At 42.4% G+C, this 50,627-nt stretch overlaps 1 protein-coding gene across 1 annotated transcript; it reads left to right on the forward strand.

Moving 5' to 3' along the window:
* The first annotated feature begins 3,124 nt into the window (after nt 1–3,124).
* DSG2 (desmoglein 2) lies at nt 3,125–37,398 on the forward strand. The gene is made up of 15 exons (XM_053913284.2): nt 3,125–3,362; nt 11,726–11,761; nt 13,207–13,341; nt 16,686–16,847; nt 16,992–17,136; nt 17,835–18,001; nt 20,114–20,251; nt 20,370–20,555; nt 24,566–24,831; nt 27,439–27,581; nt 27,883–28,110; nt 28,731–28,958; nt 31,382–31,503; nt 32,674–33,021; nt 34,629–37,398. The coding sequence occupies exons 1-15, from the start codon at nt 3,324–3,326 to the stop codon at nt 35,637–35,639; spliced, it is 3,354 nt and encodes a 1,117-aa protein (XP_053769259.1). The 5' UTR covers nt 3,125–3,323; the 3' UTR covers nt 35,640–37,398.
* The last annotated feature ends 13,229 nt before the right edge of the window (nt 37,399–50,627 follow it).

Below are 50,627 nucleotides of genomic sequence, written 5' to 3' on the forward strand. Positions count from 1 at the left end.
GACTTCCCTTTCAGTGTCAGTAAGATGAAAATAATGCTTTTTTAAAAAAAATGTACACAGATAAATCTGAAACCACTGACTCTTCACCAACAGTGTCTATGCTTTGAGTTACTCAGCCCTGGCAAGTTCAATGTCTCCTTCACAATTATTCTTCTTTGAAGAATCAGCTCACCACACCATCCTACTCCCCCTAGCCCCCCAAAAACTTGCTGTAATTTCATGGTTCAAAGTGTGGGTCTGGGACCCCCTTCCTTATGATTACATGATATCCCGCATATATTTCTACACCGCATTTATAACAGTTTACAAGTAGTGAAAGATATATTATTTCATAATATAAGGTCTATTTCATAAAGATCTATTTTTGTTTCTTTGAATGAAGAAACACTTATTTATCTTCTCATCCCCAACAAAATGAAAATTAAATATTTGTTGAGCAGGAACAAACTTAACACTGAATAAATGAAGGAATACATGAGTGAAAACAGATTCCCCTTTTCATTGCCCTTCTCACATCACCTAGAGATAGTTCACGTTTATTCTGTGTCCACACATGCTTTATTGACCAACTTTCTATGAGTAAGCCTCCAGACCACAACAAACAATTTTTTAAATGTTTTAACAGCCACACATTACTACCATTTGCTTCTAGGGTGTTTCATAGGGTAGCAACCAGATTTAGTTCCTAACTCTTTCACATTAATTCTAATACATATACTCACTGGGATTTTCAGTGAAATCAAATATCAGCCATCTATCAAATTATTAGCCAAGAAATGTTGATTTATAAATGCTGGAATTGGGAGTAAGGAGGCCATGATAGTAGATAAGAGACATTAATTTTTCTTGGTCTTTGTGAAAACTTTTTTTACAAAATTTTTATGTTTGAGATAATATTCAGGGATGATACTAATAAGCTAATCACTTGAAGCTTATTCTCACCCATGTGTATGTATGAATTCAGGAAATTATTCTAGGAAATATAACTCAGGTAGATATTTTCAATATGTGTAAATGTTAAAGCCAACTATTTGCACAAAATATATTTTGAACTCATGCATTTTAAGTATGTTTCTTAAGAAAAGTACGTTTACCATAATGTTTATGTAATTTAAAGGGAAAACCTGTAAGTTTAATCTTTCATATCTTGCTAACACTTCCATCTGTTTTAAAGAGATAATTAATCCTTTGTTGGTAACGGCCACATATGTTTTGGTGCACAGGGATTTATGAAACAGATTTACTCTCATCCAAGCAGAAATGTCATGAGCCAGAGAACTAGCTGTGTATCATTTGACTTTCAACAAGTCTCTTCAACTCACTGTGTCAGAAGTTTCAGAAGTTTTAAAGAGGAACCAATTCAAGAATAACACACTATGGCACTGGATGGTGCAAATAGTGACACCTTCTCTCAAAGCCTTGGAATAAACGTCTTAAAGAAGGTATGCTATCCTGAAACTGACTTTGACAGCCTCTAAGGAAGGTGAATAACCCAACAAAAAAAAATTTTGCATTACCTATTTCTCATTCTGGAACCTGCAATTATCCTCATTGTTAAACAGAAGCCAAAGTCTTGATAATGAAGCATAAATACTTGCCTATAAGACTCACTTGCAAGAGCATTAATTTCAGATAGGACTTATGTATAGTTTCCCGGAATGATTTGTGAAAGTGTTTAGAAAAAACCTGCCTGGTTCAATTAGTTTTCCCAGCATGATGGGGAATGAGAATTATCACCAAAGTGTGCTACCACCCATGTCTGGCTCATTAGGAAGGAAGGGAAACTAGAAGACATACTTCCCTCCAGGTTGAACTCTGTACCCCTAGCACTGAGCACTGTTCTAGGCACTGGAAACAGAATGGTAAGCTAAGCACAGTCTCCCTAGACACGAAGTCCTCAGCTAACTTCACCACCAACGCAGTCACTCAGGAGTTAAGCCCTGGACAAACAGAGAAGAATGTGGTTCTCTCAGCTTCAAGAGAGACTGGTTCTTGATGGCTGAGAAGAACAGGACTAGAGAGAGAAGGGTAGGAGATCCTGGGGGGGAGGGGAGATGAAGGCACTTTTGACCACAGAAGGTACTCTGCTATTTTGGCTAAATTTTTCTAGTAGCAAATCAACCCTTTAAATTTTTATAGGTTGTTCCATTACTCCAACATCAATAGTTAACCTTTCTTATAAATTTCCTAATCTGCTGCTGATGCTAGTGTTTTTGTTTTTTAAGAAGAGTTCAAGTTAACATTTATTTTTGCAAGAATAATTATCATTATACTAACACCCTTATGCACTACACACTGCAGAGTTTTCTGCCTAGTGTGTCACACAGAGATTTTCCGATTTAATTTTTAGAAGAGCCCTGTGCTGAGAGCTATTAATCCAATTTGACAGATCTGGAAAGTGAGCCACGGAGAGATTGCCCAGGCCACCGAGTTAGTATCTGTCGGAGGGAGGATTTCGACCTCTCGTTACGCTTCGTGTAAGAGCGTTTGTAGATCGTATCGAAGAGTGTACCTTTCCCCTTAACACCTTTAGAGTTTTGTCCTAATCGAGTCTAGTTTAAAGGGGTCACAGAACTGTCCGCTTAGATCCTCTGTAATTTTTCTAATAAATTTCTCCTTCGGCCAAAGAAACTGCAAACCTGTCGGATGCAGTTAAGGGTCCTCTGGAAACTGGTGAAAAGCCTTCGCGGAGGGAGCCACCTGAAATCCTGCCCCAGAACTTCTGCTCCCTGAGGGTGGGCCCCACGCACCACGTCTGCAGTGAGGACACGGGTTCCCACGTCACTCGTCTTTCTTCGCGCCACCTGAGCTCTGGGCCCGAGCACATTCACCAAGCCCCGGGCCTTTCGGCGGCCTCGGGCGGCCAGGCCCGCTCGCGGGACACCACGGCTCCCTATGGCAGAAAGAGAGAGATCTGCGCTAGGGCCGAGCCTTGCCTGGGGGCCCAGAGTGCCGTCCCCTCTCCTGGGAGGAGGGGACTGGGAAAGAGTACCGCGGGGCGGGGCCTGCCACCCGCAGTCCCCCAGCGGGGACATCACGGTCCCAGGTGCGCGTTCGACAAGGGGCGGGAGTCACCGCGAGCCTTCTTCCTCTGCCAATTCCCCACCCCAACGCCTGCAGCTCCCCCGACCCACGATCGCTTTTCCCGGGGAGCCCACACTGGGAACCTCACCCCCGGGCAGCGGCGCGGGCGGCGCGGGCGCCGCGGGCGACGGGAGGCGGGGCGGGGAGGGGCCGAGCGCGCTCACCCGGACCCGGCTCGGGCGGTGTCGCGGAGCGGAACGCGCGGCCCGAGGCCAGGGCGCGGCGGGGACAGGGGCGCGATGGCGCGGAACGCGGAGGCCGCCCTGCTGCTTCTCCTGGTAAGTGTGCCAACCCGGACGCGGAGCCCGGGCAGGCCAGGGCATCGGCGGGCGCCAGACTCGCGTCCCGACCCGCCCGCTGCCGCTGCAGCCATCCCCACCTGCCCGGCTTTCCTTCTTTGTGCCTGGAGGTGGGAAGGGCTGGGCAGGCGACCGCGAGCCCGAACCCTGGGGCTTCGGGAAAACTGCTGGGGCTGAGTTGGGTGGATTGGAACCTTTCCACGTTCCACTTCTTGCCGTACCCAAAACCCTACACCTTTTCTGTCAATGATCTGCGGGTGTAGCGGGCCCAGAAGCGGGGATCCCCTTCCCTGGGGATCTGTGGCTTTGTTTGGAGTCTTTTCCTGCGGAAACATGGAGGCAAATAGAGGCAGCAGACGTGCCTTCTTCCAGGTTCGCTTATGTTTTCTACGACTCCCCAGGTGCACCGGTGCACGTCACTGAACCAGAGAAACCGCAAAAATACCTGTTATTAGACTGCAGAAAAAAAAAAAGGCCTTAAATGTATCTTTCGGTTTAATAAACGTTTTTGTTTAAGCACATTTTTAAAATCACCCACACAAAGAATGATAGTTTTAACTTAAAGTTCACAATGTTGGTGTTTTAAAATAAGCATATTTTTTGAAAGATTTTATTTATTTATTTTTAGAGAAAGGGGGAGGGAGGGAGAAAGAGAGAAAGAAACATCAATGTGTGGTTGCCCCTCATGTGCCCCCAGCTGCGGACCTGGCCTGCAAGCCAGGCATGTGCCCAGACTGGGAATCGAACTGGCGACCCTTTGGTTTGCAGGCCGGGGCTCAATCCACTGAGCCACACCAGCCAAGGCTAAAATAAGCATATTTTTTACTTTAGCAATTTAATATTTTTATTGTAATTTGGCAATAATTGCTCCTTAAAGAGTGATTATAACTAGCTGAAGCAGAGCAGAATTCTGGACAGAATGGTTTTTGTGTATCTAAAAGTACACAGCATAAAAAAAGTATGTGTATGTGTGTTTTGGGGAGTCAGGAGTTAGCTGCTAGGGAGATGATTCTGGACAGGAAGTAGACATCAGGAGGGGGAGGGAGGAAGAAGGAGAAGAGAGAAGGGGAGAGCAGAGATCCAAAGAGACCCAGAGAACTAAGCCTGAGGTGACAAATAATAAAAGGGATTGGGGAGGAGAGGGAGGGAGGAGCAGGACAGATAGGAAAGAGAGAGAAAGGGAAATGGAGGGAAGGGAAGTGAGTTTATGCACACAAGTGTGTGTGCTTTCGTGTGTGTTTGGGCACAGTGCTGGTGGACAGCATGTTAAGCCTCTTTTGTTTAAACCACCCAGGGCTCGCGATAAATTCTACATTGTTGCCAGCCTTTTCTTTCAACATTGCAAACAAACTTTTTGCCTATAACCCATTCTAATCGTATGAAACCGCCATCATATATAAGGTGGTCCATTGTTGACCAAAACATCAATGTGTGGGCATGACTGTATACTCTAGAGTATTGGTTGTCTGCCTTTGTGACCATATGGCTAACCAGGAGGTGCAGCTCACGGTTGCTGCCCAGGATCAGGAGAGTATCTGTCACACATCGCTAGCCTGGGAAAAGATCAAAATTCAAAATTTGAAGGATGGTTTCTCTACTGAATGTTTATCACATTCGTACCATCGTTAAGTTGAACCACTGTAAGTCAGGGGCCATCTGTGTAGTCAACTCATCGGACAGAACTACTTCTTAAGGAAACAGGTCTTTTATAGAAGGGAATATAAATTATAGTCTGTATGGGCCAGAGTTCAGTTGCAGATAAAAATTCACTCTAGCTAGTTGAAGCAAGAAGAGATTTATTTCAGGACATTAAGTTGATTACATAAGTTTAGGGAGGATCCAGGAAACAGACTATGGTTTGTGCTATCAGTAATGACCTCAATGCCACCCCGCAGGACCCAAGTACTTAGGGAGGGGCTGCCTCTCCTGTGAGCCGGAAACACTGCCACTCTCACAGTATGGGAGCTGCTGTGATTAGGATACTGTTGCTGCCAGCTCCCAGAACCATGCCACAACTGCCAGGAACCATACCAACTAAATATACCTGTACCCTGCCTCTTGGCACCCATGAATCTAGTGGTGGACACTAGCGCCATAATAAGGCTGCCTCAAAAATCCAGCTACATCCACATCCAAGCTTGCTAGCAAAAACAGCAGACACGTGGCTTCTGCTTCACTTCCTTCTTTCACACTCAGGTAAGTACTGATTGAACCCAAATCATATTCAGAACCTTAGCTTCAAGGGGATCTGATATGTGGGTTCAGCTTCCCTCTGCAGTTCACACACCAGAAGATGTTGAGTGATACGCCCATAGCTACCACACAGCCATATAGACTAACTCCATCTAAATGGATAAAAGATAATTTTGTGAATAAAGGCACAGAATCTTTCTCTTCAAGAGTTCTTCACTTGGGATCTACCAACTCCTAAATGGTCCATAGATAAAATTCAGAGCATCCTTAGACAGGGCTGGGAATAAATTACTATCTATTTTCACTAACCTGTAACTAAAGTCTAGCATTTCTTTACATTATAAGTGTAGGAAAGATACTGCAATAACATTAACAGTACCTGTGACTTTGGCACAATAGAATTCACGTCATACTATAGTTATCTCAAAATACCATTTACTCTCATCACTAAATTGTGAGATTTAAATTCTGAGAAGTACTTCAACATAATTGGATTCATTCCTAATCCAATGGCTTTTTAAATATTATTTTATAAATGTAAAAACATTCTGAGAAAGGGTCCATGGGCTTCACCAGGCTGCTAAAGAGGGCATTCAAGGGAGAGATTTTTTTTATGCTCGTCTCAATTTTGCCTTGGACTAATGAAGCTTGTCCTTTAAAGTCAAACCACATTTTAAGGATTCAGTGAGAGCAAACTGTACTGTGAACAGTGACATCTACTAGCGTGTTAGTTTGCTAGGGCTGCTGAAACACAGTACCAAGAATTGAATAGCTTAAAACAGCAGAAATGTGTTGTTTTATAGTTCTAGATGCTAGAAGTCGGAAACCAAGGTGTTGGCAGCGCCATTCTCCCTCTGACACATGTAGGTTCCCTTCCTTGTCTCTTCCTAGTGTTCAGTGGTTTTCCAGCATTCTCTGGCGTTCCTTGCCTTGAAGATGCATCACTCCAATCCTCTGTGTTCCCATGGCATTCTTCCTGTGTCTCTTCCTATCATCTTCCCTCTGTGCAAGTCTGAGTCTGTATCCAGTATCCCCTTGTTGTAAAGACACTGGTCATACTGGGCTCACACTAATGACCTCAGTTTGGTTGAATCTGCAAAGACCCTGTTTCCTAAATACTGAGTACTGGGGGTTCGGACTTCAGCTTATCTTTTTGGGGGAGGCATAGTTCAACCCAGAAATTATCAGTAAAATCAGAGTTATACAATGTTCTAATATGCAACCAGATAACAGATTTTGGAATAAATTCAAGTATAAATTAGATAATAAACACTGAGGCCTATAAGAATAATCAGTTATATCCAGGAATTTTAGAATGCATAATTTCACATTTGTTTTTGTTTTTAAAAATTAATAGGTAATTGGAAAATGGCGAGTCTTAATGGAAGTTTCTATAATTACAAACTTAGAGAACGTATTTTACAAAAAAGCATGAGCATTTTTGGTCTGAATTCTCCCTGGTTATTAGAAATAGCTAGTAAGCTAAATTTAAATCTCCAACTCTGAGATATGTATTGATAGAAACTTCCCATTAATCTCATTACGAGACAGGTCTAAGAGTGACCATTACCCACTGAAATTTTGCAGAATAGTATATTCATGAATGAAGCATGCAAATATTAACATGGAAGGAAATTATACATTAAATAGGAATTGGTATTTTTAAAACTGTCAAATTGTGCTAAAAATCAGAAACCTTAATTGAAATTATTAATGAGCTTTAAATCAACTTGAGCATTTCTTAATCAGCTTTTTTTCTGTCTTTTAATGTGCCACAAATTTTAAAGGCTTAAAACACTTTCAGGTATATACTTTATATATAATGAAAGATGATTTTCTTAGCTAAGTTTATCTTAAAGTATCAGATGAATAGCACAGATGACATTGCACTATTTTTGCTTATTTCAAGTTACTTACAAAAAAATTTGCATATGATAAAAATGCAAACTTTGTATTTTTATCATATGCAAAGTTTGGTGATAGGGTGAAGGAAGCTGGAACACCAGGATTTATACCACAGTCTATGGCAAGATGAGTAATGCCCACCAAAACAATACATTTTGTAGACGCTAACCACCCATGACCACTATTTAGTGATTCCCTGGTTGAGGCTAGGCAATGTGATGCACGTGGGGAGGCCACGAAAAAGTTAGACATGTTCAGCCCTCATGGTGCTCACAGTCTAGTGAACAAGCAAATGGCTACTTCCCGAATGGGTGAGGGTAGGAAGAGTGATGATAAAACAGCACGTAGCACCCTGGAGCCCACAGAGGGAGCCCTAAAAAGTATGTGGCCCTAAAAAGTACACACTAAAAAGTATGTAGTTTTGCTATCTAAACTTCAAATTCAGAGTTCAAAACAAAGTTCAAAATGCTACTTTACTTGGCTGAGTTTTTTTTCTAAAGTAGCAGCTGTGAAAACAAAAATGTGTTTGTTTAAATTGGCTGTTGAGTGTGGTGTCTCTGTGAATCATGCTTATGTGTGAATCATCGATAAGGTGGATTTTTTAAGTTGAGATTTTCTAAATAAGTTACAACATTAAGCATAAAACAAGAAATTGTGTAGACTCCCTCCTCAAGGACAAACCAGCCAGAAGGAGCTGCAATCCACTGCCTCATATGACCTCCTTCCTGGATTCTGCTTTTTAAACATGTCTAGGTGACTTGGGAACAGGAAGTAATTATTAAAGGTGCCGACCTTGAGAACAAAGAGCACATTGATTGATTGTATTTTTGCAGTGACTTCTGATCTTCCCTCATGCCTCCTCCAAAACCAAATTATTTTCTTGCCAGTTACCAGGAAGGCCAGTTGTTACAAGATGTATAGGATTGAAGGGTAGAATTATCATTTTTTTTTAATTTTTAAAACTTTGGTAAATTAGGGATGCTTTTGAAGGATTTATCCGGTCCATCTTCCAGTCTTCAGATACAGAGACTCAAAGCTTCCTTTGCCTCTTCAGTCTTGAAGTAATGTTGCACATGAAGTTTTCTATCACCAAGTTCCTTGTGAGAAAAAAAAAGAGCTACAGACTTCATACCTGGGAAAAACCATAGTGATTATCTTGTCCAGCCACCCTTCCAATGCCTGAAAGCCATTCACAGCAACCCTACAGGAGGCCGCTCAGATGTACAGAGCCGGAAATCCTCCCAGGGAAGTGGGAAGGAGAGGCAATGGAGGACAGAGACAGGGGGTGTCACTGGTTTCATTTATATGGCCTGCAGTAGGCCACCAGTTTGAAAATTTACATAAATCCTCAGGGACCTGTGGCACTTGCAGTACCTCCATGACCCTAGTTACTACAGTAATTTCCAATCAGAGAGACCTGGTCTACATCAGGATTTCTCAGGCTTGGCACTTTACCCTTGGGAACCAGATAATGCCGGGCGGGGGCGGGGGACTGCCTTGTGCATTGTAGACCTGCAGCATCTCTGGCTCTACCATTAGAACCAGTGGCTCTCACCTCCCCATCCCCATCCCACCCTTCCTTAGACAACCAAAAATGTCTCTAGACAGGACCAAATATCCCAGTGAGGGGGTGGGGTTATGCAAAATCTCCAGTTGAGAACCACTTTTCTAAGTTAACGATGTGTTTTACATGATACAGAGTCCCAAGGAAACATCCAAATTATGTACTTTAGAAAAAAGTAGTTAAGATCTTAACTTTTTAAAATCAAATAAACAGTTCCACAATTGACAGAATGTTGGTACAGTTCTCTTGGGGTTTTTGTCCAGTGGATGTAGAGCAAATATGTCAGTCCATCCTGCCTTAAGTGACTATGAAAACAAACCACGGCAATAGGTGCTTTAAACAGCAAATAGCAGCACTGTTGCATAGATTCCGAGACGCCCTCAGCTTTAAGGTGCACACGGATTTTTGTAACTTTTTAGTATAACATACAGAAAACTACACATGTCACCAGTGTGCTGACTCACTGGATTTTCACAAACTGAACACCTCATAACCAGCAACAGGATTACCAGCACCCCAGAAGCCATGACATTGACTCTCTTTCCTCTATCAGCACCAACCTTGATCACGCTGCAATCATCCCACGCCACGGCCTGGCTATTCCCTTCGCAGGGCTCTCTCTGACTTGCTCCCTCCCTCCATTCGGTCTCTGCAGAGACACCCTCTTCTAAGAGCTTCCTCAGAGTCCTAAATTACTCCCTCCCACCCTGCCCCTGCTTCGATTTTCTTCACAGCTCTTATCACAGTCTATTGTTGTATATCTCCTCAACATCTAAGAACATTCTATTACTTAGCATATTGTGGGAGTCCATATGGAAGGCATGAATGAATAAATCCAAATTTCAGAAATTTTAAGATGAGGAAAAGGCAAGTCTTGGAATTGAGGATATACCATCATAATTCTATTTACTGAGTGCCTACTATGTGCCAGACATTTGCAATAAAAACACTTACATTATTTCTTTTAATTTGCATAATAACCATGCCAAGTGGATGTATCAGTTAAGTCGCTTTCAGGTATAAGTAACAAAACCCAACTAAAAGTGGATTAAATGAAGGGAATATTGAATATCTGAAGAAATGGATCAGAGGTGGGGGAGCTCCAGATCCAACCACTTCTGTAACTCAGAGATGCTACAGTTTCAGTTTGGCTTCTCTGCCATTTTATTATCTTCGTCCTCCTGGTCACAGATGGCGGAAGCCATTCCAAAAGGCGTGTCCTTGCTGAACAATGTCCAGAAGCAGGCGGACGGGAGCTTTGCACACGCTTCTCTTCCTATCAGTGAGGATAATTTTTTCCAGACTCCCCTGATATCTCATTGGCCAAAATTCTGTTACATGTTGTTATGCACTAAATGTTGGTGTTCTCTCCAAATTCATATGTAAAATCCTTAATCTCAATTTGATCGTATTTGGAGGTGGGGCCTTTGGGAGGTAATTAGGTTTAAGTTGGGAAGTTTGGAATAGTGCGTATGATAGGGATACAATAAGAGAGACGAAGATAAGACAATTGTGTAATTCATGGTCTGAATGAGCACACTTTTGAGAATAGAAGGGTTGCTAACAGAGGATGTACCTGCACCTCGGGTGTCATCCAGATTCTCTTGGGAAAGCAGAAATGTATGGTCACCCTAGAAACCAACACCAACCCTGTGGAGGGAGCTGCTGTTGGAGAGCGTGGGTGTGTGATGAATCCAGTCAGCCACTGGTGCCCTCTGGAGCGATGCTGTCAGCACAGGGTCAGAATCAAAGAGAATAATTAATAGCTAGGCATACAAAGTTGGGGAAAAGTGAGGCAGGAGTATTAGAAGGTCGAGAGAATGAAGGATCTCTGAGTGACCAGCAGTATCTTTGAATGGCTGGCGATAATCTAATACTAGCATCATGCAACAGCGTCATCTGCAGTGATGGATGTCTGCCATGTCTCAAGCCACTTACCTCATGTGGCTATTGAGCAAATGAATTTTTCATTGCAAATAATTTAAGCGTAAGTGTAAATAGCCACTTACTTGCAGCCACCATATTAGAAAGCACTGGTTTGGGTTAAGCCAAGAGAAAAGTGAAGCAAAAGTCACAAGGCAGGGTAGGGGGTTATTGTACGGATTTTGGAGTAAGCATAACTGTGTTTAGTTCTGTGTAATGATGAAGTTCAAAATGTGACAGTACTTGATAAGAACCAAAGAGAAGAGTGGTGGGACCTAGGATGGTGAAGACTGAAGTCTGGATGTGGGTAGTCGTGGGCATGACCCGTGGGGGTGATGGGCGACGGGGTGGTGGGAGGCATCTCACACTAAAGGCCTTGAGGAAAGGTAAGTGGGTTCCCCGAGAACATGGATGAAAACCACAAGATAAAGAGAAAAGCATGAGGGATTGGCCAAGATTTCAACAGCAGAGTTTTGGGTTGTGGTTTTCAGATTTTGCTTGTGTTCCAAGTTTCTTGGAAAAGGCACTACGTACGGATCAAAAAGAGTGCAGATTCCTCTCGTTAGCCCCGGTCATGGCAAAGAGGTGAAGGGGAGATTTAAAATTTGTTTCCTTTGGACAAAGGAGAATGGTAGTGGTTAAACCTTTTTTGTTGTTGTTTTTAATGTCTCTACTATCCTAGGTTATTCATTGTCAAAATATTTAAACTGAAATGAGTGATAAATTGTACTTAACAATAAATAATTTTATTTTTCAGATCTGCTTTTACTTTGGAAATGCACTCCGTTTAGAGGTAAGGAACCAAGGGAATTACTTTGTCTTTTAAACTCAGCCTTCATTCCATGGAAGACAATGAGGCTGTGCCTCAGCCAGATTAAAAACACACACTCCCCTAGACCCAGGTCCTCCCACTCAAACAAGTGTGCAGGAACATGTATCGAGGGATGTTAATGCACCATTTTGGGAGCAATCTGTCCACCAATAAGAGAACGATATAACAATTCATGGTACATGCAAGAATGTCTGGGAGAAGGTACTGAATGAAAAATCAAGGGGCAGAATGAGAAGTATAGTAAATTCTATTTTTATAGGAAAAAGACCTTTACACGTGTACAACTGTGTGGTCATAAGATCATAAAAGATACTCATTCGTCAAGTTGTTAACAGTGAATACTCTGAAGTATGAAAATGTAGAAGGAAGTTTTACATTATAAACTTTAATGTTATTTAATATTTTGTTACCTAATTTAGTTTTTTTTAAAGTTATAGAATGATCTTTCAACTAAAAACAGAGAAGAAAATCAATGACCTAGTGATGACCAATGTAAATATTTCTAAATAAAATACATGGTGTAGAGAGCTATAAAATAAGTAAAATGATAAACCTAGTAGAATAATCATTTCTGATCTTAAGATACTAGGTCAGATGTGTTGAAATTTTCCTTGGATAAAATATATATTATCTATTAAAACCAAATTGAAAATTTATAGAATCATTTTCCACTTAAAGTGTCTAAAAACTCAAGATGGGCAATTTAATCCTTTGCCCCATGACTAAAACAATAAACTCAGCCCTAGCTGGTGTGGCTTAGTGGATTGAGTGCCGGCCTGTGAACCAAGGGGTCCCTGGTTCAATTCCTAGTCAGGGCACATGCCTGGGTTGTGGGCCAGGTCCCCAGTGCAGGGTGCATGAGAGGTAATCACACATTGATGTTTCTCTCCTTCTCTTTCTCCTTCCCTTTCCCCCTCTCTAAAAATAAATAAATAAAATCTTTTAAACAACAATAAATTCATTAACTGACATTTTCACTAGTTTAAAATTGATATCATTAAGTTACTAAGATTTAGTCTTAAAACATTTAGTAATTCACTTTTAAAATATAAGCAACCACAGAAAAATTGAACTTTATTTTCAGCTAGTAAGAAAAGAATTCTTTTGTTCATTTGTGTGATCACTAAATTATTCTTTAACTTTTAAACACTTCGATCTGGGAAAACCTTTTCTCACTGATAGAACCTGAGCCCTGCTGCTCTGCTGGTTTGGAGACAGTCTGTCGAACTCCTGTAGAATGTGCTGGCGTGTATACATTGCCTCTTTGAAAATGAAGCCTGTTAAGAAATGAGAAATTAATACCTTGAACTTTGCACAGCTGTCTTTAGAGTTTTAGTAAATTACAGGACACCATATTAATGTCTTAGAGTACTTAATAATTTCATGGCAATATTGTATCATTGTAGGCCTTAAACACAAGACATGAAAGTAAGCCGCTTCCTAAACACACTCACTTAGTGCGGCAGAAGCGTGACTGGATCACCGCGCCGGTGGCTCTTCGGGAAGGAGAGGATCTGTCCAAAAAGAATCCAATCGCCAAGGTACCTTCTAAAGATTAGGAACAGAAAATATATGCATACTGCTAAAATGTGGTGGGAGAAGACTTTTATGTTCACTTCTAAATTTAAGGATAATTATATAGTGCACTTAATGAGTACACACACACACACACACACACGCACACACAGGGGGGCCGGCACAAATAACGCCCCTTCTTTATTACAAACTCTTATTACAGAATCAGAAGCATGTAATTCAGTGACATAACAATATCACACTCAAGCACACCATATGACACTTTAGGTGAAATGTACAAATTGCTGTCCCCCTTGTGTGAGACATTCACGTACCCTACCAACCACACTCAAGCAAGCCTTGCTTCTACGGGATTCTGTATATTGCAGATGTATCTGAAAACTAGCAAAGCTTAATTTTTAGCAGAAACTTCCAACGTTAAGATCTTCCTTCCCATTTTTTAAGATGCAGCATCACTGGTGAAGATGTATATAATTTGGGGCTTCAATTCAACTAAGAGTTAAGGGATCTGGCACCAGTTGAATCTTTGTGTAACAAAGTGTTACAATAACCAAAAGAAGATATTATCATATGTAGGGGATGGAAAATTCTTTTTCCTGCTACTGTCCCACTTTCTGTGACTGGGGTCCTATTGAACTGACAAAATATTAACAAGAGGGGAAAAAACAAGTTTATTAACATGTATATTACGCATGTAACCCATAGGAGTATCTAGAGATAAGTAACTCAGAGGTTTGGTTAGAATTTGGGCTTATCAGCATCTTAGGAAAGGAACAATACATTTTTAGAGAAATGACAGACAAAGAAAAAGGACCTTAAATTTGCAGAGGCAGTAAATTGTGGAAAGGCAAATAACTGGCAAATTAATGGTAGAAAAAGGCTAGTTAGTAAAGTTCGTTATTTGGATTTCTTGTACCATTTCCAAATGATTAAGGGCCTAAGTTGTCAGTGATGATTAACTTTTGTCCTTCTTGGTGGAGAGGGGAGAGAAATCACCTTTACAAATTTATGTCCTGCTTTTAGGCAAATAGGGGTAGGGCAGAGAACTTTTTATATCTGCTGCTTCTCAATTACCTTCATCTCAAAATAAATCTACACCAAAGTGGCACATTTTGATGTGGCATATTCTGCCCCTCTACACATAAAAAGTAATTTTCAAAATGAAAACAATTGCTACCTGATAGATAGGGTAACCGCCTATCCCACTTGAGATAGTCTTGATTTATGCCCATTGTCCTGTCCTAATCATTCTTTTTTCACTCTCAAAGGGTCCTATTTTTATCAATTATATGGTAGTATCTCATGCACAGACCTGCACTTTGGATTTTTCCCCTAAAGGCGTTCTCCATAAATTCTACCCATTTCAGTAAATGGCACTGTAATTCCATCCAGTTTTTCAAAAATGTAGCAAGTGTTATCTGTTTTACCCCAAAATATATTACAGGCTTGCCAGCTTCTCTCCATTGCCACCCACTGATCAAGTCAGCGTCATCTCTGACCTGTGTTACCAAAAGGCCCTGACCTTGTGTCCGAGCTCTCACTCTTGCCGCCCCCACCCCAGCACCCCAACCCCACTCTGCCGTAGGTCATCCTCCCAAAAGCAGCCAGAGTGATCATTTGAAAAGATAAATCAAAGCATGTCCCCCCCCTTAGTGAGACCCTTTTTACAGCTTCCTGCTGCCGTGGAAGGAATAAACTCTTTACCCCAGCCTACAGAGCTCTTGGGCTTTATTGGCCTTGACCTCCTCCTCTCAGGCCTGTGCCTCAGTCAGCCCCCGTCCGCCACCCTGCTACATTCCTAGCTGATACAGTCTCATTCCAGCCCTCCCGGTTTGCCCTTGCTGCTCCCTCTGCTTCGAATCCCCTCCCACAGGTATTTGCCGTGTCTCTCTGCCTCTAGCCTCTACCTGTAGCCTCTGCCCCAGTGTCACTCCCTAAAGAGTTCCCTTCCCTGCATCACCCATCTCTGTCCCCTCACTGTGTCAGCTTGTGTTGTGGCACAGTCATATCCAAGTTTTACTTCCTCTTCCCAATGTTGTAAACATCATACGTGAATAGTTCCCTCAAAGACAGAGCAGCAGTGTAGCCAGAAGGCAACCATTTCCATTTCCCAACAACATGTTTCCATAAAAGCCTTCTGAAGTCCAGATTTTTAATTATGGCTTTACATAATGGTGTGTATATAAGCAATGGAGTTTTTGTTTTGGTTTGGTTTTCTGAGATATCTGAGTCGTTCACACGTTCTATCACTAGGTTTCCCCAAAATGCATTGATTCTTTGAGGTTCAATATGCAATAACTCTTCTTCTTACTAATTTTAACTATACAAATTATGAAGAGTAAAGTTTACATAAAAAGCAAGAAATCCTGTTCAGTTTCCCCAACTTTCTAAATCGTCTTATCTAAAGGTAATATTGTCAACAGTTTAGTATCTTCTAGACCTTAGGAAATTCTTAAAAATATGTTTACTTACATACACTTGCATGAATATGTATATACAAACCAAGCTATGTTTACACACAGTTTCGTTGTATTTTTAACAGGAGTGGAATTACACATATAATCAGTACATAAAGATCTAGAATATTCTTTGCAATGTGTGTATATATATGTATATGCTTGGCAAAAAGCAGAAGCACAAAGATGGAGAAAGACAAACAGGTAGATGGACAGAAAACAGAAGTCCAGCGAAGAGTACTCATGGGTCAGCTCTGCTCACCTTTTCACTCCAGGAGCAGAGCTGGTATAGCAGGTTAGAAACCCCATCTGCTGTTCCCTTGGCTGTTCTCAGCAGCAGCCTCCCAGCCCCAATGCATGTTGGGAAGCCTATGGGCAGAAAGGGTAATCCCGAAGTTTCAGGACGAAGAACTGACCAGGCAGGTGGGTGTGATGGGTTCGGTGATGTCTGAAGGAGGAAAGGGAGGGACCAATTTCCTCCTTCTATGGAAGTATGCCTTCTTCATACTTTTCAGAGGATCAAGTGGATGTATGAAGGTCTTTTTTTCACCTGTGCTAAATTTAAAATCTAGGTACCCCCAAGATGTAGCCCTTAGAATATCTTAACTTTACGACAACCCTAAGAAGCAGGCAGTAGGATCTCCACTTCACAGACAAGGACGCTGAGGCACAGAGAGGCTGAGGAACTGTCTTTCGTATCATCTTGCTCGTGAGTGGCTGACGCAGGGTTAGAACCAAGGTTCTCTGACACCAGCACATCTGCTCCTGAGCGCTTGTGTCTTCCCACCTCCCTCCTAGTGACACGACAACTTCAGGAAGAAATCTTCTTTTTCAAATTTCTGCATGTTATTTATAGAGTTTAACTTGAGGCATTCCTGTTATTTTTATGTTAGATACATTCCGATATTGCAGAAGAAAAAGGAATAAAAATTACATACAGATACACTGGAAAAGGGATCACAGAGCCGCCTTTTGGTATCTTTGCCTTTAATAAAGACACTGGAGAATTGAATGTTACCAGCATTCTTGACCGAGAAGAAACACCGTTCTTTCTGGTAAGAACAACAATTTTATATTTATTAGTTTGTAGTATTTCTTTGGTAACAGTCATAATTTGTCTTCCTAATTTTTGATACTATGGTAGTGTAATTACCTTAGCTTAAATCTAACCTCTTCTATTATTTATGCCCTGATTTCAGCTAACTGGTTATGCTTTGGATAAAGAAGGAAACAATCTAGAGAAACCGTTAGAGCTCCGCATTAAAGTTCTCGACATCAATGACAACGATCCAGTGTTCACGCAGGACGTCTTTGCTGGGTCTGTGGAAGAGCTGAGCGCAGCACGTAAGAGTCTGCTATTTTTGTAAATGAATACCCGGAGTCATTTCACCCCTCTGTGTAACTGAACACGAAATCCTGCATCTTAGTGGAGGCTCAGTATTAACCACAGGGCAAAGAACCTGTTGCTCTAGCTTTGGAATTTTTTGTGTGTGTGATAAGTTCAAAACAATCTGCCTGACTTCTTTTTTTACCCTCGGTACAGATATGGGGGCTGGCTGGCTGGCTTTGGCCCACTGGCAGTAGTTTGCTGACCTTTGACTTCTGTTTTTTCTACTGTCAGGTTCAATGACAATATTCAACACAGTGTTCTACATGAATATTAACAAGAGAGATTTCTCTTTGATCACAGTGTAAAGAACAGCTGTGCTTCTGCTGAGCTGTCGGTGTGTTAATAAGCACCTATTTGTATCTGTTCGTTCTTTCTTTGTATTCATTATTATAACTGTTGTAAATACATTTCTGTCCCTCCTGTAGCAAGTGCTCAGGACTTCACCCTAACCTTGCATTAACCTTGGCCCTGCCCTCATCTTATTTTTCCCACTCCTATAATCCATTCGCACTTATTTCCTCGTCCATTCAACTTTTTCATCTTGGTAAACTGTGCTTTTGATAAGCACCTGAAATCCATTTTGCAACAAGCTGAGATGATATATAAAATAACATGCGAGTTTCATTTTGAATGCCTTTGTTTCTAATGCCAGATACACTAGTGATGAAGATCACCGCGACAGATGCAGATGATCCCAGTTCTGTGAATTCTAAAATTTCCTACAGAATCGTATCTCAGGAGCCTGCTGATTCTCCCGTGTTCTACCTAAATAAAGATACAGGAGAGATTTACACAACCAGTATTACCTTGGACAGAGAGGTAAATTAGTATTTTGTGGTTCTCATCTTTTAAACTCTCCCTTGTTCTTTCAGGTTGCCCTCTCTATTTCTTTTTCAGTTTTCCTACTCTGTTGTGTATTTCTCATTCCTAGGACATGATAATTCTTGGGATTATCTCCTTCTAGGGAGGTGCTGTCCACTATGGAAGCCACTAGTCATTTGTGGCCATTGAACCCCTGAAATTTATGAGTCCAAACTGAGTTGTGCTATAAATGTAAAATCTAGCAGGTTGGGAAGGCTTAGTATGAAAAAAAAAGAATAATATACCATTTAACAATTTTTGTTGATTATATGTTGAAATAATAATATTTGGGATACTGTGCATTAAATAACATATATTATAATAATTAACATCACCAGTGTCTTGGTACTTTTTTAAATGTGGCTGCTAGAAAATGTAAAGTTCTGTAAGGACAGCAGTGTTGTGGGGCCTCTCCAGTCAGGGTTCTGTTTGAGAGATCTCTGAACCAGTGTTCCTTAACTTGTGGCCTGTACTGAAACACCAGGAGACTCTTCTGCTGGTAACAGACATGCAGCGGAAGGGCGAAAGGTACAAATAGCAGCCCTGTTTGGGGAATAGAACTACTCGTAAGGGAAAGAATTATTGTAAATCCCAAACTGGAGGAAAATTTGAGTAGGTTTCTTAGCAGGGGTGCCCAGCCTTTTGGCATCTCCAGGCCACACTGGAAGAAGAGTTGTCTTAGGCCACACATTAAGTACTTTACAACACATATCACAAAAACATCTCATAGTGTTTCAAGTAAATTCACAATTTTGTGTTGGGCCACACTCATAGCCATCCTGGGCTGCAGGTTGGACACCCTGCTTAAAGGCTGCTCTGTCAAACATTTCACATATTTATTTCTAAATCAAAGGGAAAATTTTAGAAGAAAAAAGGGAGATAGAAGACTTTACAAATGCTGTATACATGAAGATTTTAACAATGTGCATGAGGAGAATGTTGATAACCCTAAGAGCACCATGTTGTCATCAAACATAAATCATCACCCAAGTACAGTCAGTATGTTTTGTATTATTTGGAAGATGGTTTCACTCTGCCCAGCGAGGGAGACGGTGGTGCCCAACTTTTCTATCAAGATCTTTGTAAAATTAAAGAATTTCATTGCTCTTAAAATTCTACTCCATACCTTTTCACATGGAGTTAGAATGGAAAAAGTATTATTTTGAAGTAGTATGATTTTTTTTTTTCCATAGGCTGCTGTTTCAGAAGTATGGAAAGTTTAGCCAGTAACAATGGCCGTCACTTATTGGGCATTTACGTAGATTAACCCATTTCATCCACCAAGAAACCCCATGAGGCAGATCCATGTATTATCCTCCTTTTATGCAGAAGGAAACCGAGGGTCAAAGGGAGTAAGTGCATCCAGCACAGCCAGTAAGTGGCACAGCCAGGACTGGAGCCCAGGCAGCTGGCTCCGGAGCCTCTGCCATCCGGCCTTTCCCTGAGTAGTTCTGCCCCGCAGAGCAGCCCCTTGTGCTGGCACCGGCAGCTCCACTCTTCCTTAACCTGCATCCCGCCACACTGGGGACCCATCAGGGGACCAGTGGAAGACAAGGGTTCACCTTGTCGAAACATCTGAGATGTCATTGTCTAGGACACCCTCTCTAAGAATCATCTCTCTCTCTGGATGTGTAAACAAGTTTTCTTGGGGACAGGGCCTTCTTTGCTTAACTATTAGCTGAAAATGAAGTGCGAGGCAAAAGTTTCCTGTGGCCCTGCCATCACCTCCAAGGTGGAGCAAAGTGCATTTTAAACAGCTCTCTTGGGTACAGGCTGTTTTAAGGAGAGACTCATTTCCTGATAATATCACTAATGACCGTTTAAGAATTTGACTAATGCCACCAAGGACATATTCAAGAATCTGACTATCAACAACTGCTCCTGGCTCTTCTGCCCTTCTAGAAAAGCTCTGAGAGCAAATAGACATCTTCACGCAAATAATGGCAGGCCGTGAAAATTATTTCTGAATAAATTATACTGTCTATTTTGTGGATGATACAGTAAGCTGGAAAGACAGCTTTGGGAGTGATTTGCTTTCACCCCAGTTGGGTATTTGTTGTTGCCCTGCAGAGACACAGCAGCTACACTCTGACAGTAGAAGCAAGAGATGGCAATGGACAAATAACGGACAAGCTGGCAAAACAAGCTCAAGTTCAGATTCGTATTTTGGATGTCAATGACAACTTCCCTGAAGTGAAAGGTGAAATGGTAACTATTATTTTTATGACCAGTGTATCTACTTATTCATATTTCAGTTTTATCTAAATATACTATCACTTAAATTTGTGTTACATTGAAATAAACATCCTGTGTTCATGTTTTGCAGTATGAAGGGATAGTTGAAGAAAATCAAGCCAATGTAGAAGTTATGCGCATAAAAGTGTTTGATGCAGATGAAATAGGCTCCGATAATTGGTTAGCAAATTTTACATTTGCATCAGGAAATGAAATGGGTTATTTCCGCATAGAAACTGATACTCAGACTAATGAAGGAATTGTGACCCTTATTAAGGTAAGTACTTAGCGTTCAAGAATGGGAGAAGTTATGCAGAGAAGATTACTGCCGTGTTTTGAGCCCCAAACACTTGTAAGTGTTTATATACTCAGTTAACTGGCACCACAATTTTTTGAGCTAGGAGCCGTCCCTCTTAGCCCAAGGCTGTGGTCCGTATGTGGTCACACTACAGTTAGTTTCAGGCAGGGGGACTCTAACCCTAACCTGACGGCGTGATGCCAGCATCATTACTGCTTAGCACACCTGCGGTCTCGCAGCCTGTGCCTGACTGATATTCCCACGCCATGACCTCTTGTCTCTACTCAGTGTCTCCCAGCCAACTATTTCTTACTTGAACAACTTAACAATAAAGCCAAGTCTTATTAATAATGTCTAAACACAACAGCTATAATGACTTGGTAAAGCTCTAAACCAGTTGTCCGAATGCTTCAAGAGTGCCAAAGGATTGTTTAGTAAAGCTACGTGCCCAAAGCCCAGGCTCCTGGGCCCTAACGTCAATAATCTGGGATTGGGTCGGGCTCAGGAACTTGCCTTTATAACAAAAATCCACTTTTGATTCTAATATAAGTAGTACGAGTATTGTGAAATGTGATGTTCTGACCTCATCTACTCACTTGAATCAGTAAAGGAAAAATTAAATAGTCATTAAACATACGGGTCTTAGGCATTTGAAACTCATTACCCACGCAGAATTTTTTAAACAAAAATTACAGGATAGATGTTTTATCTAACAGTGAGTAAGGAAGAATATTGATGTATTTTTAAATGGTTTATGATAGAATTGCTTTATCAGATGTTATAATAAAATGCAAAGCTACAGCTTTCAAAATACTAATAGTTCATGAATCACACATGGACAAAAATGGATTATAGAAGTTTCCAAATTGTTACAAAAACTTAATAAATGGCAGATCAGAAAAAGATCTAACAGTGGTAAAAGAAATAAGGATACTTATGGATGTATAAGAAGATAGAGAAAAATTAACTTCAAGGTTCATGGTAGCAGAGCAGGGGAAAACAATAAGAGTACCTCGTGTTTAAAGGGAAGACACATGTTGTGATTATTAAAGAAATGGATGGTGGCGGCAGAGATGAAATAGGTCCGTCTGCTCATAAGAAAGTAAGCACACTTGTAGTCATCAGTTACAGGTGCAGCCGTGCTAGATGCCTGAGTTAAAAGGCCTGTAACACCCACAAGGAGAAACAGTCCCCTAATAAAGAGATAGAAGTGTTGTATTCTCAGTGTACCAAGGTGGCACAAAAAAGGGTATAGTTTTTTCTACCTAAGGGGACATGGACAAAAAAAAAACCAGTAAAATTAGGGTATTGGCTGGTGTGGCTCAGTTGGTTGGGCATCGTCCCACAATCTGAAAGATCGCAGGTTCAATTCCCAGTCAGGGTACGTGCCTGGGTTGCAGGTTCAGTCCGCAGTTGGGATTTATACAGAAGGCAGCCATTCGATGTTTCTTTCCCTTCCTTTCTCCCTCCCTTCCCCTCCCTCTGAAATCAAAAACAAAAATTAAAAAAAAAACCCTAAAATTAGTGTTAAAATAACAGCCACAGATTGAAAAAATTTCAAATTTACTGTCTCTATTGTACAAAAAATTTCTTCCAAATTATAAGGGCAATAATCAGGTCCCATTGAAAAGTTAGACAAAGAAGATATACAAAGAGCTGATACAGATCTAAAAAGATACCCAGCATGACTAGTCATTAGAAATAGTGAAAATTAAAACTACGTGAGATGCCACAGCACATCTATTAGAATGGCTCTAATCCAAAAATTGACAACACGAAGTACCAGCAAGGATATGGAGAAACTAGCATTCTTATGTATTGCTCATGAAAACATAAAATGGCATAGCTAAAGTGGCAGGTTTTTTAATATTAAGCATAGAGTAGTTAGTGACCAAACGATTTATTACTGGGTATCCACCCATGAAAAACAACACACAAACTTGTATGCAAATGTTCATAGCAGCTCTTATTTGTAAGAGTTAAAAACTGAAATAACAATCCAGTGTCCGTCCACTGGTAAGTGGATTAAATGTCCTATATCCATAAATAGAGTACTATTGAGCAATAAGAGGGGGTGAAGTGCTAATACATGCTACAACATGGATGAACCACTAAAACATTTTGTGTAAGAAGCCAGGCCAAAATGCTACATATTGTATGCTTTCATTTATGCAAAATTTCTAGAAAAGGCAAAGCAGTAGATGTAGAAAGCAGACCAGTGGTTACTGAGGGCTGGGGGTGTCGGTGGTGATTGACTGCAAACAGGCACAAAGCACCGTTGGGGGCTGAGGGCAGGTATTCTAGGACTGGAAGGTAGTGATGTTTGCAAGACCAGGTAGGGTTACTAGAAATCGTCATGCTGTACACTTTGCCTGGAGAAATTTCACTGAAGGTAAATTATGCTTCAATAAAATTATCCAAAAAAAAAAAAAGATAAAGGAGAATAGATACTTTAAGCTATGGAAATCAAGATAGTAAATCATTGCATGAAAAACAGTCTCAGCTTTGTTAACAAATGAGTTTAAAATCTTTAATACTGCTAAAAATGGCAAAATGGAAATGATAAATACGTTGACAGTTAGAAAAAATAGAGATATACGCCCTTATACATTGCTCTCAATGCTGAAAATTTTCCCACCCTCTTGGATCGTTACATGCAAAGGCTACAGACAGAAAACTGCGAAAGTTTTGTTGGCCCTGTACCCTGCTCATTTATGTCAGGGTTGTCTTGGCGCTCCATGGTCTTTGAATACTAATGACATTTGTCTGGAAGATTTAATTTCTCATCCAGCATACATGATGCCGTCCAAACAAGCATGCTAAGTACAAGAGCATCGTAAAACAAAAAAAATTTCACAAGGACTCTGCAATCACAAAACATGTTCTCTTCAGTCATTTTCTGTTGTGTTCTTGTCCCAATACCATGGTGACCCATATAAAAAGGGGGCAGGGGAAGTCATTACCCATCTAGAACACTACTGAGAGGAACACAAATTTCATATAAATCATCCAAAAACAAAGGTGAATTGTAATGCATGTAAACTCATGTAATGTAGTTAATGTTGTGCTGGAGAAACCAGCAATAAGTTAGTGCATCTAAATGTCCAGAGCTACTAGAAGTAACACGTAACTGAACTTAATAAACGCTGACTTTTTTAGTAGTAAAATGTAGATCAACAGAGGAAAAATAATTTGTATAGAAATGTTCAGAGCACTACAAATTAAATTACAGATAGCCTGAATACCTAGCAATAGAATGACTAGGTAAAGTAAGTATATCTAAATAATAGAAAACTATAGAAATATTTTTAATAAGAAAGTAAACAACATAAAATCTGTATACAGTGACAAAGTGAATAAAATGTACTTTATACCACAATTCACAAAGAACAGTATTTGGAGGGAGAGACATCTTTAACGGCATAACAGCAAACTAGATATTAATGGACATTATGCTAAAAAGGGGGTGGAGAGGTTCTTTGTTAAAACACATGTGAAAAACCCTGGGTTTAAGAAAGGTAACAGTGCCTTTCCTGCAGGAGGCTTCAGATTCTCCGTGTGACTGCAGTGAATGTGTCGGGGCAGAGCCAATGGTGCCGCCCCTATTTCTGTAGCCCTTTCACCAGAACAAACCCAGGAAACACACTTTATGGAATATTAACTTATATCAAATGTCCATTAACTTGTTTTTATTAAGAAAGAAATCACTTCAAGTTGTTAAATTTTTTTCAGTGGTTTTGCCCTTTAAAAAAATTAATTGGGATGTTTTGTAATCATCCTTAACGGTTACAAATATCACATTGACAGACTTATAATTGCACGTAATTGTTACCAGTGAGTTGGAGTTCTCAGTGCTGTCCCATTCCCCATCTGTTAAGTTGTTACATCTGACATTAGAAGCACGTGTGTACGCATGTGTGTATGTTCTTCTATGTGTGTTCTACTTGGTTTCTCTTTTGAAAGAAGTCCCTTTGATTTTGCCTTCCTAGGAATTAGATTATGAAGAAATGAAGCATCTTGACTTTAGCATTATGGTCACAAATAAAGCACCTTTTCACAAGTCAGTTAAGAATAAATACAAGCCGACACCCATTCCCATCCAAGTCAAGGTGAAGAACGTGAAAGAGGGCATCCATTTTAAAAGCAGCACCATCTCAGTTCACACGAGCGAGAGCATGGACAGGTCAAGCCAAAGCACGATAATCGGAAAATTTCAAGTCTTTGACGAAGACACTGGAAAACTAGCCCATGCAAAGTAAGAGACAGTGGTGCCGTATTTCCTCGTTCTGAATTACTTTAAATGCCTGTTCTCAAAAATCATAATGAAATTTGAACATCTCACTTCTTGTCCCTCAGCATTCTACTTCCCTAAAGGTCTATAGTTTAAATTTCCCTAGACCCCATTCTTTCTGCAGCCTGAGTGTGAGGCTGGGTTCCTCACCTCAAAAAGCTCTGGCTAGTTAGTGAAGGCTGAAAAACTGTCTAAGATCTGTCACATTTCCTGAAAGAGTATTCAAGGTAAGAAAGTAAGAAATTTTATTGCGAGTTCCACTTGATACCAGTTTGGTTGAAAGAAATAGTTGCCTAATGTATTTTAATATGGAGAAACCAGTTTCCTTTTTCACATAAATCTTGGAAGTAACTCCTCATTTAAACCATGCTGTTTGGTTCAGGGACTGATGATCCTTTTATGCTTGTGTTGATTATGGTGACCTTTACTTAGATACAGAGGTTGAGGACCTACTAGATGCCACCACTGTGCTGAGAGGCACCTGGGCTGTGCCCCCTCTCTAGTGACACCTTAGTTTAAATTTTCTAAGTAAATTTGCATCTTAGATTACAGAGCCACACCTGCCGTGGAAGAACAACCCGCGAAACTTTTATTTATGGAACCCAGTTACAGTGATTATGGCTGAATTTAAAGAAGCCCCGCCTGCCAGTCAGAGTTGTTTGGTTGCTTGTCTGTGCTTATGCCTGGGTAAGGACACTGACTATAGTGTCCCTGGGTGCCAACACCTCACGTAGTGGTCAGCCGTAGCAAGAATAGGAATGTGAACCTGAAGAAGCTTTTCAACAATCTCTTTCCTTTTAGTGACTCTACTTTTAACAGAATTCATCTTCCAATAGTAGCAAATAGCCTTCTCCCAAAATAATATTAACAAGCCATCTCCACTGTGTTTTCTGCAGTGTCTTAGTGACCCTTTTTGGCCCACCTTACCTACGGGAACCAACCCTGCTTCTTTGGCGTTCAGTAGTCCGGTTTTTATTTGCACGGCTCTAACCCTAACAAGGCAGTCCTCACTGATGCTCCAGATGGTTATTACTCACTGCTGACCACTGCGAGGCTTATCCATGCTAATTAACTATCCTACAGTAGCACTGTGGCTATTTACTGAAACTTCTGTCTCCCACCTAACTATTTAATTTTGGATGCCGTTTTTATTAAGAGTGATGAATATATCAAAAGTTATGTTCTGCCTGGAAAAATCATGAACCGTGTTTCTTTATTTCTTTTATTCTCTACCAGGCCATTGCAGAACTGAATGAGAAAGATCTCAAAGGTCAATTCAAACCTGTTTTACAGATAAGAAATGGGATGCACAGCCAAGTTAAATAATTTTCTGACGTTTCCCTAACAAATTAGTGGTTGCTATTTAGAAATGCTGACAAGAACAGCAGAAGAATTATTTCCTTAACTTTGTCATAACTTACTATTTTACTGATTATTCATACGCATCAATTGTTTATAGGTATTTGGCATAACATGAGCTGCCATCTGACTTTGAAGGGTGTCTAATTTTTATCGTAGAGAAGAATGGGAACTTCCTTAAATGAGGCCACGTGTGAAATGTTATCCTTATCACTAAGAGCCTGCCTTTATTATTATAAGTATGAATGTGGGAAGCACGGACAGCAACAGAGTACAGGCTTTACGATTCCAAACGTGAAATTCAGAAACACTCGTGAAAATCCAACTGTGTTATCACTTACTGGTAGAAGTATTAAAATGCAGAAAATTTAGTTAAAGTGTATAGTTGGCATTTTTTAAATAGCACTATACACAAATACTGCTATAAACCAGCCACTCAATGTGTCTAAACAGCCACTTAATAGAAAATAAATTACCAATTTGGTTGAATGAACCAATTGCTCATATGTTTGGCTTATGTTTGGATTTTGTTATATTTAAACTCGATGGTATTGAATTACATACATTTCTGAAGACATGATATTCTTATTACCTTTCCCAAACTGAACTCCTTCCACATCATTCTCCTTGCTTTGAGGCAAGAAACCCAGAAATCGCTTCACCGACATTGTTTTTACATTGAACCATTTCTAACTGAAAGAAGCCTATTGCTCTTAATAATTAACAGTATTCCAAAATGTTAAAGTACTTCCATTTTAAGGCAGCCATTGATTTTTAAAATTGATATTTTAAAATATCGGTAACATGCCAATAAACAGTAGAGTGTAAGACTACTTTTATCCACCGATTCTTGTTGAGTAACTAAGTTATTCTCCAAAGGTTTACCCCAAATTTAAGGGAGGCTAAACTGCAAGCTGTAAGACAGGCCACAGAGCAACTTGCGACCCTCCTATCTCAGTAGGCACAGGATGGTCACCCCGCCCTTGCCTGTATGTCTTGAGTGTTACAGGATTAAGGAAGGTTCCTGAGTAAGTGTGCTATGCAGTGAAGAGGCACTTTTAGGCTGGTTTCAAGAAATTAAAAACATTCCATACTAATACTTGTAACCAGAACTTACACAGTGAAGCAAACTAAATTTTAAAGAGTTGTAAATGTTAGAGATTCACTATTTATCCCTAATTCAAAATTAATTTTATGTTTGTTTTGTAACAGATATGTCAAATTGGAAGATAGAGACAATTGGGTCTCCGTGGATTCTGTCACATCTGAAATTAAACTTGTAAAAATTCCTGATTTTGAATCCAGATATGTCCAAAATGGCACATACACTGTGAAGGTTTTAGCTATTTCAGAAGGTAAGTTATTAAATAGCTATTTTTCTTGACTGTATGTATTTTGATGTTCTTCTCCAACATCAGAGACCATCTTTTTGATCTTACAGAAAAACCAAATCTGTCCAGTGGATAAACCTTCACATTTCTACTTATTTAATGGATTAAAAGACTTCACTTGATCTGAACATGAAAACACATCTAGGATAGGAAGGCTCCTAATTCCTCAGTGCCCTTCTCATCCAAATGGCAAAAGAGTTCAAACTGTGTTTGTTATCAGCAGTATAACCAGAATATATATATTTTTTTCTTTCTTATCTTTAAGATTCTCCTAGAAAAACCATCACTGGCACTGTTGTTATCACAGTTGAAGACATCAATGACAACTGCCCCACCCTGGTCGACCCGGTGCAGAACGTCTGCGAGGACGAGCAGTATGTGAACGTGACCGCGAAGGACCTGGATGGGTACCCGTACAGTGACCCTCTGACTTTCGTCGTCGTTGACCATCCCGCTGGGATGGCAGAAAAATGGAAAATCGTACACAGAGAAGGTAAGCAAAGTCATTGGACACTTCTGGTCTGGGAAGACCCCAATGTGGTGGTCTGCACCTCAAGCGCCTTACAGGACCCACCTACTAAGGTGAGGCTGCCCCCAGAACCTTTCAAGGAGACTTCAACTTCTATTTCATTCAGAACAGCATCCCTGCCAGCAACTCTGTGGAGGAAGCCCAGAGAGAGACCCAGCTGTGGTTCCAGAACAGTGACCTTCTGGACTGGGCAGAGGAAGCCCACTGCAGCCTCTACCCAGCCTGAGCCTCAGGCTGCTCATCTGTCCCAGACCACCTCCCTGTTCACCTTCTACGCTGGCCCAGGGCAGCTGAACCAACTTTATGTGCCTTTTGGTATCCTAAGCCAGCGAGAAAACAGACCAAATCTTTTCCATACCAAAAGGCCACCTTTGGGGTGTCTCCAAAAGTGGGTAGTTTAACCTCCCCTGCAGGGGAGACATTAAAATTCATTGTGCCATGCAAAAAGAGAGAGCGAACAGTTACGAAAGAATAAAACTTCTAACTGGAGCTAATTATTATGAGCCAGTAAAGCATGTTACTGTAATTTAATCTTGCCTCTTCCTTGGTAATTGCTCATTTTTCTTTGCCTCTTATCATTATAGGTACTAGTGTGCTGCTACAACAGAGTGAACGAAAGCTTGGGAGAAGTGAAATTCAGTTCCTGATTTCTGATAATCAGGGTTTCAGTTGCCCTGAAGCACAGACCCTTACACTCACGGTTTGCCAGTGCCTGGAGGGCAGTGGCTGTGTGGGAGCACTGCATGAAGGCTACATTGGCCTGGGGCCTGCAGCAATCGCCCTAATAATTTTTGCTATTCTGCTCTTGCTACGTAAGTATTTTTAAAGCCAGTCTTTGGCTCTTTTAGTAATTAAGGGCACAACTAGTGTTTAGTTACCATAGCAGTCATTGATTTCTTCACAGTTACTGCTCACCCCACTGGAACACTTGAGGGTGAGCAGGGAAACAAGAATTCATCATGGATAAATCGGTTATAGCACTCCTCAGAACTTTGTTATAAAAATGTGTTATTTCCTGATTTAAATAACCAAGGTTATCATGCATGATCTTCAGCCACCTTTTAACATACAGCTTGTTGGTGTCCCCATTTTTTTTTTGATTGATTGATTTTAAAGAGAGAGAAACATCAATTTATTATTCCACTTGCTTATTTATGCATTCATTGATTGCTTCTTGTGTGTGCCTTGGACCAGACATCGAACCCGCAACCTTGGCATATCAGGATAATGCTTTAACCAACTGAGCTACCCGGCCAGGGCTTAATTTTTTTTAATTTAAAAAAATCTTTAAGTTGCAGTCTATATTCAGTAATACTTTGTGTTTCAGGTGAACAGCGTAGTGGTCTGACAATCACATACTTTACGGAGTGCTCCCCTGGTATTGCCAGCACCCACCTGGCACCAAGCCTAGTTACTACAGTATTATTGACTCTGTTTCCTGTGCTGTATGTACTCTACACCCCCATGACTGCTCCCAGTCTGCACTTCTCAGTCCCTTCCCCCTTTTCACCCATCCCCCTAGCCTTCCTCCCCTCTGGTCACCATCAGTCTGTCCTCTGTATCTATGAGTCTTTTTCTGTTTTGTTTACCCATTTATATTGGATGAATGTCTTTGTTTTCCACATGTAAGTGAAATCATGTGGTATTTGTCTTTCTCTGACTGACTGGCTTCACTTAAGTGGTGTCCCCATTTGGTAGTCTCTGTGAGGGAGGGGTGCTGTCTCCAGTGCCCAGTGCCTAGAATAAGCCTTGCCCACAGGAGGCGCTCACACCCCGTTTGCTGCATAAATTTGGATTATGGAGACAGTTATTTTCTAAACTCATCTCATGTTCATTGATCTTTGCTTTGTACATTCAACTTGTCAGAGCCCCCCCACCCCCATACACTCTGCTTGGCTTGCCCTTCACCTGAGCCAACAGTAGTGGGACCTCTGAGCGCATCCGTGCCCCCTGACACTGACAGCCAGTCCTGCCTGCCCTGCGTGTCTTCCGAAGACCTTGAGTTTCCTTTCATGAAAGAGCACAGGACTGCAGCCTGGGTCACGTGGCCAACACTGCACTTGACCACTGAGTATAGGCAGAGGACCATCTTCGAGGCAGCCCCAGCTCTCTCAGTGACAGAGGCAGAGCTGGTCAAAACCATCAGTAGATGTGCAATTGAATGCACAGCACTCAACAGTTTACAGTGTACTTTTATACCGTCTTTCCACTTTGTGATACAGGCACAGAACGGAAATGACTTGTCTCAGCCTCCCAAGTTTGTAGAGAGGTCCTGGAGCTGAGGCTGCATCTGTTATGTGGGGGTTCCTTGCACCGCCTTCTCATCTCATACTCCCCAGGGCCTTTTGGGGACTTGTCACATGGTACACACTTGATGAATATTTGTTGAATTTGTACAAATGTTGAAGTGCCACTGGCTGATTTCAGTCTTTTTATTACAGTAGCTGTGACTGTGTTGTCAACTATTGTGCATAAAAAGAGTCTAGGGGGTAATCACTTCATCACTGGAAGATGACAAATGGGAGTGTCAATAAAACTTGTTGTGATTTGGGGTGCATTGCTTGCAGGGTGTAGTTAATTCTTTACTACCCGGATCAAGAGGCCAACACCGGCCTTCACTTCCTCCCGGAGGTACAATCACATTTAAGGAGGGAGCTCTGAGATTGGATTGAATTCTAGAGTTATTCCAATGGTTTTAGTGTAGAATTGTTTTAGCAAATAGTCAACTTGAACCTCAGTGGGTCTTTTGCCAAAATCTACTCAAGGATGAACTGGTGAAGGATAGAAGTTCTAGTGTATTTGAACATGAAAACCTTAGGAGCTTTCGATTTTTTTTAACACATAGATATTTTTTTGGATAGTGAATATTCTCATATTAAAAATTAAAGTGGTTTAAAAAACAAAACATTTAAGTGTTTAAGTTGGTTTTGATGATTTAGATACTGTTGAATTCAGTCTTGGTGTTCCACTCAGTCACCACACTCAGCCTCTTAATGAGGGACGAGGCCTCTGAATCTGCACGACTCCCTCATCCTGCCTGTAGACTTTGGTGTGACTCCCCAGACAAGCAGGTAAGTTTGGATCAGGGTGAAAAAAAAGAAAAATAGAAACAGAACTGTAATAAGTGAAGGCTGAACTCCAGGAAGTGATGTGCAAATTCCAAAATTATATAACGTACATTTTAAAATAAGTCGGGACCCACCATTTATTTGTGTTTAATTTTGTTTCGGTCCAGTCGTACCTCTTCTTCTGCTGACGTGCCACTATGGAAAGAGTGCCAAAGGCTTTGCCCCCATTCCTGGCACCATAGAGATGCTGCATCCTTGGAATAATGAAGGGGCACCACCTGAAGACAAGGTCAGATAATCAGATATCCGTGGACGTTGTCCCCTTTTCTGATTTTAAAGGGGCCTTGGGAAGTGTTTCTAACATTTTAGGTCATGAGAGAGTAAAGTGGGGCTTACGGATGTCATTCCCATGCCTTTCGATGAAACATTTTGTGCTCACTGCCAGGGCAGAGTTGAGGTGGTGTTGCTGTTCTGTGACAGGTCTGGTGTTGCAGAGAATGCAGAGCAAAGATTAGGGAGAGCAAGAGTGTGTGGAGATTTAGGCTGAAAATATTTATTATTAACAATATTTCATAACCAGGTGTTTCTGCATTTTCTCTTCCCTTAATACAGAGGGTTGGCAGATGTAAGCCCACAACCCCATAACAGTCGTAAAAGATTGCAAAATCCCCTCTTCTACCTACATAACAACCACCTCCCGTTGTCTCTTTATTGCATCTTCACCCTGGGTCTCATCACCATCTGTAGTGAGCATCGTATCTAGTAGGATATGATCAGCATCAAGTGCCAGAGAGCTCGGAACAGTGGCTTAAATAAATATATGGGCAGCCCAAGGCCATCACGATCATTTCCCTATGGCCGCAGGCTTCTTCCTCGTTGTTCCTCCCTGGACAAGTTCCATTCTCCGCTGTCTTCATGCTCCAGACAGACACCGGCTGCTGTGCCCACATTCCAAAAAGCCGATAGGAGAAAAGTAAAGAACCACTCTTGAAGAACACTTCCCAAAACATGCATTCTCCATTTCCGCTGTGCTTGAACCCGCACTAACCAGAACTTAATTGGGTGGCAATTTTTAGAGCCAATAGAGGCTTAAACATATAGTTTCTATTTGGGATGACCATGCGTCCGGTTAGACAAAAAATAACAGTTTTGTAACCAGAAAGAAGACATTAAACTTCAGAGGAAAGTTGAAATACAATTGGTGCCAATAGAATAAATGAGCTGAGTCTATATTTAAATAACTTGTTTTCTTTTTGGATGATAATCATCTAACAAAACAGGAAGGTTGAATGGCTCTTCAGAAGACTCACACAGAAGTTAGTCCACCCAAAGTAGTTCTCCTAATTTGCTTCTGTGGAAATAGCTTATTCCCGTCATATGCCCACTCAGCTCAGGTCCTACCAACCGTGCTGACCCTTGGTCCTTCCGGCTCAGTTCCCAACTGTATTCGTCCTCACAGGTGGTGCCATCACTTCTGACAGTGGATCACAGAGACAACATAGCCGTGGGCAGCAGTGCCGGAGGTGGAGCGGGGGCTGGAGCGGTCAAAGAGTCCACCGTGAAAGGAAGCAGCTCGGCTTCCTATACCAGAGTGCAGCATGACATGTCCGAGGTGGATGGGAGGTGGGAAGAACACAGAAGCCACCTCTCTGGGGGTGCCACCCAGGTGACAGGGACAGCAGGAGCCATCGTAGGCGGTGAAACCATAAGGACCACAAGAGCCACGGGGGCTTTCAGAGACATGGCCGGAGCTCGAGCGGCTGCTGCTGCAGTGAACGAGGAATTCTTAAGAAGTTATTTCACTGAGGTAAATGTTGGTTTTTAGGTACAAGGGGAAAAATCATTTATTTGTGAATGTGGTAATATTAGGGTGATCATTGCCTCGGATCTGGGTGGGACTTGGGTGTTTTTTTGTTTGTTTTTATGAAAATGCTTACAGGTAATGGGGGAAGAGAGACATCACCCAATGAACCAGTCAGCTGAATTATGTGATGATGACAAATGACCCTACCATCTTACTTCTCACAAAGGCTTTTTCTCACATTCATATTTTTGCCACCAAATGCATCTCTGCTCTTCATTCCGAGATGCCAAGAGAGCTGCCAGGAGAACTGGCATTCCGAGATGCCAGATTGTACCTGGGAAGCTGCCATCCTTTGGGTGCAGGGAACACAGCATGCAGAACCTTGCAGTGGCTCCTAAAGCCACTGTCCTTTTTGCACTCGGATTTCATTGGCCAGAGTGAGTCACATGACCAAGCCAGATGGCAGTGGGGCAGAAAGTGCAGTCTCCCTACAGACTTTAAATATGAGACCTAAAAAACACAATCTCTGATGTCCATTTGAGTGTCATCTTCTGAATGAGAGCCCTTGGCTTCACTATGGAGGTGGTTCACAAAAAAATTAGGAGGAAAGTTGCAGGAAAGACGATCGGTTACAGTCTGGAAGCTCACTTCCGGAATTAGGAATTAGAAGCAGAATGGGTGCCTTTCTTGAGAATGAAGCCCGTGTGTCCCATGGACAGAGTCGGAGTGTCATGCATCTGGAGGACACTTGAGAGGAATACCTCAATGGGCTTCCATGGAGGCCAATTTATTTCTGACCCCCGTCTCCTAAATGGTTACACATTACTGAAGTGCTTTCCCACTTTCTCTTTCCGTCCACATCCCTCTCTTCCATGTCATCTGCCCACCCCTAAGTATTAACTTGACAGGGAGAAAGGGGTATGTCAGTGTCAGGGGAAACCACTTAGCGCCCTCTTTCTGTTTCACTGCGCAGCTCCATTCTGGTGCCCTCTTTGTTGTATTTTGATACGTTTTTCCTCTCTGCTCCAACCAGAGCAGATGGTTATGGATGCACATGCAGCTTTTAATTCAGAAGTCGTTTCAAACTGACTAGAAAACATGCAGGAAGAGAAATTTTGAACTCCTGCGTACTCTACCCAGATTACCCAAATGTTAGCCCTAGAGCCCCATTGTCCCACCTGTCTTCCTCTGTCTCACACACACATGTAGACTCGCACGTGTTCTCACATTACCACAGCACAGTGAGCACATTTAGAGATTTAGCAGTGACATGTTCCAAACTGCAATTTACCCAGTTATCCACAATGATGTCTTATGTAACGATTGTTTTTCCTGTCCAGGGCATAGTCCAGCGTCCCGCATCTACTTAGTTGTCCTGACATTTTAATCTCCATTTATCTGGATCAGTCCCCTCTGCCTTTCTTATCTTTCACAATATTAATACTTTTAAGGCTTCTGGCCAGCTGTGTTGTAGAATGTCCTTCAGTTTAGGTTTCTCTGATGTCTCCTTGCATATACACTCAGGCTGTGCATTTCGGGCAGGAATATAGTCTTGTTCTTCACTGAAGCTGTGTCACTAATCATATGCTTCTGTTTTTATTCCATTTTAGAAAGCTGCCTGTTGTACTGAGGAAGATGACAATCACACAGCCAAAGATTGCCTTCTGGTTTATTCTCAGGAAGAAACTGAGTCTCTACCTGGTTCCATTGGCTGTTGCAGTTTCATTGAAGGAGAGCTAGATGACCACTTCTTGAATGACTTAGGATTTAAGTTCAAGGCACTAGCTGAAGTTTGCTTGGGTCAAAAAATAGATATGGATATGGAAATTGAGCAGAGGCCAAAACCTGAGAGAGAAACAGCTTCACATTCACTCTCCGAGCAAACAAGGGTTAATTCAGAGAATACTTACTCCTCTGGTAGTAGCTTTCAAGTTCCAAAACATCTGCATGAAGCAAATGCAGAGAAAATAACTCAGGAAATAGTCACTGAAAGGTCTGTGTCTTCTAAGCAGAATCAAAAGGTAGCTACACTGCTCCCCAATTCCTTGGCTTCTGGTAGTGTCACAGTGACAGAAACCTTTGCCACAGGCTCCACTGTGCCACCACCAAGCACTGTGATCCTGGGCCCGGGACAGCCGCAGGGCCTTATTGTCACGGAGCGGGTGTATGGCCCGGCTACTACCCTGGTAGACCAGCATTATGCTAATGAGGGTAATGTCATGGTTACTGAGAGGGTTGTACAGCCTAGTGGTGGCCTGTCTGGTCCTCTGGAAGGCACTCCGCACCTGCCAGATGGGCGTTATGTTATGGTGAGGGAAAGAGAGAGCTTCCTTGCCGCCAGCTCAGGTGTGCAGCCCACTCTGGCCATGCCCAGTGCAGCAGCGGGGCCGACTGTGTCGGTGACAGAAAGGGTGCTAACACCCGCTTCCTCCCTGCAATCCAGTTACCCGGTTGCTGCTGAAACCTCCATGGCGGCCAGAAAGACTGTGGTTTCTGGAGCTGGAGTCCCTGGCCTTCTGCCAAATTTCGGTTTCGAGGAGTCTGGGCGTTCTGGCTCTACTGTCACCACGTCGTCCACCAGAGTCTCCAAGCATAGCACAGTGCAGCATTCTTACTCCTAAATGGTCAGCCACAGTCTGACCCAGAGTTGAACGAGCAGTGAGTTTGTGTTTTCAATGGACCTGCCTTTTCTTGCGGCTTACAGACATAAGAGGTACATACACAAAAGTAAAACCTCTGGTCACTGATAGACAATGGACCTTGCTCTCTCTGCATCCATCCAGGAGAGTACTTCAGAAACGCCCTCGGGAAGTCCGAGGGCGTAACCATGACGCTGTGTCTTAAGTGCCTTTTAGGGAGTTGTGGCCAAACAATGTTCACAAAGCAAGTTAAACAGAGAGTAAGCCTGGCTTCTGAGAATGTCCCAGATTCGCACGGAGTGTCCAGTTCACCAGCCGTACAGTAGAGCAGTCATGAAGCCATCGGGGCCTCTGCGCACCATGTCAACGTTTCCCGTTGCTGTTCTACAGCCCGTTCTTACCGCACCCAGCATATTGCCAACACTCATTTATCCAAAGACACACACAGAGCTTGGGTGACCGTTATATTTGTTTTCCTCAAGGCCTGAGGCCTTGCAGTCTGTTAGGGTGATTGACTTTTGGAACAGTGACGTGGTAAAAACACATATGTTTCTGTGCATGTAACTGTGTGTTGTGTGACCTTAAAAATAACCTATCTTCTCTTTCTTTGTCTCTCGATAATGAAAGTATTGAACACTTCCAATTCAGTTGAATAATCCAGGGGAAAGTTCGTAAATGTAAAATCACTTTACTTTTTATAGTAATAATATACTATTTATAAAACCTCAGGGTATATTACATTCTAATTTTGTACAGCTAAATTAACCACTAGACCCGATACACTGTGAGAAGAACTGTGCTTATTTCAGTGCTGTTATTTATCCTCAGTGTCTGACATGGATGCCAAAGCAATCATTGTGGAATTAAACTGGATGTTAGAAGCCACTCTCTTTAATTTACAATTTCAGAACATGGAAAGGCCTTATCACTTCCTTAATGATGAGTTTAAAGTTATGATTTTACTCTATGTCTCAAACTTAACACAGCAAATATGTAATTGACATGAATTTATACGTCATCCTTGCCCCTTTTTGAAAAGTGATTTGGGTGTTTTGACCAAATAAATAAATTGTATTTCTATTGCTCCTTGAAAAAAATTTATTTCAAGTTGCAAAGTATATGTGCCTATGAGTAACAATTTATATAAATATTCTTCACAACAAAATAATTTTCATAAATTTTAAATACTATGTAATTTTGTGAGTTTTCAAAATATTTTGCTTAGTGAATGGAATCTTTAAAAATTTATTTTTATAGCACATTTATAGAAATACTATTGACTTGAATTGTGTAATGTAAAATATTGGTACTTTTTGCTCCCACAGACTGTATGAGTATAAGGCAAATATTTTTAGATATCTTAAGTCCATGGCCAAAGTGAAGGTCCTTCTTCTATCTAAATTTTGTACTCTCTACTTAGTAAGTGTTGTTGCTTTTTTCTTAATGTAGACTTAGTAGTACCACTTTGCCAAGTATGCAACAGGAATGCCACTACTGTGTGGAACGTAAAAATAGCCTAAGTACTTCGAACAAAACTAACAAATCGTGGTCTTAAACTTCCTGGAGCAGTCTTGAAAACTCTAGCCTGTCAAATGTGTCTAGTGAAATCACATTTTCTAAATGGTTTCTTTGTTCCCAAATGGGTGATTTGTATTAGTTTTTACATTTATTCCTGGAAAAACTATATTTGTATGTGTATCATCAAAATATTTAAATTAAAAAAAAAAGACCTTTAGAGCAACTCTTTGCCCATATCTTTTTATTGCTCTGTCCTATTTTCCGAGGAATGTAGCTGGCGGTTAGAGGGAGGTAGCGCCCCCAGGGCAGGAGTGTGGTGGACTTTGGTATTTTAATTAGAACTGCGGACATCCAGCCCAGCCGGCCCCTTGAAAGAGCACCTTCCCCTTCCTAAGTAGGGTAGAACATAAGAAGGCCCCATTAAATTTGAATTTCAGATCAATATTGAGTAGGGTTTTTTAGTGTAAGTATGTCCCTTAGTAAGGAATTATCTGTTACCTGAAATTCAAGTTTAACTGGGTGCTCTATTTCTGTTTGCCAAGTCTGGCAACTTTGTTCCTAAGGGACAGAAGTTGGCTTTCTGACCAGAAAGTAACACAGGAGGTACCTGTAGGACCAGCTGCGGAAAAGCTTCCATGTCTGACCCAAAGAGATGAAATCATGAAATTCAACCAACATTGAAGGGCTGTTTTAGCTGCTTATCATAGTTTACAGGGGGAAAGATGAAAGTTCCTGCCTGCACTATGCTGTCATATTAATAAATATTGATGACACTGGCTCACTAAGACATCCTACAGCATGAAGACGACAGTGTTACACTCCTGGGACCCCGGGGCTCCTTCCCCAGGTGGCACGCGGGGCAACTTTTTGTTGATTTCATGAATCTGCAGACCATATTTCAATCTCACTACATCAAAATTTATACAAGGAAATACTGCTTATCAGGTATTGCCTAGAAATCAGGTATTTCAGATAACTTTCAGATCATTAACTCTTTAACATACCAGAATTCCTTGGTTTCGTTAAGTGTAGTTCAAATCCTCTCTATCATTACCAATTGTTTTCTCTTTTTTTTTTTTATTATTAAAGAGGAATGTTAAAATCTCCAACTGATTGTGGCTTTGCCCATTGTTCCATTAAGTTTTTTCTACTCCGTGTTTTGAAACAGGTTATACCTGTGTTATTAGGCACAAACACATTTAGGATTATTGTTTCTCCCCCCAGAATTGACCCTTGTATCATTATGTGATGCCTGTATCTATCTCTGGTCATAGTCTTGGTGTTGAAATCAGCATCACCACACCAGCTTTCTTATGCTTCGTGTTTGTGTATCTTTGATCTTCTGACCCTCAACCTGTCTATGCCTTTGGAATGTGTTCCTTGTAAATATCTAGATAGGTCTTGCTTTTTCTCATCCACTGTAACAATCTCTGCTATTTTGTGGAAGGTTTTAATCTATTTCCGGCAGCTATGCCTGTGGGTGAGTTTAAACCATCTTCGTCTTTGCTTTCTCTGGGTCCCATCTGTTCCTTCATTTCTCCGCTCCCTTTCCTGCCCTCCTCTGTGTCTTCCAGGATTCCACTGTGATTCCACTGTAACTCCTCTGCTGACCTTTTTTTTTTTTAATTAATTAATTTATTTTTATTCAGTTACAATTGTCTGCATTTTCTCCCCTTCCCTCCACCCCCCCAGCCAGTCCCACCTCCCTCCCCCACCTCTACCCTCCCCCTTGATTTTGTCCTTGTGTCCTTTATAGTAGCTCCTATAGACCCCTCTCCCCACTATCCCCTCCCCACTCCCCTGTGGCTATTGTTACAATGTTCTTAATTTCAATGTCTCTGGTTATATTTTGTTTGCTTTTTTCTTTTGTTGATTATGTTCCAGTTAAAGGTGAGATCATATGGTATTTGTCCTTCACCGCCTGGCTTATTTCACTTAGCATAATGCTCTCCAGTTCCATCCATGCCATTGCAAAGGGTATAAGCTCCTTCTTTCTCTCTGCTGCGTAGAATTCCATTGTGTAAATGTACCATAATTTTTTGATCCACTCGTTTGCTGATGGGCACTTAGGCTGCTTCCAGTACTTGGCTATTGTAAATTGTGCTGCTATGAACATTGGGGTGCATAGGTTCTTTTGGATGGGTGTTTCAGGGTTCTTAGGGTATAATCCCAGCAGCGGAATTGCTTGGTCAAAGGGCAGTTCCATTTCTAGTTTTCTGAGGAAATTCTATACTGTTTTCCACAGTGGCCGCACCAGTCTGCATTCCCACCAACAGTGCACTAGGGTTCCCTTTTCTCCCTCATCCTCTCCAACATTTGTTTGTTGATTTGTTTATGTTGGCCACTCCAACTGGTGTGAGATGGTACCTCATTGTGGTTTTAATCCTCTGCTGACCTTTTAACTCTACCTCCTTGTGTTTGTTCTTTAACTGGTGGTTCTTGTTACGGAAATGTAATCAAAAACAAAATCTCCTGCCCACCTAGAAAGACTACGCAAAGGTAGAAGAGAAACAATTTTATTATTGAATAAACATTAAGCCAGAATGATATGTGCATCACAGACAACTCATACAGAAATGGCGACGACAAAAATCTCACATTTTTGTATAGCCAGGCAGATACTACCTGTTCACAAGATGCATAAGAACCTGTGAGACTTGCTAGTACCACAGCTCATCCTAAACTGACCTGGTAATTGAGGAGGTCATTGTGTGTGCTGACTGCCGTTATCCAAAGAGATAATGAAACTTCTAACATCTCTATGACAGGAGGCTGGCCACAATTTGATCCAGGCCGCCTTGGAGAGGAGAGAGAGGTGCTGTCTCTCCTGATGTGCAAAGAGATGAGCCTCATGTCCTTGAGAAAGATGTTCGTCTTGTAAAGCTGGAAGTTTTAAAAAGATGTGTCTGAAGGCAGAGAAAGAAAGAACAATGACAAGTTCGTTTTTGTTTTTTTTAAGAAAATGCTCTAAGACGGGAGAGGGGAAGGAAATTCTCCCTTTTTCACCAGGAAAAAAACAATGTATCTATTTTAGATTTGTTCTTACACTTTATGGCTGTGATTTTCAACTTTTTTCATCCCACGGCACACATATACTAATTATTAAAATTCTGTAGCACACCAAAAAATATATTTTTGCCAATCTGACAAAAAAATAGGTATAATTTTGATTTGTTCACACTGACAGCTCTTGTGTTGGCTGTCGTCATTTCTGTATTTGACACTCTAAGGGAAAAGGGGACAGTGTCCCTGACTGTAGAGTCAGGTATCGCGTGCTTTAGAAGTTCCTGCAGCGCCCGGGTGGAAAACCGCTGCTCTAGGGCTGCGCTCCGTGTGGTAAGTGGCTGCCCACTGGACAGCACAAATACAGGCCATTCCCACCATTGTGGAAGGATTCCTTTTTGGCAACATAGCTGTAGAAATTATACTACACCTTTAATTCACAGCCTACCTTTACATATTCTACTACTTCACCAAGAATGTACTTAATTCTTGAACGTCTGCTTTGTGGGTCTTGCTGTCGTTAGGTCCCTGATCTTCACAACTGTGTTCTAACCGGTCGGGCCTCCAGCATCGCCGCCCATCCCACACACCTCCCAGCAGACCGCCCCCCCCACACTGGCTTTAGTGAATTAGTGGCCCAAATATTCTGAAACCTGTACTAAGTCCAGTTGTGAGTCGAAATGGACTCTTACTGTTCCACAGATAACAGATCTCCCCCCACCCCCCCACCACCAACCCAGGAGCCAAGTTGAGATATCAGATGAGGAATGTGGACCTGGGCTAAAAATCCAGATAGGCCCTGGGCCTCAGGTTTCCAGTGTGCCTCCTCTTACCCACTTCCCACGCCTTTGCATCCCTGTCCAAGCCCCAGGGGCTAGTCCTTCACGGGATGCTTCAACAGGCATCGGAGCCCTGGGGCCTCTAGTTGGGCTTGGCCAGTGGGAGGCATTGGCTGGAGATTGTGAGGAGGAGACGAATCAGGTAAGATGTTTCTCCCTTGTCCCTCCCTGAGGGCATCTCTCTAAAACAGCAGCTCCCTTTCTGAAGTCCAGGACGTCCTCGTCCGTGCTCCTGGAGGCCTGTTGGTGGTGGCTGCCCTCCTCCCCCAACTACTTCCAGCCTGAGTCCAGGACCACCCCTTGACCTCAGCTTTTGTAAATGCTCCACTAAATTCTCCTTACTTCCACCTGCTTCCCCTGGACCATCACTGACACCAGCATTCAGCTTCTAAATAATGAGTCATTTTTATAAATCATGAGAACTCCCCTTCTAAAAATCTCACTGTATCAGGCCCTGGCTGGTGTGGCTCAGTTGGCTGGGCATTGTCTACAAACCAAAAGATCCCCGGTTGGATCCCTGGTCAGGGCACATGCCTGCACAGCAGCTTCGGTCCCCACACCTGCTAACAGCAATTGATGGAGGTTTCTCTCCCTCTCTTTCTCCCTCCCTTTCCCGCTCTCTAAACTCAAAAATAAAATAATTTTTTTTTTTTAAATCCCGCTGTAGGGAGAAAAGGCATACAACTGTAATTGAATAACAATAAAAAAATGTTTTTTAAATCCCGCTGTGTTAATTTGTTCTGGCTGCCATATGAAGTGTCACTAACTGGGTGGCTCAAACAAGACGTTTACTTTCTTACAATTCTGGAGGCTAGAATTTCAAGTGTAAGGTGTTGACAGAGCTGGTTTCTTCTGAGGCCTCTCTGTCTGACTTGTAGATGGCCATCTTCCCCAGCACCTTCACACCGCCTTCCTTCTCTGGTTGTCTATGCCCAACTACTCTTCCCTCCCGACAACCTCATTTTAACTTCATTACCTCTGTAAAGAACTTAGCTCCAAATATAGTCAGATTCTGAAGTACTCGGTGGTTAGAATATCAACAAATAACTTTGAGGAAACACAACCCAGCCCATGATAAATACCCAGTACACAAGCAGACTGAGCTTGAAAAGCTGTACTACTTTTTTCCCCATGAAAGTCATGAATTTCGTTGTCCAACTACGTGTTTAATTAATAATACACATTACTTTTCACAGTAACAACATTTAAGCCTGAGTTGAAAGCAGCCTGAATGAGGATACTGTAGTTCCAATAAGCCTTCAGAGGAATCGCGAAGGTGACGGAAGCAAAAGCGCCGCTCATGGCGCCGTCCCTAAATCACGGGCCTGGGGACTGCTGGCAGCAGCAAAGGCTCCCAGCTCGCTTTGTTTCATCGTCCTGTCCTTTCACCCAAGGCTGACCTCAGGACGGAACCCGACGCCCAGCTTCCCCTCCTCTGCTGTTTTCAGCATCTTCCAGCAGGAAGTTTGGTGCCACGATCCTCTGGAGTTGGACCCTGCTGGAGTAATCTCGAGGTGTGTCAGTCACCCCAGTTTTACCTGGATTTTATTTTCAGGGAAAACACCATAGCCTATGCAAGATTCAAATTTGCACTATGTTCAATACCACACCATAGGGGGAAGGGAATTGGGGTAGCCCTTGGAGGTAGTGCTATAGAAAAATGGGGACATGCACAAAATACAATCATAAAATCTTCTAAATATACTCCTGCTAGCTAATGCCCAAGTTGAGTTGGTTTAGCAGGAAACTATGTGAACATTGACCTGGTATAGTTCCTGTTTCTCCACGTGCAGATCCTCTGAATGACAGAAATAGATGGAACAAGCAGAAGCACCAGTATCTAAACCTCTGCACTCTCCAAAACCATGGACTCTGGAGAGCTCTGGCTCTCTGGCCACGAGATGGCACTGTGTACCCAGCAAAAGACCCACGGTCCACCCGTATCAAAACTACGAAAGAAAAAATTAAGCAATTTAAATAAGTTCATAAGCAAGGGAAACTCACAAAGCCAATACTTGCCTTTGCCAACTGCCTTTGCTAACTGTGTTTCTCCCAGATAAAGTGTGATATGCTTCAGGCCTGCCTGGAAAATGATGTCCAAATTATGGAAGTTTAGTAAAACCTGCTCCTCTCCTAGTAAAATGCAGACGTCTTTCTGAAGGTCAGAAATGCTGCACTTTGGAGGAAATGATCCCAGCCTGTGGATTCACAAATAACACACTCAGCCTGGTGTGGGCTGATTTGAAGAATAGATGTTGACTTTTTCTGCCGAACTAAATTCAATTAAGCAAACATTTGTGCAGAGCAGTTTAGGGGCTTCAGACTTTTTCCAAGATGAATACGCTTGCCCTCCAGGGGCCTGCACGGTAGCAGAGGTGGTAGCTACAGGCGCTGTACTCTGAAAACCACTACAGCCTATAACACACATCAGAGAGAGAAAATGCCAAGGCTGATTGGAAGATTAATTTCTCTGTGAGGTCCGGGGTGTGGAGTATCTAAGAAGTGTTAGAGAGGTGGGCTTTCCGTGAAGAGCGAAGGCTGTCAACTTCGATCAGCTTGATAGAGACGTCACAAAGGTGAGAGCACCAGTACTTGAAAAGCGCCGTGCCCTGGACGCAGCGTAGGATATGGAGGAAGAGGTGGGTGCAGACCACAGGCTAACGCTGGGGGAGCAGAGACTAGTCGATAGAGAGCCACTGAAAATTCCCTCACAGGACCATCTATCAGGTTTTCGGAAAGAACCCTCAGGCTGCACGGGAGGGTGGGCTGCAGGCGGGACATTCTGAAGGAAGAGAGCTGGAGAGAGTGGAAGATAACTCCCACCCCTGTGAATGTTAAATATTAACCTCTTATTTTTTTCCCTCTGGCTTTTAATTGATTTCTCTATGTACCAGTGCTTTTTTCCTTGCTGTCAAGTAAATTTTAAATGTTATGTCAATAAGGACATCGCACCAACAGAAAAGTAGATATAGTTATGGCAAAAATGTTTCCCTAAACAAATTTGGAATACAGTATTTGGCAAAAGATTCTTTTTTCCTGACTTGTGCATTTATTTATATAAAAAGCGTTGCTAAGTTAAACAATCAAAATAACATCAAGTCATTTACTCAATGAATCCCTTATATTTAAAAATAATAAAAGTACTTAAAATTAGACTACTTCAGAAAACCATTGTGATGTTTGCCCCATGAAAGTCTGATTTCACTTTGGTGTCCCTTATGAAATTACCAGCTTTCTGAACCAAGAACGTTGTCTTAAAGCCCATTCCATCCCAAGGAATGGGCTTTTTCGTCCAAGAGTGTCCCTTGCAAATGAAGAGAAAACACCCATGCAACCTGGAACATTCTCACAAAGGACAGTATCATCCACGTTTTTCTTGCTACATCGGGGTGTAAAGTCTTAAAAATTTGATTTGGAGAACCACTGTCAAAATCTGGGATGAAACAGAAATGAAGACAAGCAGGATTCCCCCTCCTCACACGCCAGTAATATTTGGCCTTAAGTAAAAATCAAGGGGCTAGGAAAGAGGAGCAGGGTGAACTGAGAAAAACTATAAAAGAAGTAGAAGGAACATAACGAGAAACCAATTCTCCAGTTCTTATCCCCCCTACCCTACGACATGGCCCTGGTAACTGGGAATGAAGAGCTCCTGCCACCACATACAGCCTATGATAATTCGAGTGGCTCTTCAAAGATCACCAGATTCTACAGCTCAGCTTCTAAGCTTTCACCTCAAGAGATAATATTACATTATGACAAGGTAGCTGTTCATCAAAGAATTGTGTATCGTGTGAAAATTGTAAGCAGCGGGGTACTGGTAGAGTTCATTAAGAATCAGCTCTGTGCAATGCTACAGGTGGGTAAAAGAGGCACTTTCAAGTTACCAGACAGCAAGACTCCTGAATTGTTTTAGTAATTGTGTGGATACGTGGGAACGGGAACAGGGACTGGTGCATCCGAGCTTCCTGACTGTATCAGCCACAGCTGGCTCAATGGCCCACTTTTCTGATGAGCAAAGGCAGAGCTCACAGGTGTGTGGTACCAGTGCACACCCTCCTAGGTGCAGCTTTCAGACACAGTGACCTTTCCTACTCGGTGGCCCCACCCTGGTCAAAAACTGTTGTAACTGCAATCAGTCTTAAAGAGAGGAAAATAAACGTGCATTTCCCGTTAGGAGAATACAACAGAGAAACACTGACATAGGATAGTGGTGGTGATAAAAATAGTATGTGCTGTTTCCAGGGCACTATGCTCAGGCACTATGCTAACTAAGCATTTCTCACCCTATTATCTGCCTTTATCCTCACAACGATCCTAGAAATACATCCTATTGTTTTCTCCCATTTCTATGGGTGAGTAAGCTGTGGGTTATAGCAGGTATGCAATACGTCCAGCTGGATGACCGGTCTCGTGCCTCCTACACCACAGACATTCAGCCCAGGCCAAAGAAAGGACGACAGGAAGAAGAGAAAAGCCAAGAGGGAGGGGTGCTTCAGGATGGCCATTTATTGTCTCCTCTCATCTTTGGGTTTGTTGGGGCACGGAGAGGCTCTTTAAAAACAACTCAAGAGCCAAAGACGCAGAAAAGGATTGCTCCCCCTCCCCCTCAAATACCCTAAATTATTTTTCATCACTGCAAACAAAAGCACAGGGCAGAAATTTCCGCTCACCTGTGATCTTTAATGGGCTAATCTTCTTTGAGGTCCCTTAGCAACGAGCAGCAAACAGAGACTGGCGAAGCCTGGCCGAGGATCACTCCTTTTTAGTCAAAAGACCACAGTTATCACATGGTACAGCCAACAGCCCTGAGGCTTACAGGGTTTTAAAGGTCAAGTAAAGCTGTTGTTGGTTTGGTTTGAGTTCTTTTTCCTTCAGTGCAAAACAAGTTTTCTTTGTTTTGGGGGTTTATAAAAGTCAGATGGTCTTTGAAACAGACCAGATTGTGGACGGTGGGGAGAGTCCCCAGCTCGCTCAGTCTCTGAAAGCTGGGGAGGCCGCAGGCCTCTGCAGCTTCTCCGCTTTCTGTGTACACAAAAGTTCACCCCCACCCGTGACACTCAAGATCAGTTGTGACATGCTGTGAAGTCTAACCTGTCAAGGCGAACTTTCACCCGCGGGGAAAAGAACAAGAATTTGTAATAAGGAAAACACATTCACCCTCAAAGAGAATGAAAACAAACTTGGAAGTTCAGCTACCCTAACCTCGTATTCAGAGGTACTTCCCCCACCCTTGAATGAAGGGAAATGGACCACTATCATTCTTTTTACCACTCATGTTCATAGCTTCTATATCAGGAAGTTCTTCCTTAAGTCACACTGGAATCCTTTGTGCTACTGTTTCATGCTAATCCGTTCTTGTACTCTCCATAATGGAGGCATCTCTCTTTCTTAAGACTTTTCTTAGTCTTTTTTGTTTGTTTGTTTCATAAATTACTCTATTGTTGTTCAATTACAGTTGTCTGCATTTTCTCCCCACCACTCCCCCAACCCCATCCAAACCCACCTCCCTCCCTTTTCTTAGTCTTTTATTTACTTGACATGCATCATAAATTCAGTGCATCTTTCTCTTCTCCAAGTTCAATCTTTAAATCCCTTATTAGAAAGACATCTTCTGGAGCCCTGACCAGAGTGGATCAGTTTGTTGGATGGCGTCCCACAAAGCGAAAATTTCATTGATTCAATTCTTGGTGAGGGCATATGCCTGAATTATGGGTTCGGTCCCCAGTCGGGGCATGTACGAGAGGCAACCAATAGATGTTTCTGTCTCACATCGATATTTTTCTCCCTCTTTTTCTCCCGCTCTCCTCCTCTCTCTAAAAATAAATAAAATCTTAAAATATATATAATGGACCTGGCACTAGGCTATGTCCTACACAGAGAATATTATTACTACCTGGTCCTTGCCTACAAGAAGCCTATGGATTCATTAGGTGAAGTATTTAAAGAAATACTTCAGAGAGTGTTGTGTGACGTTCAGCTGCTCTCTGCCATCTAGCAGCAAGCCGAGACAAAAAGGAACACCAGGATGTATGTTGTGGCCTTGCACCTGCATGAACTGGAAATAAATAATGCATTTCCTATATTCAAGATACCATAAATTAGAAGATGTATTATTGCTTTAATAAGAGAACAAAAGTAGGAACAAGCACAATAAGTATATACACCCTCTGGATCCAAGGCACAGTGAGGGGAAATACAGTAGGAAACACAGTAGAGTGTTTTTAATGATTTTCCTTTCTAACAGGTGACAGCTAATGATGAGAGATGAGTGCAGCCAATGATGGGCTTCACTATACCAAGTACCTGCTGTATGCTGAATGCCTCAGACTGTCCTGCAGAAGGGGTGGTGTTGTCCCCATGTAACACCTGGGGGAGTGAGGCTCACAGGAAGGATCTAACTTTGACTTTAGACCCAGGCTTTAGACTCAGGAGGTTGACTTATAAAGTCTACAACTGTTCGGCTTTCCCGAGCTTCCTTCTGCATTCCCCTAAACCCCAAGGCTTCCCAGCTGTTCCCCTTGCACCCTCCCCCAGGAGCACCTGACAGGTATGGTTTCTCCAATTAGTAGATGCTCCCTGTACTCCATTTACGCTCCTCACTCTGGGGGAATGTCCCTGTGCCTGTCAACTCCTGGAACTGTTCCACCTCAGAAACCTCACCACAGATCCTGGCTTTCCCAGAGCTTGTCTGCATTCCCACTATATCTACTCACCAACCTTCTGCAGGCTTCTAGAAGCCTTTTCCTCCCTGCATGTGGATTCCCCAGAATCTCGTAGGAGCCCCTAAATGGTCCTGAAATAGCACCCTGATTGCCCCACAGCCTTGGCGTGGAATTCGGGAAACCAAGAGTGCCCTGATGGGGGGCGTGGGGGGGCAGAGAGGACAGGTGGGCTGTCAGGAAATGAGGCCAGAAGCGGTGGTCACCTCATCAGTGGAAGCAAACGTCAGGGGCCTTGGTGTTCAGCAGCACCTTGCAGCACATTGACCCAAAGGACCGGGTGGACTCGGCTGCATCTCAAGGCAGAGCAGTGCCGCGCAACCAGGGACAGTCTGGGTGAGCCACAGCGGAGTCAGCACGTGGGAGGGGCCGTCCCGCCAGAAGGACGGGTACCTTGCCCCCAGATCCTGGGACATTGCGCCCAGGAAAAGTAAAGATGGAGAGAAGGCGGAACAGTTAAGTTAACCCAGAAACTGCTGTTTTAAACTATGAGACGGAATTGTCTTTCTTTGGCAAGTTTAAGTGGTATCCCTCCCGCCGTTGGCAGAAAAGGGGCCCCAAACATGGGCTACAGAAAACAAATGAAGTCCAGCTTTGTGTGCGTTTGAGTAATAAGATGTCTCGGGCAGGCTGTTTTCAGAAAAGAGGAGCTGCCGCGCGGGCTGTGGGGTCAGATTACCTACAGGTAATAGACCTGCCGCAACTCTGGGAGGAGCACGGAGAACAAAGGCAGAATCAGAGAAACCCGCAGCCCAGCCCTCCTGAACCCTGGCTGCGCAGGCTGATCTGAGCTGGGGAGCAGGAAGGTGGAGTGCGGTTGGGTTACCCAGGTGGACGGCAATAGTGCCGTGTGTAGCTGCTGAGAAGTTGTTCTTTCCCGGGCCAACTTTGGAAGAAGGAACAGCGGGACTGAAAGCCACTAAGAATCTTGCCTGTGCCCAAAATGCCGCTAACGGCCTGCAGTGTTCCAGAATCCGTCGGGCGAGGTCCTCTTTGGGTCAAGTTTCCATGGTTGCTAATTGTTTCTGGGAGTGACGAGTTCCCCCAAGTCTAATCAAGTCTGGGCGTCCAAGGGGACATTGTGTAAGCTGAGGCCCCTAGAGGTTCCCAGCCTCCAGAGTTCTGCCAGTAATGTGACCTGCATTGTTTCTCCTCAAACAGGGGAGCATGTGCTTGGGGGACTGAGGGGTCCCTGTGTGTGGCAGGTGGCGCAGAACGCATCATAACAAGTGAGCATAATCGGAAAAGTTGAGAGTATTCCTAAAGCTGGGTAAGTCATTCTAGCTGCCAATCAAATATTATTTCTACCACACAAAAACCTGCACACAAATGATTAAAACACCTCTTACTCATAATTGCTCAGAAGCAACCAAGATGTTCTTCAACAAGTAAATAAATAAACTGCTCTAAAAAACTAAACTCTTCATTTTCTTTAAAAACCATTTTTAAAAGTTCTGGGTATTTCTCTGTAGATGAGGCTCTCATGAATTTAATGAAGGACCTTTCTGGATCTCAAAGCGTATATAATAACTTTGAGGTAGACTGTTCCATAGAGGGTGTTGGAAAGGCATCCTCTAATAGAAAAAAAGGTCAAACTTGGAGAGGCTATTTTAGTCCCAGCTCTAGGGTCCTCGCTGGAGATATGTGTGGCCTTGAGAGGTATGGCATAGGTTAACTGTCCAAATCTTTCTTCATGTCTCAGCTGTAAAAAGTAAGGTTGATCACGTAGTGAGTTATTTAATGTCTAAGCACTGGGCTGTAGACACACCTGAAACTAATATAATGTCGTATGTCAACTGTAATTGAAAAATAAAAAATGATTTTAAAAAAGAGTAACCCTCATAGGCTGTTGTAAGCATTAAATATGCAATGCCTGGCATATAGCAAGCCCTCAGTAGATGCCTGCTGGAGAGTACTGTATGCGAGCAAGCTGCGGGACCGCTCTGAACCTCAGTGTTTTCATCTACCAAGTGGGAAGCTTGTGCTTGGGGACAGCTAAGGTGCCTTCCAGGCCCGGCATCCTAGGTTTCTATAATCCCACAGCTGGAGGACAAGGCCTGGCTGAAAGAAGTCAGTCAACTCATCAAAAGACACTATGAAAAGCCATTCAAGGGGGAAAAAGGAAAGAATAGACATTTCCTGAGAGTTGGTCCTTGGTGAAGTCAGCGCGTCCCATACCTTGTTTCCTCTGATCTCCAGGATACAGGTGCTGTCATCTCTCTTATACTAGAGGTATAAACTTCTCCACTCACCCTGAGGATGGATGGTAGGGGAAGGGTTTGAACACAGATCTGTCTGACCCACAACCCATGTTCTTTCCTCTACTTCATGCTGCCCTTATCCATTTCTGAGAGTCCTGCTTGTCTTCCACCTGGGACAAGAGGAGGTATGGAAATAGTGGGAAAAACCTAACAATATGATGGACTGCCGAAGGAGATTTTCTCTGCCAAAACAGAGCATAATAAATCCCACTAATGATCCTACTAAGGAATCCCAGAGGCAAATAGAGATAGAAACATCCGAAAAGGTTCACAGCCGCAATGACGCACCAGCAAGGCAGCGAGCACCGAACAAGTCTGTCGTGGTTTTTTTTTTTTTAGAACAGTGTTTCCAAAGAGCCTCTTACCCCCGGTTCCCCACTGAACCAGCAGCTCCAGCCCTCCAGCTAAGAGGAAGCCCATTTTCCTGAGCTCTGATGGTGAGACACATCTCCTTTTGTGTAGACCTCACTTCCCTTGCATCACTGGCTCTCACGCACCCAGGGTGGTCCCCTGCAATCCTTAAGTCCGTAAGACTTAAAACTGCAACCCTCATGCATTCAAGTGCCAGATTATCCTTAAATGGAAATGGAATTGTCCAATGTTGAAATTCCCAGATAATCCCTCAACCTC

The sequence above is a fragment of the Desmodus rotundus genome, chromosome 10, assembly GCF_022682495.2.
Source record: "Desmodus rotundus isolate HL8 chromosome 10, HLdesRot8A.1, whole genome shotgun sequence".
Lineage (NCBI taxonomy): Eukaryota > Metazoa > Chordata > Mammalia > Chiroptera > Phyllostomidae > Desmodus > Desmodus rotundus.

Bases quoted from the DNA above. Each gene is read 5' to 3' on its own strand.
- DSG2 (XM_053913284.2), top strand. From the start codon at position 3,324: ATGGCGCGGAACGCGGAGGCCGCCCTGCTGCTTCTCCTG. The intron at 24,832-27,438 runs GTAAGAGACAGT...GTTTTGTAACAG, and splicing joins GGAAAACTAGCCCATGCAAA to ATATGTCAAATTGGAAGATA. The intron at 31,504-32,673 runs GTCAGATAATCA...TCGTCCTCACAG, and splicing joins GGGCACCACCTGAAGACAAG to GTGGTGCCATCACTTCTGAC.